Genomic DNA, 57,529 nt, shown 5'->3' with positions numbered 1-57,529 from the left:
GCATGGTCCACCAACTGAGCGACGGCGTAACTCTGCTAAGTGTGAAGTCTGTAGAGACCGTCCAAGCACATCGCTGTCGTCCAAAGTGCCCCGACCAGGTCAAGGGTAGCGACCACGTCCACGTGTGCCATCCAGTTGAGCCAATGCAGGTCTGTCGCGTCAGGTGTAGGGAACAACCCGAACGCGGTCAGAACTACCTCCAGAGGGTGCGAAGAGCAAAAGTGGTCATCGCCCTCATGGCGGTAAGCTCCCAAGTGTCCAGCACGTAGTGACCGACCATCTGAGTCACGATCGGCTCCCACCCGTTGAGCGGGTGGTGCGGGATCACCATCGTCACACTGCAGCGACAAACTCCGTCCTCCACAACTCGTGGCCATCGTAAATCGGTGGCTGGACGTAACCGGCTGCACACAAAAGCTCCCAAAGACGGCGAGGAAATCCGTCCCAGTGCAAGCAAGTGGAGTGCACGTGCCCCTGCGCGTCAACCACCAGCAGCTCCTCCATCTGTCCCAACAAAAGACCGATGGATCAGCCGATGGTAACAAGGAATAGCTGACTCTGGACAGTGAAAGAAATTGCCAAAATGATAGATAATTTGCTCCAAAAATTCTCAAAAATTTACACAAGATCCCTATGATAACAAGGAACGATTCATCTAGTCAACACTAAGATCAATTCGGAATCCAGGGGGGTGATATGCTCAGGCTTTCAGAATGACGTCAACCAGGAAAACTGGGTGCCCAGAGAGGGTGTATTTTGACCATAACTCCCAAACCAGTTGTCTAAAATAATTAAAAATTTTATGGTATGTTCATCAGTTAGTTGTATACAACTTTCATGTTGAACGATTTTTCGTTTGAACAACGTATGAAGGTCGAAAAATTTCAGTTGTACAGACTGTTCAGAGTTAACAGTTTTACACAGGGTTGATCAAAAATCACAAATACCAAGCTAGAAGGCTTCAAAAATTCTCAAAATTTCACAAGAGTTTGATAACTTAGGGAAAATCATTTCGTATTACTACCCAAAGTCGATTTGAATAATTTAACAGAGGGTTAAAATTTGTGGAAACCAATTTCCCTGAATTTGCAGACTATCTAGATGCTCCTTAAGATAGGTTTTTAACCGATTTGATTGGGATTTCTTCCAAAGATTTATTTGTTAACTATTTTGAGGATGAATGCAGAACCTATCCGTCCTCACCAAGGAAAAGAATTGCCAAGTAACCTTGGTCTTACGCAATGACTTTGGTGGCATACATATTACGTCTCTCAATGTGTAGCTACTCGATATAGCTAGATAGCCTAGGATTCGATTTCGAGTTAGCGTACCTGCAGAAAATTAACAATATATAAATTGAACCTTCCGTGCTAGCACTCACGAAAGCGTTCCCATACATTACCGATCACAATAGAACCAGCATCCATACAATTACCGCCGTATGGACTACGTTAAGCATACGTCATCGAAACAACGTATTAACTGAGGACCGTCTTTGACGGGGAATTGAATTCCAATTTCGAACCATTACTCCCCATATAATCAACCGAAGTTGGTATATGGGCAGCAGCTCAAGTAGGCCACTGCTTGAGCTCCAGCGTTCGGCTCGCATCACCGACGGGAAGGTCAGACCCCCTCAGCTGACTGAGTAAGCATACCTCCGTGGCGACGATGTAGTTGCAGAATTTAAATTATAGAATTTAAATACTGAAAAGTAAAGTGCTGGAAGTTAGCCATACAATATAAGCCACCTGATTATACCCATAAGATCCCCTAGGACTTTACGTTCTAGACTTGTCCTTGGAGATCCTAAACTCTTTCAAAAACTTTAGTAGTTTTGAAGTCGAGTTTTAATTTGTTGTTTTCAAAACAGAGGCTGCCATCTTTGGTAGGCTGTCTGCGAGCCCTGATGCCAGCTGTGGCGGAACCACCCAAAACTACTGGGCCCGGGTGCACTGATATTTGTTGCTAAGCAACTCTAACCCAAATCGGCACGCACCGGTAGTTCCTCGAGTGAAGCCTCGATTAAAGCCACGCTATTCCAGGATCAGCAGACAACACTCACACGAAGGTGAGCCCAGAGATTACAACACAGAACATTTCATACATCTCAGAGTGATTGCAGCGGAAAGGAAATTTATTACAAACCAGGTTCAGAGTAGTAAAGTACTACAGAGTTCTCATTGTTCAGCAGAAGCATTAAAAGATAACTAGCGAGATACGTGACGCATCGATAAAGCCCGTACGAAAGCATCACTCAGTGTGAGGGTAATCAGCACCAGCTGAAGGGCCATCCCACTCAACAGACCAACCCGGAGGCAAGGTACACGGCCAAGTAAGACTCGCGAACAGATCTTCAAAGTTAGTACCTGAAAAATAGTGCCACAAGCAAGGCTGAGTATACTAATACTCAGCAAGACAGACCCGTCTCCGGATATAACATAGTCCGATAACTAGACATGCAAGACTTTTTGGTTGGTGGGGTTTGTTTTGCCAAAAACGCCACTAAGAGTAGATCCTTATTTTCAGATTTTATTTAGCCATCTTCTAGTTGGATTCACCATTCTATATTTGCATCTAGCTCTACACAAACATGGTAGAGCAACCATTTAATCAACCAGCAGTATTATCATCATCATGTTCCACTTGTTACTCTGTGTGACCGAAAACATTAAGCAATCTCATGCCGTGAGAGGCGGACGATTCCGAATCGAATTTCAACCTGGCCAGGGGAACCTAGACCACACGCATGGGGATCAACTTCGCTCCCGCCCACGCTACTTTTCCCCTTTCTTTCCAGTCCGTGGATCCGGCACACCCTCCCCGACTACAGAGCCCGACGTCTCTACACCCGTACGTCGCGACAAAAATATAAACCCTACTTCTACCAGGAGGGTGCAAGATCGTTCCACTCGCCGATCCAATCAGGTACTTAAGCTTACCGATTACCATATTTCTCGGTATGTGGCTAGTACTTTCAAACGCTTAACGAAATGAGCCACACACCGCGACCTTAGCCATTTTTGACTACACCAGCGGGGTATCACAACTACACACCCCGCCCGTTGTCCTTATATTTCAGCAGGAATTAAAGTCAGTCAAATTCCTATTTGCTCGCGAGAGACAAGAAACCACTCGACTTCTACCGTACCTAATTAGCATGGCAACTAGTCGGTAAAAAGATATCCGGTATCAAACATAGGTACCTAGGGATCATGCATTTAAGGTTTTCGATCAACGCCTAGAAAACTTAAATGCAGAAAGAAACTATTACAACACATTATAAATAGCTAAATGAATAATAACTCGGAAAATAAGGCACAATGCACCGGGCCTTGCTTTCTTGGGCACTGTCAGGCAGAAAAGCCTCTGGGGCTTGGCCCAGGTCTTGAGACAAATTAGCACAGTTCAAATTGATCTCCTGATCCACACGAGAGTCCGCGGGCACCAATTCGTAGTCCCCGTCCGCGAGATTAACCGTTTCTATATGCAATGCAAGGTTATGAGTTATTCATGAATAACAATTTCTTTCCTTCACGATAAAGTTGTAGTTCAACAAAAATTAATTTAGTGATGATTTGAACATGTCATTTCATGGGCAGTTATTTATAGAGTAGTAACCACAACTATGTTTCTTGATGAATGAGTGGGGGTTTGGTTTTCATTTTCAAATTTAAAACATAGCATGCTTTCATTATTTCAAAACAACAACTTTACTCATGAGCTAGTGATGGAAAAATTAAAGTAACTGTAACGAACATGGCACCATTGATGCCATTTCGAGTGATTTTGGTGATCGAATGACAACACAACACTTGGACTAATATGATTGTTAAGATAATCATTCTCAGGCTTTTAGGTTCAAGTGATGACAAAGAGAAAGAGAAGATAGGCGTAGCAAAGCTCTTCGATTCAGGAGCACCGGAAGAACCGACGCCAGGGCATCGGAGCATCCGATGGTAGTCGGAAGAACCGACGCCTTGATACTTTGGTGCAGAAGGGAATCGAAGCCAAGTCAGCCTATAGGCACCGGTTGAACCGACGGTCTAAAATAGGGCATCGGTGCAATGGCCGTCCTTTGTACCAGAGACGATGTCAAGTGCTCAGAAGAAGTTTCTTCAGCACCGGTTCAACCGACGGTGCATCGGTGCATACCACCGGTGTAATGACGTCAGCGTCCAGGAGAAGATTCCTTCAGCACCGGTTGAACCGGTGAGGCATCGGTGCAAAGCATCGGTTCAACCGGTGGTCTCTGCGTCAGCCATCAGGAGTCCAACGGCTACTTCGTGTTATGAGTGACCGGATGAACCGACGCTACCCTGCCAAGAGGCATCGGTTCTTCCGGTGGTACGCAGATTTTCAGCTAACCGTTGGAGCAACGGCTACAAGACTTGGTGGCCTATATATACGCCTCACCCCGGCCATTTGAAGATTGCTGGAGTTGCTGGACATCCCACACACACCCAAGAACATCTCCAAGCCATACAAAAGCATCAAGATCATATCCTTAGCCCTTAGCACACTTTGAGAGTGTTGTGTAAAGGATTAGCTCTTAGTGAGTGAGTTTGCAAGGCTTAGAGCCTTTGTGCTGTGGTTCATTAGTGAACCAAAACAAGAGCTTGGTGCGCCGGCACCTTGGAGCGTGGAGCTCGCCGGCAACGTCATCGACCCTCCGACTTGGTGTGGAGCGGCGACGACACCTTTGTGCGGGGGACGTGGAGACCCCCATCCTTTGTGGAGAAGCTCCTTAGTGGAACCCGGGGCCAAGGTGACCGTGATTGTGTTCACGGAAGAGACTTGGTGGCCGAGTAGCAATACTCTTAGTGAGTGCTACAACAACGTGGATGTAGGTGTGCCTTTGTGGCTAACCGAACCACGGGATAAACACCCGCGTTAAGAGTTTGCTATCTCCTATCCCGCTCTTTAAGCTTCCGCATTTCTTTCTAGTAATTTGTATGCCTTTACTTTTATAGAATAGTTTCTTGATAGAAAAGGCTATAGGTTGCTAAACTCTTTTGGGATAGGGGTTTTACACTAGAACAACCTAGTTGCACATCTAGATAGCTTGTTTTAGTTTAAGCTTTGTGCAAACTAGTTGGAGCCATAGGTCTAAGTTTTTATTAGTGCCTAATTCACCCCCTCCCCCTCTTAGGCTAGAGCACCCGATCACTTTCAGTAACTCAAATCCAAACTTTATCATCTATGGTATAAATTTCAGCATCTAACCATAAAGCAATTACCACAACTATTCATGTAGGTAGATTACTCTAGTTACTTCAACTTTTTGCACAGAACGTTTAACAAGGGTTCTGGTGCTACAAATTTTACGGAAGCATCTACAAAGCATCTACTCAATACTGAAATATTCCCAGATTTTATCCACTTATACAGAAGAGGTGACAAAAATAACAAAATGAGCGATCCATTAACTAAGATTAAATCTACAGAGAGTTACACTAGGGATATGGTTCTCAAATTTTTACCAGAGCCTAGTAATGAGATAAACATACTGCAGAAAAATTATCAAGCTTTATATTCACAAGATAAATTAGTTATTCTTTTAACTTAACATGAGTTAGCATAATTTTCTCATAGTTCCTTTGACCAGTAATGCATGTGAACTTTTTATTACAGACAGAAAATATTCTAAACAAGAACATGTCCAAAAATCATGATCAGATACGGCCTAGTTCACTCAGCACAAAAATGGTTAAACTAACCCTGAGATGCTAAGCATGATTTTTAACTAAAGCAAAACTCACTAACTGCAGATCAAAATTTTTAGGCAGGATCACAGAACCAAAAATAGACTTCAGAAATAAATATAGACTTTTTCTGAGCATAATAAATATATATGATGAATTAAGTTGATTAAACAAGAATAAATCATGGTATATAGTAAATGAACTCTAATAAATCTGAAATTTATGGATTAACAGGGTTTCAGTTGTACATGTATGCAGTAGAAATTTCAGAGCAAGTTCATGTATATATTTTCCAGTATTAAATCGAGAAAGCCAACAACAGATTAGAGAATCTTGATTGTTCCAACATGATAACTGTTTTCGTTGGGTGTCATCTTTTTACTATGATCTTAATATTACATTAGTGATAACATATTCAAAAATCAAGGTCATTTGTTGAGTGGAACTTCCTGAACATGCATAGTTTGATTTTCTTATTCTTTTTCCTAGATTAAATTTGGTAGAGTTTATGCAGATTTGATTGTTACAAAACTTGTAGATCTTGTTACAAGTATTCCATATCAGTTGAGTTTATATTTTTATGATTTTTCTGTGATTTGTTTTGCATTTTAGAAGTTCACTGCCATACACTGGAATTCTTGCAGACACACCCTTAAGCGAAAAAAAGAAATTACAACCGGGTCCTTCGCCGGCCTTCTCCGCCGTGGCATCTTGCCCGTGGTGTTCTGCTAGGTAGGGCTTACCGGGGCTGCCACGGGGAGGCGCGTGGGAGAGTAGAGATCGAGGAACACCTACCCGTGTAGCCGTACGGGTGGAAGAAGGTCGGAGGTGAGCTCGTCGGCGCTAATGGCGGAGAGGATGTTCGGGTCGCCGGCATTGTAGGCGAAGAAGGGCTCGGGGTGGAGGAACGTGGCGCGCACGAGCACCGCGAGAGCGTGAGGATGCTCCTGGGGTAGCTCTCGTGCACGCACTCCCTCTGGGCTGGCCGGTCCGCGGTCAGCCCGAGCTCGCCGGCGGCGGCGCAGAAGGGGAACGGCGTCGGGAGAGGGTTTGGCTTCGATTCCACGCGCGTGGAGCTCAACTGGAAGGTGGAGAAGCTTCTGCGGTGGTTGGATGGAGCAATGCAGGGCTCTGGTGGCCGGTCCGCACGAGCTAGATCTCGCCGGCCATGGCGGACGGTGGGAGGAGGAAGAAGGAGGAGAAGCCGCACAACGGCGGGGCTCCAGGGCTACTTATAGGCCAGAGAGCACCTGGGTGAGGGGAGTGGCGTCTGAGGGCGGTCGATTTGGTCCTGGGCGACTCGACGGTGAACGGGCGGAGCGGGCAGCGGCGCTGCGCATGGCGGGGCATCGTGTCAGCTCGGGAGAGCGTCTGGGACGCGTGTGAGCGTGGGGAGGTGCCAAGGGGCGGGCCAGGTGGCGCTGGAGGGGTTCCCCGGGTCCACTTGGCCACGGACACGCCGTGGACGAGGTCCACCGGCGGCGTACGGCGGGCGGCGGGCGAAACAGAGCAAGCCGAGAGGAGAGAGATGGAGGTGAGGGCATATCTACGATTTCTGAAAATCTAGGGACCTCTCGGTAAACTAAAAATATCTCCTACTTAGATGGCTCAAATAAAAAAGTGTTGAATACTAATTTTGCATAACTTTTCAAGATCTACAACTTTTGTGTTATGCAAATTTTTATTTGCAACTTACATTTTGAACTATTTGTAAATTTTCAAACTTGCACAAAAGGGCTTTGGTTTTATTATGTTTTTGATTGATTTTTGGCTGAAGTTCAATTGAGCACATGTCAATTGAAGTACCTCTCTTGAGCCAATTAAAATTTTGTGCACATTTTTGAATTGAAAATTTGAGTAGCTTTTCACTCCTTTTTCTTTCTCCTTTAATTTCTTTTGTATACTTTGACTTTTATTTGACCCCTTCTCTTTGAATTAATTTCCCACATTTTTCTTTTAAGTTTAAATGGGGTACAATGATTGTATTTAAGTGTACTGACACCTGAGGTGTCACATGTAAGACCCTAGCCAAATCTAACTCCCCATATTCTCATTTAGCTATCCATTTAGCCAAGATTTCCTCTCCATATTTCGGTACACTCCAACAGACTGGCCAATACATTTTTTTTGCTTTATCCATTCGATGGCGGCTGGGGACGTGCTGGCGGCGGACTCAGAGGCGGTGGCGGCGGCGCACTCGGCCTCGACGACGGCAAGGCGAGGGAGGAGAGGAGCGGCGCGGGCGCGACGGCTCGGGAGTGCGAGGAAGCAGAGGAGTGGTGCGCCGGCGACAGAGCAAAAAAGCGGCGTTGGTGAGGGCGCGGAGCCGCGATGTAGAAGATGAGGAAGGCGCTAGCGCGGGAAAGAGGAGGGGGAGGGCGCGGGAGGAGACGGATGGCGAGGGCGACGGCCTCGGCAATTTTGCCTAGCAAGGCCGACCGGATAGCAAGGGAGATAGCACAGAGAGGTTCATGATGAGTCTGTTGGATTGCTTTTTCAGCTCCTAATCTTTATTTTTACCTATCCAATCTATTTTGCCTACTCTTTTGGAGATGCTTTAACCAATTGCATAAGATACGAGAGGGTGAGATTTTGGACTATTTCTCTTGTTTGGGCTCAAATGTATCTAGTCTAGCCTAACTAAAATTATACGCATATATGCATACTAACTGAAATTTTTTCCTTAAAATTATTGGGTGTACATTTGTACACCCATGTCCATATACTACCTGGTGTTGCTGTTGTGCGTTGTGCCCATCTAAACATTATGGTCACCGGTCATTAAGACATTAACCATGGTGTTATCTAGCCTCGTCTATTAACAAATCAACATGACACTATATACTAGCTGGAATCATACAGTTACAATCCACAACTGCTATTCAGATTAATAGTAGATCATAATAAAGGTTACAAATTTTACTACATTGAGCCACCCATGATAGTGTTCCCAACATTGCATATTTGCATATCAAGCTCAGGGTTCAGACTTTCAGACACTCTCGGCAAAATGGACTTCACCTCAGTCTAGTCCAAAGCCAAAAGGCTTTAGATAGGATCAAAAGTGAAACGTGGCTAGCATGCCCAATGTTATTCTTGACAAAAGAATTAGAACCAACATAGCTGTGTGATAGGGTGATAAGTTTGTTGTAGTAGGTTCCTACTTTCCTTCCTTGACGAAATCAAAAGACCCACCTGTCTTCACCTTCTCCAGTGTCCGGCACAGTGTAATGAATCCCTTGCAGCTATCAATGTGTTCTTTGATGCCAAAAGGTCATCCTTCATTGCCTCTACATTTGCTGCAAAAAAAATGAAGTTAGAAATGCTGTTTTGACTGACTAGAACCAGTTGAAGACTACAATAATTGCAAGGTTGATGTGAATATCATGGTGGAGAATGTGAATAACAAGATATGACACATCTTGGGTGCAAAGAAACTATTTTTAGTGAATTATACCAGCGGTCCTCAAACTATTCAACAATTCTCATCCTGGTCCCTAAACTATGAAAGTGAAGATTAGGGTTGTAGCGAAAATGGCCTCTCATGCCATATTTCAATATAATGTTTTGGCGATTGATGACACACACAACACTTGGACTAATATGATTGTTAAGATGACCATTCTCAGGCTTTTAGGTTCAAGTGATGAAAAAGAGAAGATAGGCGTAGCTAGGCCCGAAGAGACCGTGAAGAGACAAGGATTGAAGAGACCGTGAAGAAATTCAAGTCGAAAAGATCAAAACAGAGACAATTTACTATCACCGGTTGAACCGACGATAGGGAAATTGTACTCACCGGTGCAACAGACTCAGAGAAGGCCAAATCAGCAGAGTACACCGGTTGAACCGACATTGGTTTCTGAAGCGTCGGTGCAGTTGTCCAGAGACTCCATTTTTGGGGGTTTCTGAGATTACATGCACCGGTTGAACCGACGTTAGTTTTGAGAGCGTCGGTCGATTGAGATTACATGCACCGGTTGAACCGATGTTAGTTTTGAGAGCGTCGGTCGATTGATCAAAGTAGCCGTTGGAAGCTGTAACGGCTAGTAGAAGGGAAAGTAAACTCACCGGTTAATCCGGTGTTGGCAAAACTGGAGCGTTGGTTTAACCGATGTTAAGGATTTTTGTCAGCCTTTCCCAACGGCTCTTTTGGGGTGTGTGGGCTATATATACCCCCAAGGCCGGGTCATTTGAGGTTGTTGGAGACTAAGGAAGCATACTACACTTGAAGAACACCTCCAACCACCATAGAGCTTCATTGTACATCATATAGGCTTAAGCACACTTGTGAGATTGCTTAGTGCTTCTAATAGGGATTAGTTCTTGCGAGAGCTCCCTTGAGAGAAGTCTTGCTGCGGCAAGCATCTTGTGTACTCGTCGTGTGACCCTCCGACTTGGTGTGGAGAGGCAACGACACTTTGTGCGGGGAAGGAGACCCCTCTTGGTGAGAAGCTCCAATAGTGAAGACGGTGCCGTGGGTGACGCTTCGAGAGAGACGGTGGTGGTGGCCTTGTCTTGGTGACTTGGGGTCACTTAGCCTTTGCTTGCCGGGAGCCTTGGTGGCGAACGCAAGACGGTGATCAAGCGAAGAGACTTGGCATCACACTTGTTCGTGTTGGACAAGTGGCCGTGGACGTAGGGAGGGACTTGGTGTCCTAACCGAACCACGTTAAATCGTGTGTCTTGGTGTCTTCACGGGAGTTTGCATATTCTCTCCCTTACCTCTTACTTACCGTATTACGTTTCCACATTTACTCTATCTTGCGTACCTTTACTTTCCTAGTTAGTTTGATTAGGATTGGCTATAGGTTGCAAGTCTTTTAGGGGTAAGTTGAGAGTAGCATAGATAAACCTTAGTCATAACTAGCATGTGTAGGACGTGTTAGGTTTATCTCATGCAAATAGATTGATCCCTAGGATAGAAAGCAATTAGCGACCCTATTCACCCCCTCCCCCTCTAGGGTCGGACACCCCGGTGATCCTTACAAGGGTCCTCAAACTATTCGACGATCTCATCCCGGTCCCCAAACTACGGAAGTGCAAATTAGGGTCCTCAAACTATTCAACGATTCTCACCCCGATCCAAAGCATCCATGCCGCAGCCCAGGAACCGACATGGCCATCCAACATGGTGAGCGAGTCACATCTAGATGTCTGGATCCCTCCCACCGGCATCGCGGTGGGCTGGACAGGCGGTCGCGGCGGAAGGCATGTCAGCGCCCGACAGCGGCATGAGGTGGACCGAGGAGCAGGCCGCCACGAGCTGGCGGCCCCGGAGGATGATAGCCGCTGCCGCCATTGTCCCATCCGTGTGCCGAGCTGGCTTGGACCCATGAAAGGCCCTTGTTTGGTTTTGGTAATTGAGGGACAACTTAGGTGGACTAATAAGTGTTTATGTTGAGACACACAGGTGTTAGTCCACACAAAGACACTAGTATGAGCAACATGTGCCATGGAGGAGAAATGGCTAAGTGTTGATGCTATGCTCATATAGTGTGATGAAGGAATTCATTGCATATAAGACATGACATAGTGTCTTGTTGCTAGATAGAGAAGATTGAGACAAGGCTTTGCGTGTATGGACCAGTTGCAAGTGTGAAAGGCAAGTTGGAGGCTTTGATGCGACAAACCGCATGTGGCGGGGAAGCTTGAACAAAGACTCGGCGCCGATGGATCAAGACAGCGGTGAAGAGCAAGTTAAGTTGAGATTGATGAACCAATAAGGTCACATGATGACATGAAGTGGATCATATCATTCAAGGAAAATCAAGCCAAGTGTTGACTCATGATGATTATCAAAAAGATTGATGGAGGTTGGTGCTTGTGTGGCATCAACATTTGAGAAGATGAACTGGAATGCGCAAGACAATGGTATGATGTTGACGCTTCTTAAAGCGCCAATTTACGTACCGCAAGCGCACGGATCGTGTAGCTTTTCCCTTAGAGTATTCCCCCAAGGTTTATCAATCCATGGAACAAGTGTATTACTATGCTTAACTAAGCACTAATGATGTTGGTAAAAGATCTATATTGAGTGTATGAGTGTGAAATAGATCTAATCTAACCAATCTAATCTAATCTAGACTAGTGAGCAACGATAGATGTGTGCACAAGATATGAAGAGTATTTGTCCATAGGGTCTAGGATCACTAGAGATGTAATCGCCAAGCAACGAAGAACGGATCTAATCTACCAAAGGTGTGTTCCAAGATCAAAACCTTTCCCTCCCGCATACTGTCACTACACGAGGATAATCGGTAACGAATCAACAAGAACACGATAGTTGATGTAATCTAAGTAAACCATGCAAGAGCAAAGCAAACCCAAAGCCAAGTCGCGAACTATTGGGCATCAAAGCATCATCAACAAGAATCATGATAGATCAATCTCATAAAGGATTCGGCAATTATAACTCAAGATCTCCTTACAACCCCATGAACAAACGAGGACTTTACCCCATGAAGCTAAACGAAGTGTAGTCGATCATGGTGACGAAATCTCCGGCAAGGGATGGATCCCTTGCTGTCCTCCAACTTGCAGCGGCGCCGAGGGATGATGAGGCCTCCGGTGTCGCCTTTCTCTTGTGTCTAACCCGAATGTATCTCTGGATGCTCTTCTCTGCGATCTCCGTGATCTCTCTGGATGCTCCCGCGATCTCCCTCTGCGGTGCTTCCGCTTTGACGGCGACTTTGGGGTATTTATAGGCAGATATAGTCGGTGGTTTTGGTAAAACATAGATTAGGGTTGACGCATACTTCGTGCTGAAGAATACCGAGGTCGATTGGACTCCGAAAAGGGCTAGGCCGGCCGGCCCAAGGACTCCAGGCCGGCCGGCCTGGGCCATTTCTGGCCCCTTTCGGTCCCATCTTTTGCGTGTTGAATCTTCCTTTTATTCCTCATCTTAGCCCAGTTGTAACCATGTGTCAAAACATCTCCGAAAATGTCCAAATTCCTGTAAAAAAGCAACATGCTCCAAAATCCAGGACAAAATCGAAAACGGTCAAGTTCGGGTGCCAAGTGGCGGGTTAGTACATGAATCATCCCGAAGAATTTACCAAAACGACTCCTAATCATATAATAAAATGGGTACTTAAGGAGCGCCAACATTCCCCCCATGCTTAGCTTTTGCTCGTCCTCGAGCAAATCAAATCATCAAATCCTTCCATGGGTTGCTCAAGAGTTCTCGAACTGCAAAATCTGCTTATGCAAACAAGTCTAACAATATTTCTTCAAACAAAGGTCAGAGGAGCAGCGAGGATAATAATATCATGGGCGTTTAAAAACTCATCCAATATTACTCCACAACTCTTACCTTTAGCCGGCAACTCGAATATCGACAACACTTGCTTTTCTTGCCATCCTTGGAGGTTTCTCTCTCTTTATTTAAGAAACAAAATGCCCTGCAATAAAGGTTAGACCAAAAATTCTTGCACAAGTCCTTTCATGTCTCTCGATATAAGTGGCTATCCTATTTTTATTTTGCAAGCTCTCATCTCCCAAAAGTCTCTCAAGTATAAAGTGGGGCTATAGGTGAGGCTTAGCAAAGTATATACATATATTGTCAAATTAAGAAAACCTTCTAATGATTGCTTACCTTCCGAGCGAATGATCATGAGAGTTTCTTCATAATGTAAAGGGTTCAAGGTTAAGAATATTTAGAATGATGGACATGTGCAAAGGCATACAAAAAGATTGACTTCAAGGCACAAGCATCGTCCTCGTTGTCGGATTGCACATGGTTGGAATTGAGGATATTGTTCTCAAACAACAAGGTGATATCTCTTTGCACTTCTCTAACCATAGAATCCCTTCATTTATTTATTTTTCTCATACATTTTTTTTCCTTTCTTTCTTTCTCCCGAATTTTCTTTCTCTTCTCCGAACCTTTTCATAGGACACTTTCTATAAAACATAGATAGGCAAATCTCCAAAGTGGCTCCCTGAGTTTTTGGAGCCCGAACCGAGACCAGAGAGGCCTAGGCCGGCCGGCTCAAGAGGTGTAGGCCGGCCGGCCTAGGGCTTTCCCAGGTCGGATTCGGTCCGTCTTTCCAGTACTCCTTCTTTTCTTCATCCCAAAGTTATGTTTTATACAAATCATGCGCAGAAACAAAACGTATCCTCTCAATTGGGTTGTGGTCAAGGAAGACGATAATAAACAAGATAATCTCGGGTTCGGGTTTTGGAATCCGGTAGATCTCATGAGTTGTTCCAATGAGGAATTCTCATTACCGAATATTGACGTGGCTAGCAATTCAGAGATGAAAAAAAATATGGACATGATCATTGCTCGAAATTAAAACTCCCAAGAGAAAGAAATCCTAACTCAACTCAATGTACATCCAATACTTATGGTGGAACGAATAAATCTTTTGGATGATAGGATTTTTACTCTCAACTTGCCAAGAACTTGATCAACCTTATGTTTGTAGGGGTTTTATTATTTTTATGAAATTAAAGTCCTCCAAATCATGCCTTACTCGCAAGCGTAATCAAAACCAAGTGCTAGATCAAAGCTCAAGTGTGGGTATTAACATGAATGAATAATCTACTAAGCTCCACAAATACGAAATAATTTTCATGACAACGCTCGTGAACAATTGCTTTAAAGAAAATAAAGTAAAACTGAATGCATAAATAAAATTGCACGATCCAACAAAAAAAACAAAGACTCTTTTTATTTTGTTTTCATGACTCAACACTAATTTAAGACTCACTCTCACACATGCGAAAAATAAAGCACACAACTAAACTATGACTCTCACACATGCAGAATTAAAGACACGCACACGACGAACTTTCGAGTAAACAAAGACTAACAAAATTGAATCTACGTCACACCTCCCCCCCATGCTTAGATTATGCGGCATCCTCGTCGCAATGATATAAAAGACGGGTGTGACGCTCGTCGGTGTTCTCAACGGCACCTTGGGCAATTGCATCTTGGACGCCCTCCTCCTTGCTTTTGTAGATTTCCGACCATCCCAAATAACTTCCTTATGTTGCGGAGAAGGAAGTTGTAATCTCTTTCGGCCAAGCTCTCGATGTCGTCCATCCATCTATCCATTGCCATGATTCGATCGTGGCACCTATCAATGGTGGCATGGAGGTCCGCGATTTCATTGCGGCACTTGACACAGCACCCGAAGTGATGCCCACTGCGGTTGGCGCTGTCATCTTCGGGTTCGTCGTCGTCCTTCTTCTTCTTGCCGCTATCACCTCCGGAGGGGTCATCTTCCTCTTTTCTCTCCTCTTCGGCCCACCCCGGCCAATCATCATCGTAGTCACGACCGGTGGCACCCCATGAACACTCATGATGCTCTCCCAATCGTTGTCTCCAGCATAGTCCTTCGGCTCTGGGGTGTGCTCGATGTAGTTCTTTCTTTTAACTCCGAGGAGGCGCAAGGAACGCCTAGGCGCAGGTGGCTTTTTGTCTTGTCGCTTCTCGCCTTCATCTTCATCGCTGCTGATGACGACGACCACCCTTTGGCCTTGAGCTAGCTTCTCGTTGCACCATTGAAGGCTCTTCCCTCCGACGCTCATCCTTGCCTGAGTATTGAATTTCTTCGGAGGGGCTTTCGCTTCACATCGCCTTGCTTCGACAAGGAGGGGCTGCGCACCGGTTGCCGAGATGGGGCTAGGTGTCTTTGGCGTGGGGGTGTCGGGCGTCAAGCCCCTCTCCTCAATCTCCATTGCTGCAATCATGGCTCTTGCGCTCGCTGGACCGGCCATTGTCGAAGTCTCTCACGAGGTGGTGGTGTAGATTGAAAAGTATGAGAGAATAGATCTACCCCGCCCCTCTATTTATATCCCGAAAAGACATGGACGAGAAGTCTAAAATATCTTCGGTTTTGGCATGCGAAATCTATAAGGCATAGGTTTGAAATTTCCTTATCTTGCACCTACCAAAAATCGAGACCGAAACACACACGAAGTGGGTTAGGCCGGCCGGCCTAGGGGTGTTGGGCCGGCAGGCCTAGGGGTTTTTTTGGCCCCCTGGACTCCATCTTTTTCCGAGGTGCACACCAATAAATTAGAAGCCTATGTTTTACTCAAAGTTCGTCCAAAATAGAAATAAAACTATGAAAATAAAATCTAAAAGAGAATATTTACAAACTTACCTTGCTTAACATCGTTAGGCTTGACGTTCCGGTTCCTCATCCATGGTGTATATGTCGATGTAATGAAGGGGCACGACGTCGGGCTCCAAGAATACCTTTAGTCGCTGTCCGTTCACCACATATTGGTCGCCTTTCGCATCCATGATTGTCACCGCTCCCATGGGTGAAACCGAGTGTACGACGTATGGTCCATCCCATTTGCTTTGTAATTTTCCTTTGCCAAAGAGTTTGAATCTTGAATTGTAGAGTAGGACCTTGTCTCCTTCTTTGAATTCCTTGTTTTGTAATCGTTTGTCGTACCATCTCTTCATCCTTTCTTTGTAAATTGATGCACTATTGTACGCTTTCAATCTTAACTCCTCCAATTCGCTTATTTGGATTCTCCTTTTAATTCCAGCGGCTACCGTATCAAAGTTCATTTCCTTCATTGCCCAATATGCCTTATGTTCTAGCTCAACCGGCAAGTGGCATGTTTTTCCATAAACAAATTGATAAGGAGTCATACCAATCGTGGTTTTGTGTGCCATACGATATGCCCATAGTGCATCATCTAGTCTCTTCGACCAATCTTTTCCTCCTTTTACCACGGTCTTCTTTAAGATATCCTTCAATTGCTTGTTCGAAGTTTCCGCTTGTCCGTTTGTTTGGGGGTGATAAGCCGTGGAGACTCTATGTTCAATTCCCAATTTTTTCAAGCATTTACCAAAGTCTTTGCCCGTGAAGTGTGTTCCTCCATCGCTTATCAAGATTCTCGGTACGCCATATCGAGGGAAGATTACCGATTTAATCATGTTTATGGACTCCTCCGTTGATGCCTTCCGACATGGCATAGCTTCAACCCACTTTGAAACATAGTCCACCATCACCAAAATATGCTCAAATCCATGTGAGTTCACAAATGGTCCCATGAAATCGATTCCCCATACATCAAATAGATCTATTTGCAAGTTGTAGTTCAATGGCATGGCATTCCTTTGCGAGATATTCCCCGCCCTTTGGCATTCCGGACAAGTCGAAACAAATCTTTTCGCATCTTCATGCATCTCGGGCCAATAGAATCCACTAGCCCATACCTTAGCTTGAGTTCTAAAGTGCCCATAATGTCCTCCATATCCAGACGAGTGACACTTCCTTAGAACTTCTTCACGTTCCTCCCTTGGTATGCATCTTCTTAGGACTCCATCTTCTCCATATCTATATAAGTATGGTGGATCCCAATAGTATTTCCTTCTTTCCGCGATCACTCTTTTCCTAGCATTCTTGTCCAAGTGATCCAAGGGCATCCCTTTTATTGCCCTTATTATTTCATTCATCCAACTATCTTTGTCGAGAATTCTATATAGGTGATCATCTCTCATTTGATCCTCGATAGGTTCTTTTCCATCATCTCCATGGTTCATCCTTGATAGGTGGTCGGCCACAACATTTTCTGCCCCTTTCTTGTCCCTTATCTCCACATCGAATTCTTGTAGCAATAGGATCCATCGAATCAAGCATGGTTTAGCATCTTTCTTGGACAAGAGATACTTGATTGCCGCATGGTCGGTATAAACTATCACCTTTGAATTTACTATGTATGATCTGAATTTTTCGAAGGCGAATACCACGGCAAGCAATTCTTTCTCCGTTGTTGCATAATTAAATTGGGCTTCATTGAGAGTCTTGCTTGCGTAGTAGATAGCATTTACCTTTCCCTCTTTCCTTTGTCCAAGAACAGCTCCTACGGAGTAGTCGCTTGCATCACACATGATTTCAAAAGGTAGATTCCAATCCGGAGGTTGCATGATAGGAGCACTTATGAGGGATTGCTTGAGTGTTCGAAATGCGTGAAGGCAATCACTATCGAAGATGTATTCCACATCTCTTTGGAGAAGTCGTGTCAATGGCTTGGTGATTTTTGAAAAATCCTTAATGAACCTCCTATAGAATCCGACATGACCGAGGAAGCTCCTCAAAGATTTGATGTCCGTAGGTGGTGGCAATTTCTCCACAATTTCTATCTTTGCTCTATCCACCTCTATCCCTCTCTCAGAGATAACATGACCGAGAACAATTCCTTCTTTCACCATGAAATGACACTTCTCCCAATTAAGCACAAGATCAACCTCTCCACATCTTTTAAGAACTTTCTCCAAATTTGCCAAGCAATTTTCAAAGCTAGTACCATGCACCGAGAAATCATCCATGAATACCTCCATAATCTCTTCTATGAAATCTGAAAATATAGCCATCATGCACCTTTGAAAAGAAGCGGGCGCATTGCACAACCCAAAAGGCATCCTTCGATATGCAAAAGTTCCATACGGGCAAGTAAACGTGGTCTTATGTTGATCATCCGGATGAATAGGTATTTGGAAGAATCCCGAGTATCCGTCAAGGTAACAAAAGTGTGAATGATTTGCCAACCTTTCTAGCATCTCGTCAATGAATGGTAGTGGAAAATGATCCTTCCTCATTGCCTTATTCAATTTTCTATAATCGTTGCACATCCTCCATCCCGTGATTGTTCTTTGCGGTATCAATTGGTCCTTCTCATTTTTCACAACCGTGAGTCCTCCTTTCTTCGGAACGCAATGCACAGGGCTTACCCATTGACTATGTGGCACGGGGTATATTATTCCGGCATTCAACAATTTGATAACCTCCTTCTTCACCACATCACGCATAGCATGGCTCAACCTTCTTTGATGCTCTACCACCGGCTTGTATTGCTCCTCGAGTTGTATACGATGTGTGCAAAAAGCGGGGCTAATACCTTTCAAGTCGTTAATCGAGTAGCCGATCACCTTTTTGTGCTTCTTCAATAAATTCAGCAACTTCTCCATCTCTTCCGGGCTCAATTCGTCGCTAACAATCACCGGAAAAGTCTTGCCATCTCCCAAAAATTCATATTTCAATCCCTTGGGGAGCGGCTTCATCTCAACATCGGGCGCACCATCATCTTCTTGATCTAACTCTCCAATGTCTTCAAATTTTTCTTCCTCCAAATTCCCGTGTTGCGGCTTCAACTCTTCAATTGTTTCCACTAGCTCTCCGTCTTGATCATCTTGAGCATCTCCATTCTCCAAAGCGCATTGGAGAGGATCCCTGAAAGAATCAATGGAACAAATGCTCTCTACCTCTTCGTTATCAAGAGGTAGAGGTGAAGCAAAAGACGGTTTTGAATGAAATTCGAATGAGCGCTTCTCTCCATCTAGATCAAAAGTGACAATCCCTTTTCCAACATCTAGAACAACATTTACTAATTTGAGAAAGGGTTTTCCAAGGATTATGCCTTCATGCTCATCATCACTAGCATTAATCACAAAAAAGTCGGTAGGAATTTTTTTACCCGCTATAGCAACATTTAGATTTCTAAGCACTTCTAGCGGTTTGATTAATCTACCATCTCCCATGATCAATTTAATGATCATGGCATCTAGGTTTGATGTTTCGTTAAAAAGCTCAACATAAACTTTGGAACTCATCACACTAACATGGGCGCCAACGTCACATAAAACATTACAACATTCTATTCCTTCTATCATGCAATCAACACGAGGTGTGGGTGATGGGTTACCTTCGCCTTGATCGCTTCCAATCACATATACTTGGGCTATGTGCGCGTAGGGTGATGATTCTGAGTTCACTCCCAGGGTCCTTTTGATCTCCAGCACTTCGTCTAAGTCAATCTCTTCCTCTTTTTCTTCAAAAAGTTTCCGAATAATATCACCAGCCGATTCCTTGCCAAATATATATCCCGTGTGATTATCCGGCGGGAAGTCTTCTGCTACCACCTTCGCCATTCCTCGCTGATTTGGAACTTGGGAAGGCCGGGCTCTGCGTGGCAGATTCCGCCAATCCATCCATTGTCAGCCATCTGGAACAGGGCAAGAACCAGTGGTGAGTGTTTGTGTGAAAGAAAGATTAAGGAAAGAAAAGTCCTAGTGAAAAAGGGCCAGAAATAGGGTTTCATTCCTAGGGTCACGTCCTACGTCCAACCTACGGCTCTGATACCACCTGAAGCGTCCCCTCATAAGAGAGAACTTAAATGTGATACAAACATCAGTCCTAGGAGGCTGATGCCACATTTATTACATCAGATGGTTCATTACCGTACAAACCTCCGAGGAGGACACTCGATACAGATGATGATAACAAGTAACCAAGCTACAACATAACACCAGAGCGCGACCCACATGGGATCTAGCTCGGGCTCAGAGTACTGCGTCGGCGAAAACATCTCGAATAGGGCCGGTTCCACAGGCAAGGTTGGGTGTAGAACGATAACCCTACTCGGCGTCGTCTGGTACGAAATCTGGGTCTTCCTCTGTAAAAGTAAGAATGGGGTGAGTACAAACGTACTCAGCAAGTCCAACCACACCCACGGAGGGGGGTTATATCAGAATAATATGCACAGGTAAATCAAGGGTAAGGTTACGGTTTAATTTGCAGAAAGCTAAATTTTATGCAGGAGTTTATTTAGCAGAAAACATTTCAGAAACCAGTTTTTGTATTGAGTAACACGGAGTTCAAGTTTTAAACTGCTACCGGACTCCCCGTCCGTCGTAGCACACGGCACAACTGCCGGACACATTTTCAAAACAACTCACGCTAGCCCGTCCCGAAGAAACACTAGTTATGTGACCACACCGTAACTCGCCCAGTACCGTGGGCACGGCTATTCGAATAGCTTTTAACTCTGCAGAGGTATGCAACTTTACCTACAAGCGGGTACCACAACACGAGCACCGAAGTGTCGGTGTAGATCCCGACATAGCCATTACCCACCTTAGCTAGACCTGATTCGCCATCACGGGATTCACCAAGGGGTCATTGACCTATCTCTGAGGTACGACCGGGGCATAAGTCACACTGAACATATCCCTTCTCCTTGGTCACCCGTTGCTCTCAGCCCTTCTGATGGCTATCACATCAACTAGTGGGGTTTATGCTAAGCCGTTGCCCATTCAACGGTCGAGTGGTTTGCACGATAGTGGAGTTAGGTGAGATGACACACCAACTCGATCCTTAGACACGGCGAGATGGATATCTCCCTTCTTTGTCCTACCACATTGGCACGAGCACACCAAATGGCAAATCCGTAGAAATGCCATCCATCCCGTCTAAATTTTCTTTACAAAAACACCACATTTATCCCATCCCACATACGCACACATTTTCTTTATAAAATAAATCGTATTATGAGTAAAGTCCTAAGCATTCTAATATCGATTAACGTCCAAGCAAAATCAGATATTAATCTAGGTGGTCAAGGAAGGGTCATCACAAATCAAGGGGTGGCTATCCAACCGTGTTTTCATGCAAGAAAAACATATGCAATTTTATAAAGTAGACCATTGGGTTGTGTTTATAAAAAAACTAGGACAGAAACATGCATCAAAGGATGGGATTGAACTTGCCGTCTTCGAAGCCTTCGGGGAGATCCTGGTCGAACCACTGTCCTTCGGGCTCGGGGTCACGAAGATGGTCCTTGTTCATGGGCTCGCAGCACTGCTCGTCAACAGGCTCTCCTTCGTTCACACCGTGGTCTACGACACGCATAAACAAACACACAATCAAGAAAAGGAAATAAAAGTTTTATCGTTGAGCTCGAATCAGGAATGATTAAGATACGGAGTTTGGGGTAATTTTTTCATGTGGTTTCCTAATAGCATGGCCGAAACTAGGTTAAGAAAGGCGTGGTAAAGTTTCGAGCCGATCAGAGTTCGTTTGGTGCATAAAATAATAGAGCAACGGGATGATTAGGGTTAAATCAGTGGTTCAGGGGCTTGTTTGTAAGTTTTTCTGGAAAAGATAGGGCTTGGTTATAATTTCTAAGAATATGTGGGCCTAATAGAAGAGTGTAGGGGTCTATTTGTTATTAAGTTTAACTAGCGGAGGGTTTGTTTGCAAAATAGGAAAACAGGAAGGGTGTTTTTGGGAAAAAAAGGGTTATAAAGGGAGGGGTCCTTTAATAAAATGGGAGGAGAGGGACAGCCTAAAAGCAAAATGGCCACTCATCCCCTTCCTCCCGACGTGGAACAGGGGAGGCGGCCAGGGTCGTCGGCTGCGGCCAATCCGGCCGCTCCGGGCCTCGGGGGCGGCCGGGACCGAGGGGAAAAGGGAGAGAGGGTTGCGGGGGATCGATCCCCAACCTCACCTCTAGCTGGGGTGACGCGCAGAGGCGGCTTGGCGGAAGCGGGCGGCAGTGGGCGGAGCGGTTCGCGGCGGCGGCGCTGCTGCGGCTCGGGAGGAGGCGGGCGGCGGCTGTGATGGCTTGGGGTGTGGAGGAGCGACGCCGAGGGCCTTTTATAGGCGCGCTAGGTCGGTGAGGCGGAGTGGGTAGGTGCGGCCGGTGGGGCGGTCCGGCGAGCGGCGCGGGGCGAAGTAATGGCGTGCGGCCGTCTGCTTGCATCGTGACGTGGCGTGCGTCGAGGGCGTGGGCGCCGAGGCCGTCGTCGAGCACGTGGTCTTAGCGGTGAGCGGGACCGGGTGGCCAGAGAGCGGCGTGGCCACGCGTGTACGTGCGCGCCAAGGCGGCGAGTGGCACAGGGAGGTGGTGTTGGCGTGGGCCGGCGGGCGGCGCGGGCACGCGGAGGTGGCAGCGGCGGGCGGCTCGGCGTGCGGCGCGAGCACGCGGTGGTGGCAGCGGCGGGTGGTGCGGGCGCGTGGAGCACACGCGGGTGTGAGCGCGCGGGGCAGGCTCGGGGCGTGCGTGGCTCAGGCGCGAACCTGGAGGCCGCAACGTCGCGGCGTGCGCGTGAGCGGGGAGCAGGCCGTGGTGGCGAGCAGAGTGGCGCGCGAGGGAGAGTGAGGCCAGAGCCGGGGCGTTGCACGGCTCGGCGCGACGTGGTGTACGGCCAGGGGCATGCAGGGGTGAGCGGGAGGTGGTGCGGCACGCGCGCGTGTGGGAGCGGGGCGTGCGCCCGCAAGCAGAGCGGCATGCCTGAGCGGCGCTCGGAGGAGGTGCGCGGCAGTGAGCAGGGAGGAAGAAGAGAGGGCGGGGAGAAAAAAAAGAAAATGAAAGGGAGAAATGGAAAAGAGAAAAAGAAAAAGAAGGAAGAGAGAGAGGGCGGGATTCGCGCCGATTGCGGCGCCGACTGTGACTACACACGCGCGCGCGTCGGTCGGGCGTGGCGCGGCGGTCGGTGGTTCGTGACGCGCGGCACAGGAAAAAGAGAGGGCCGCGATAGGGATTGGACATCGGGATGTTCGGAACAGGGAAAATTCCCGAAATAATAGGGTTAGGACTTTAGGGAAAAACTTGAGCTCAATGATGAAAAACATTTTTTTGAAACTATTAAACGTACGATTTAATTTGGTGAATTTTGGGATGTTACAGATGTGTATGACCGGATTTAGGATAGATGGCCGTACTATGAAGAGGGGCAAACTTGTTTACATATTGGTCATCTAGTACCACTTGAGCGATCTAACTTTGCATACGTTGCTAGGATCGAGCGGCATTGAAAGTTTTCCAAAAATGATTTGAAAATGCTAATTAAGGCTCAAAGGTATTGATCATCCCGTGGGAGATCATTTGGAGTTGGCATGCTTTGGAAAAAGGGTTTTTGTTGTGCTCCTAACTATGGGTTGGATCTTGGAATAGATTTCTGGGTTGATCCATTTTGTTTTGGATCATTTATTCAGTTGGGTTGTGTAGTCCTCTGAATAAGCTTTCCATAGAGTCCAAGATCACCTAACTTGGTTGATGGAGTTAAAAGTTATGAGCGTTTTACCGAGGATCGGTTTTGCTGGAAATTGCACTGCGGACAATCCGGTCCTTGGGGGCGGACGGTCCGCCTCCATTTGAAAATTTTTGGATAGAAACTCTACGGTTTCTGGTGGGGCGTGCAGGTTGTATGGAGGACGGTCCGCCCCTGGGGAGCGGACGGTCCGCCGGTCACTTCCAGTTTTAGTCAGAAACATTTTTGTTTCTGGGCGTTCGGAGTTTTGAACGGCGGACGGTCCGTCCCTGGGGTGCAGACAGTCCGCCCGGGCTCTAATGGTCGACTCTGACACGTAATCATTGCAGTTCTTGCCATTGGGTTTGAATGGCGGACGGTCCGGTTTCTATGAGGCGGATAGTCCGGGAAAGCTCTATTTTCACGGGATTTGAGTGTAACGGCTAGTTTGAGATCTTCCTCCATAAATAGAGGTGGTGGTCGGCTATTTGAGGGGTTGAGCACCTTGAGGACTTGGTATCCTTGTGTGAGAGTGCTTGGGAGCCCTCCAACTCATTTGTGGCTAGTTCAAATCATATTCCCTAAGTGAGAGAGCGATTCTAGTGTGTTGCATTAAGAGATTGTAAGAGTTTGGCACTAGGTGATTGAGTTGCAAGCTCATGGTGCTTGTTACTCTTGGAGATTGCCACCTCCTAGACGGCTTGGTGGTGTGTCTCCATTGTGAAGCCCGCAAAAAGATTGTGCGGTGCTCCAGAGAAGTGATTGTGAGGGGTATTGCGCTCACCCCGCGAGAGCCGCGAAGAGCAAGTCTAGTTGAGCGAGACTCGAAGAGCAACAAGTGGTCCAGCAGGATTATGTGCTAGACCTCGGTGTGAGCACTCCGCGTGGGAGAGTGTGACTTGAGAGTCACCACTAGCAAGAGGATCGGTGGCAACCTTGGAGCTTGTCTCAACGGGGACTAGCTTGGTGGCAACCAAGTGAACCTCGGGATAAAATCATCGTATCAACATTTGTCTTCCCGTTGGTTTGCATCCCCGATACACTAGCTTGTATTTACGTACATTCATATTGTGCTTGTCTAGTTGCTCTTGTAATTAGTTAGCTTGTGTAGCTTGCTAGTTTTCTTCCTTGCTTGTGTAGCATAGAAGTAGCTCTCTTGTGTGACTAATTGGCTTGAGTAGCCTTGTTAGTCACTTTGGTTAGTTCGTGTAGCTAAGTATTTTGAGCTCTCTAGGTTGGCTTGTGTAGCCTTGCTCTTGAGAACTACTAGTTGTGCTTAGTTTTTGTGTGCTTTGCTTACTAATATGTGTAGGAGCTCTCCGGTTGTTTGAGTACTAGTTGCATAGGTTTGGGTGACCTTGCAAACTAGATTTGTGTAGGTGAGCTCTACCTAGCCCGGCACCTTAGCTGCTCTATTAGGATCTTTTTATAAAGTGCAAGCAATAGATAGAGGGGTGTAGTCCTGACTAGACTGTTTAGTTTAATACCGCTCTTGTTTCGGTTAACCGGCAACGTTTTAAGTTTTAGAAATGACTATTCACCCCCCTCTAATCAGCCATCTCAATCCTACAACCCGCATGGTAGCAAGGAGGAGGCGGAGGCAGCCAGCTGCGCGCAGGCAGGGCCTCCGGCGCAGGGCGAGGCTGGGCCACCGGCACAGGGTAAGGCAGCCCAATGCAGGCTGGAGGGATCCAACCATCCAGATGTGACTCTCTCGCCATGTTGGATGGCCACGTCGGCTCCTAGGCTGCGGCGTGTAGCTTTGGACCGGGATGAGAATCGTCAAATAGGAGGACTCTAATATGCACTTTCGTAGTTTGGGAACCGGGATGAGAATCGTCGAATAGTTTGAGGACCCTAATCTGCACCTTCGTAGTTTGAGGACCAGGATGAGAATCGTCGAATAGTTTGAGGACCCTAATCTGCACTTTCGTAGTTTAGGGACCGGGATGAGAATCGTCGAATAGTTTAAGTGCCGCTGGTGTAATTTACTCAACTATTTTTATAGAAAAAAATCGATGTGCATATGGGCCATGTTTGGAGAAGTATCCCAAGGCTATTTGGGCTAGAGCTATTTAGCTCAAGGAAATAGTCCTTCAACGAAATAGCTCTTGAGATGTTTGGATTCAAGGACTATTTGGCCTTTAATGCACTTCCCAATTATTTGAGCAAAGAGAGAGGGAGAGAGAGAAAAGCCACTTTTTAGTGGGCTCCACCCGAAATAGCCCAAATAATCACTTCTTGGGGGGGATAGTTTTTTAGATAGCCTATTTGCAAATAGCCCAAAAATAGCCCTCATGTTTAGCTCCTCTTAAGGCACCTGTAATGGTAATAGTAAGCTTGCTCATTGTATGGATGTCCACGTCAGCTATAGAGAGCAAAATAGATCGACTAACCAACAAGTGTTCTATAGCATCTATTAAACAAATCTACAGCCCACCTCACTCATTACGGGTCCCGTGCTATAGGCTTACTACTCCTCTTTAGTAAGCACATTCTCTCTCCTAATTCCTCTCTCCTACGTGGAAGTGCTATAGTAAGCCTATCTACACCATTGAGGGTGCCCTTAGGCTATTTGGGACTAAAAAGTGGGGGGTAGAAATAATCCTATGAATCCAAACATGGCCATGGATGTGCTGCTGCTACATGACTACATGAGCTGCGGCGATGACCGGAGATGAATCAGACCGTTGGCCAGTTGGCCTGTACTACTAGCAAGGTACGGAGTCTGTACGACTAGGTGAGTAGGTGGATCATGCATGACCACCATCCCATGTTTGAGTAGGTGAGCAGGTGGAATCAAACGACTCTGATGTTTTTCGGTGCTCGGATATCAGTTGTTGTCAGTCTGAAACTCGCCTTGTTAGCAGACTAGAGTGTTGCTTCATTTTTGTCAAGTGCACGAGATGGCCATTGATTGCTCCGCTTAACCTTGGGGAGAAACAAATGACTCTTAGTACTAGAAGATATTGATACTCGAGTGGGTGCAGGAAACCGACGTGGCTTGTGCACCCTTGCCAAATGTTTGGTCAAGATGGAACTTGTGCAGGGTAGCTAGTTTAGTCTCTCAACATCGAGGCTTAATTTCCTCTCAAAGTTCTTCAAGTCATGGGCTCAACTGGGTCCCGATCACATGTGGCAAACGATGTAGTAGGTGTGTCCAGATAACCATAGCAAATATATTTTGCTACACACCGACACCGGGACATACAAAGAGCCCCGTTCGAAAGCGATGTAGCATCCAGAAAGCGATATTAAAGCATATTAAGGCCAGTCTCAGTGCTAGGGTCATAAGAGTGTCATCACATTAAATTTGCTAACATGTACCAATAGTATGAGGAGAAAAAAAAAGAGGAGTGTCATGAAATGTGAGAGGAGTGTCATAGTGATGACTCTCCACTAGCACAGTTCTTAAGATTTTAGTCTAGGTAATTGTGTCGATGACACTCCTACTGAGACTGGCCTAATAACTACATCCAACTATTGGGTTGTGCTTCTACAGCCATGACATGAGGAGAAGACCAAAGACGTTGGCAAATGCATGCATGCTCATATCCATGAAATTTATAAATATAACACATTCAAAAGACAAGTCGGTTGATCTCAAGGTAGACGAATAAAGTCATAGCAAGTTCATCACTATCAAGGGGCATGTCACCTATCACTAAATAATAATAGAAAAAAAACGCAAGCACTAATGTTGAATCTAATACATCAAATTTTCAGTTTATGCCCTTGCTCCTTAGGATAATAGCTAAATTGCTAAGATACAAGGACAAGGAAAAAGAAAGGGATGAAAAAATTACTCTCACCCGTTTTTTTTTTTGAGTAATACCCTCACCCGTTGTTGAGGTACACTAACATGGCTTGCCACATAAGGATAGGAGTTAAGTTCTAGGGCTACATTGGTTGGCCCGATTGTGAGGAGGCGAAATAGAGTCCTATAGTACAATTGAAAACCAAATTATAAATTTAACCTAAAATGTTGGTCCATCCACGTCTTAAGTCATGATGTGAGAAGAGGGAGAGGAGGATGGGAGGTGGCAAATGGGACAGGGCGATGAGTCGACGTGATGGTAGGCATGTAAACGGATCGAATATGGATGGATATTAGTGATATCATATTTGTTTCCATATTTTCATTCGAATACGGAGTTGGATATGGATAGTGTTAGTTTTTTTCCGGATAAGACTGTAATAGATATCAACATCATATAGATATAACTTTTAGTATCCGGATACAGATGTTGAATGTTCGGACTCGGATACGGATGAATAAAAATCTTTCCAAACTGGATCAAATTTGAATACGGTTTGGGAAATATATTCATACCATTTTGGAGGATAGACCCGGGGACAAAATCTGGTGGGAAGGGGAAAAATTCATTTTTTCTATTTTTTATAAACAAAGAAAGATTGTGTACTTTCCCTGACGAATAATTGAAAACGCTGCAGCCTGCAGGCCCGTAGCCTTGTTTATGAAACCCACGGCCCACATATCTTCGTCTCTCCCTCCCTCTCCGCGTCGCGCTCCATCCAATTCCAGAGGCCGCCTCCCTCCCTCCCTCTTGCAGCCTCGCCCCTCTCTTTCCCCCTTCGCCTGCGGCGCTCGCCGGCGTCTCCCGGCCATCATCGGACGCACTCGGTAACTCCTCATCCCCACCCCCCTGTTCCTCTTGTTCCGCGCTTACGTCCGCAACCGGACGCGCGCCCGTAAGGGCTACTCGTCGCCGCAAACCCTAGGCACGCGGGGCGCTTGCTCGTTCCGGTTCGATCCACGCGGGCCTGGCCCTCGACGGACTGTCTCGCCACCTCAGCCGCTAGAAGCTGTTTGTTTGCTAGACCTAGACGCGGCGGTTACTAGCAGCCCATGGCGGTTCACTGCTGGGAACCCTAGATCTCGGTGCCCCGCTGCGACGGGTCCGTACCCTTCCCGACTAGTAGCCTCTTGGTTTAGGGTTCTACCACGTAGTTGACAACGGGCATGTCCGTTCCTTCCCAACCGGCGACGTACGGACGCGTCCCTCCGGCGTATGGACGCGTCCTCCCGCTGGTTCACCCCTGTATAAATATTCAGAGGTTAATGGAATCAAGAATCTGTTCATTCATTTCTTCTTCAGTTTCATTTTCTTTCAACAGAGTCGACTCGGCTCGGCACGGCTCAACCTCCCTCCGGTCCGGTCTTGCTGCTTTTCCTTTTCCTTGGAGTTCAGACTACGGCCGTTGCTCGTGCCGTCACTGCCGTGGGATCCCGCACGGCACCCCGCCTGTTTTAAATCCAATCCAGTGCAGTTCCCCGTCCGTGCACGCGTTTTTAATGGGCGCTTCAAGACTCCCAAGTCCCAACCACCATGGTACAGTACAGAGGTTATCGTCTGTTCGTTAATCTCTCTCTCAACTTTTTTATTGGATTTTGGGTTCGGGTGGTAGAGTGGGAGGAATTCAGTTTTGAAAAAAAGTGTAGGTGGAATTGGCAGAAATCTTGGCACGTCGCTGAGAAAGCGCAGTAGGTACGTTTCACGGTGTAGGGGATGGACCGGTCATTGTTGGAGTACTATGCCGCCGACCCGCCGTCGCCGTCGTCTCATCGTGATGGGCTGCTAACGGGGGCCTCGGAATATGCTCGGCCTGACCTTCATGCCGTCCTGTACGAGTTTTTGTTTACGCGATTGAGCCGTGTGTACTTGCGAATTCGCCGCGAATAGCCTGGCTGACACGTTGGAATTTGCGACGATTTCATGCCCGATGGCAACGGCAATAGGGAGATTTGCGAGCCTACTGTATCATCAAATTCGTCAACGAGTAGTGTGTAGTACGATACATATAGTTATCCTAAATGAAACCAGGCATTCAGACCATGAACAAAACGAACGGACAGTGATGTCATATCAGTACCTCCTTCATCGGGGATTAGCGGTGTGTTTGGATGGAAAAATAAAAATTTTGGAGGTGTCATATCAAATGTTTGATTACTATTTAGAAATATTGAATATAGACTAATGACAAAACTAATTGCGGAACCCTGTGATAAATCGCGAGACGAATCAACGAGGTCTTTGACCCCATGGTTAACAGATGGTAATGTAGCAGCACTGTGAGAAAATCATGGCTTAATTATACTCATTAGATTTATCTCGCGATTTAGTATCCATCTGTGTAATTAGTTTTATTATTAGTCTATATTTAATACTTTTAAATAGTGATTAAAACTTTGATGTGACGGAGGCCAAAACTTATCCAATGCGGCGCGGCTTGGAGCCCGACTCAGCGTCCGACTCCCCGCCCTGCAGCAGCGGCTCCTGTGCCTGCGCCGCCTGGCGGACGTCGTCTTCGAGCGGCTCCTGGGCGGATCTCCTGTTCCGAAGCGCGGCCGAGCTTCCACGGAAGCCGATGGCGAAGAAGAAGACGGCAGGCAGCCCGCCCAGGAAAAGGATGGCTATGCCGCCGTTCCTCAGGTAGCCGACGGCGGCCACGGCGGCGGTCGCGATCCCCGCGACGAAGATGGCAGCGGCTTCGAGCAATTCGATGGCCCAGTGGCAGTTCGTTTGGTGGCGGGCCATGGCGTGCTGGGCAGCTGGGGTGCATGCAGGTAACAGATCGATCGATAGATACGGTTTTACCGGATCAACGTGATCTGCAAGCGTATCTATTAAGCGGATTGTCGTGTCCTACTGGAATTTGTTTCTTTTTCAATATGAAATACGTAGTACTATTTTGCTTAGGTCTACTTTATACACCCTAGAAATTGTTGCAGACCCAAATATATTCTCTTTTTTTTTTGTTGAACTCCAGTTTTGTAGACCCAAATATATTCTTCACAAAACTTACAAGTTATTAAGAAAATTTGAATAAATTTTCCATGAAAGTCATTTAAATAATGTTTCATAAAACTTATTTAAATAAGGTTTCTAAAATTTTATTTATACTTAAGTAAAATTATTTAAATTACTTTTGGAAAAAGTTATTGAGTGTGGACAGGATAAGGAATGGATCGGATAAGAGCATCTCCAAAAGTTTTCCAAAAAGTTCTTACCCAAAACTATATATTGGAGGCTCTTCCAAAAAAAAAATTCCCCAAAAATATATCAACCTATAGCAGATCACTAATAACTAGTCCCTAATATTCCAAAACAGGCCACGTCATTATAATTGGACCTATTATAGTTGGGCTGCTCATCTTCCCCTCATGCCACTCCCCCTCGCGATCTCCAGCGCCGCAGCCAGGAGGTCACGTAAAGGATTTTGCCACCACCGCCCCTGCCTAAGAAAAGCAGTCCTCCCTACGATCTCCAACTCCAGAGTCCAATTGGAGATAGGTAAAACGGATTCGTTATGAATCGAAGAAGCCTTTCCATGCAATTGGGGGATGTGGCCGCCGAAGGATAGGACCTACCGCATCCTCTGGCCGCCGAGCCGAGCTTGCCCCCGCCGACTGGGAGCAGTGATCCGCCGTTCACGTCGCCCGCATCTGAAGGCTTCTCGCGCCGCCGCCGCCGCAGCAGCCTCGAATGCCGACGCCGCCAAAAACTTTTTGGCTCCCTAGAACTGGCGCGGATGGCACAAATAAAGCGTGGCAATGGATGCCTAGCGTGCGGGGACAGAGGACCGGGGGTGATTGGGGGCAGCGGAACCTGCAAAAATATGCGCGACGAGGCATCCGGAATTCGCGTCGCGAAAATATTGGGGATGGTTTGCGCCGTCTGTTGGACTCCGTTTTTTTTTCACTTTTCTTCCCAAAAAAGATTTTAGGGGTAAGATACATGTTCTTTTGGAGTTGCTCTAAGACCATCAAACCAAGGTAGAAGGATGAAAAGAAGTCACAAGGTGGCTGGGCTGCGTGATGGCAGGAACACTTGCTTGCCGTGCTCCTAGTGCGCGATCGAGTTCAGGTATGGGTTTCCGAATTCTGAGAAGCCACTAATCAAAATTCAAAAGCATATGTTGCAGTCTTTTTTAAAAAAAAGCATATGTGTTGCCGAGATAAAAGGTGTGCCAAATATTTAGCAAAAAGAAGATCCTCTGGCTCTGGTGTATGCGTGCAAACTGCAGCTCTGCACATCGCCACCATAAGGAGAATGTTTGATACGATATTACGATTACGATCCGTTGATGCGCTATTGCATATATAAACATAATAAAGACACTCGGCAAGTATTTTTTGAGGAAGGCCAACCAGACCCACTGTTGTTGCAAATCTGGGCTGAGGTCATCTAAATGTGCTGTAATCAGACATGGCCCAAATACATCGCCGTCAGACCTCTCCTCTATCTGATTGATTTGGCCCAGCCGACCGCAGATGATCTTCTACGTCTCGAGACTCATGTCTAAATGGATTATTATGATATATAAACTAGTAGGATGCACATGCCGCACGTATTTGAAGAACAATATTATGAGAAAATGTCTACACTAAACTTTGTTTGCAACAAGTATTTTTAAAAAAAAACTATATATGCTGAAAATAAGAAATGAGATGTTAGTTATGGTGAAAACACGAAGTAGAATTTTATGAAAATTACATTGCCGCAGTCTCTACTTTTCGTGATGTTCACTCAGGGAAATTTAGTCAGAGAATCTATGTAATTTCTGTTCTCATAATGAAATTTAGTCAATGATCTTTTTTTCCTTCTAAACACTGCATTCAGATTAAATGGATTCTGAACTCGACATTTTCTTGCTGTTCCGACGAAGAACAGAGGCGCATCCAGATTCTTCAATTGATGCTCCCTGCACCATCTAGGAACGCCACGAGGTTGCAATACGAGGATCCTCCAGTTCCCATAGCCTCTGCAACTACATGTACCTGGTGTCGAGCCACTTCATGTACCTGGCGTCGTCCTCCTTGAAGATGCTGGTCTCGTCACCGGCCAGGAGCACCAGATCGACGGCGAGCACGTCGTGTGCCCCCACAGCGGCGAGAGCGCCCACCTCGAGCTCCTGGCACGAGTTGACGAGGACGGTGGCCTTGGGGGCCTCCCTGTCGAGGGTGTCGAACAGGTCGCGGAACGTGAGGAAGACGGCGTGGAAGTAGTTTGCGGGGTCCGTGGACTCGGTGAGGAACGTCAGCAGGTCCAAGACCGCCAGAGGCGCCAGGCCCGGGAGCTCCCGACGAACGATGGGTCGCCGTGGCAGTAGTGCTCGGCGACGGCGCCGGTGTAGCCGTGGAAGTAGTGGTGGTAGACGGCGAACACGGCGGCCGGCTGGATCCAGTAGAGCGCGGACGGGACGCCGCTCCCGCGCGTGACGTCGGTCGCCCAGGGCACTAGGGCAGCATGAGCATGTACACGACGCGGGAGATGGGGTGGCCCCGCACTGCGAGCGCGTCGACGAGCGCCCCGACACTGCGCAGGCCTGCGCCGTGGAAGGACGCCATGTAGGCGTTGAACGCCCCGACGTCGCTGCCGCCGGCATACCCGCCTGCGGTGCCGTCGGAGAACGAGACCAACTCGAGGCGGGCGCCGCCGCCGCAGTTGAGTCCCTCCTCCTGCTTCGCCGGGAACTAGCCGGCCCCCTCCAGACGTCGCGGTGACCACCGCTGCGCGCGGCTTGGAGAGAAACAAGGAAAAAAGCAAAGTCTTCTGGGCGCCGGAGCAATCAAACTGCTGTCTTCTGTTGGTCCGATGACAAACACAATACGGTAAAGCAAGAGAAGATGGAGCCACCTAGTGAAATTGCGTTCATACGAGCCCTCGCCGGCGGCCAACTTCAGGTCGCTTGCGGGAGCTCTCACCAGTCAACTCCAGATCGCGAGCAGGATCACGTTGCCTAGGATGTGAGGACGCAAGGAAAGGAGAAACGCAAGGAAGGAAAGGAGAGAAAAAAGAATGTGTGATTTGGGGCAGCGTGGGTACACGGGCGGGTATGAATTTTTCAAGGTGAAAAAAGAAGCGCCAAAATGGCAGAAGTAGTTTGCTGCATATAGTTTTTTCTTGTTCCAGAAAACTTTCTCCCACCTTGGATCTGACAAGTGGGGCATTTGTGAGGGGTACAGGGATGTTTTTTAGGTGGGAAGTGTTTTCAATTGTTTTAGTTCTTTATAGTGTAGATAGATAGATAGACTTGTGGAGATGTACGTGCTTGCCACGTATTTAATTTTTCTTCCATCAAGCAACGATGTTATTTATTTTCCTTCCAAAATAATATACGGCGTTCTTTTCCTTTCATAAATAATGATGTTAATTATTATCCTTCCAAAACAACTTGTTGGTGTAAAAATCCTTCCAAAGCAAAGGAAAGTAATATGAGGGTACAATAGACGGGTATAGGAAATTGCTGGTGTAAAAAGTATTAGAATTTTGGTAGAAAACATTGACAAAATCAATCTCCAACTCCCTTTTGTCAAACCTTTTGGCTTGGCATGTGGAAAAAAAAATAGAGACAAGTTCCATGGCGGAGAAGGCAAGCCAACGAAGGAAAAGAGGAGGGAAGAAAGGGGAGCAGCGGCGGAGGCAAGCAAGCAACGGACTGATCTTGAGGACGGTGGTGAGGACGGAGACGACGCCACCCCCGTCGCGCGCGAAGGCCCAGGCGCTGAGCGCGTCGGGGAGGAGGAGTGCCCCTCCGAATCCGGCCCCGCGGCCAGCGAGGTTGCGCTTCCATCACCGGCAAGATCCAAGAACCCTAGAGGAGGGAGAGAGGAGGAGGACAAAGGGGAGAGTGAGGGGATCACAGGCGAGAAGGAGGTCGCGCCGTCGTCACCTCGCGACCGAGCCATCGCCTCGCCCCGCCGAGCCGTCTCCTTGCGCACCACCAGCCATGCCGGCGTCGCCTCCCTCGCGCGTGGAGCCGGATTGGAGCCGGAGGGTAAGACTCCTGGCTCCATTCCAGGCCGTTTCCAATGGAGGAGGAGCAAAACCGGGCCGGCTTCCTTTCCGGACCAGGGCGAACTGAACTGTTGTGTTTAGGTCGGACCTGATTTCGAACCAGGCACGGCTGATCCACCTGGAACGGGCCTTGTTCCGGCTGCAACCGAACGAGACCTTACTGATCTAGTATAAATTGTTCAACTGCTCTCAAGAGAAAACCTACATAAATTGAACACTGCTCCTAACTGTAGCAACAGAGTTATATATATCCTGTGACGAAATTCATAGTTTTTTATAGTGCCGACGTCTGGAAAATGCTTAGTCGTTAGTACTTTGTTTATGACTACAACAGGCCAACATCTATTGGCCATGTGGCATGTGGGCATTTTTTTTAATCCATCAACCAACTACCTCGGTGAAAATTGTTGGTCTTTAATGTAGCAATGGAGTTACTTACTATTACGCTCACGAAGCAAAATAATAGTTATTTTATTGACGCATGGAAAATGCAAAGTCGTTGCTTTATTTTGTGCCTCCGTCAAGCAAGCATAAAATTAGTGGAGCAGTTGCCAATGGCATGTTGACAATTTTTTTAATCCATGGACCACTACCAGGAAACCAATCATCTTTCCTCATCTTTTCAGAACACAATGTTCAATAATTGCACCTTTCATGAAGCGATCAAGCGAACAAGGCTTTCCTTCTTTTTTTTCCTTTCTCCAAATCCAAAGTGCACAAACACGAGTGTATTTACACATCACTGCACTGCTAACAATTCGTCAATTCCAATCGATGCCTGACAGCGATTTCGATAATAACTATACACAGGTCCAGCAGATTTTCCAACAAATCACCACGAATTTGTCAGATGAGACGCACCAATCAATCACGGGGAACGGAAGCTAGAGCGCTAGACGGGGCTAATGTCGTCGTCGAGCGGGGCGCCGCCGTCCTGCGGCGGCGGCACGGCCGTGGCCCGGCAGACCGGGCAGGTCGGGTGCGCCTTGAGCCACTTGCCGATGCACTTGTCGTGGAAGCCGTGGCCGCAGCGCGGCAGCTCCCGGAGCGCCTGGTCCTCCCGCATGCCGGCGAGGCAGACGCAGCACTTGTCGCCGGCGCCGGCGCTGCCCGTGCTGCTGTCGTCCTCGTCGTCGCTGAGGCGCAGGAGCGACTTGGCGGCGGCGGGCCCGGAGTCCGGCGAGAGCCAGACGACCATGACGATGATGTTGGCGAGGCAGAGCGCGTAGGCGACGACGTCCGCCTGGCTGCGCTCGAAGACGACGATGACCAGCGGCACGAACACCATGAAGACCACGGCGAAGCACCAGCTGGCCAGCGCCGACGCGCGCACGCCGCCGGGCGCGCCCAACAGCGGGGTCAGGACGGGCGGGGCCTCCGCGTCCGCGCCCGCGCCCCCCTGCTGCTGCTGCTGGTGCCGGTTCAACGGCGACAGGTCGTCGCGCCCCCCCGCGGCGGCGCGCCCCTCGATGGCGTGGCGGTACCAGCGCGCGAAGCAGTAGAAGAGGAAGACCTGGATGGAGAAGCCGCCGGCGAAGGCCGCGGCGACGTCGCCGTAGTAGTCGTAGGCGAGGCGCGTGGCGAGGAGCAGCGTGAGGAAGGTGAAGGGCAGATCCAGCCACGGGAGGTCCATCGCCGCCGCGCCGCCGCCGGCGAGGCCGCGCTCATCCGAGGCCGCGGGGGAGCCCTCGCCGCTCAGCTCAGCGCGAGGAAGAGGAATCCATGGGCAAAAACAGAGCACGATTCCGTGGAGGCTCCGTCTCCGCACTAAATTTCGCCTTTTTCTTGCGGCGGACATGTCAAGAAAAGCTAATCAATTCGGTGGAAAAGATTAGCGCTGATGTGAACGCCGAATGGTGTGCGTCCACATAGGCAGAGTGATTAGCGCACGCCGGTGACCCAATCGCGCAGTCGCCGCGAAGAGTAAGCGAGCTCGCCGCGTAGCTAAATCCGAGAAAAAAAAATTGACCATGGCTGTTGAGCTCCGGCAATTCAACCAACGTATAAAACTAACCAGCAGCGTGATGGCAATTCCACCGTGTAATAAAAACAGCAATTTGACACGGCGACAGGAACGATTCACCGTGGCGACCGATGGGGGATTGCAAGCGGCAGGGGAGCTCTCTTTGCAGGAGACGGGAGGGTAAACCACAAGGAGCAATCTCTAAATCACGAAGGGGCGTACCGCCCGGCCCATTCCCTGGCCAGGGAGCGTGGCCACCTCGGCCGCGTTTCCCGGCCGTCGGATCGGCTGGGCGGACGGTCTAGATTTTGCATTTTCCAGCTATTTTGTAGAAAAGTTCTCAAACTTTACATAAATTAACTTGCGGTCCGGCTTCCTCTCTCAAGAAGTTTTACGAAAAAATTCTCAATTTTTCTCAAAATCAACCTGCAGTTCAACAATTGCGTTTCCCAGCCGTTTTACAAAAAAGTCCTCGGACTTAAAGAAACTAACCCGTGGTCCGGCCTCCTTTCTCAGAAAATCTTACGAAAAAGCCCTCAATCTTTCTCGAAAACAACCGGCAGCCCAACAGTCAGGTTCAAGGAAACTTGCAAAGGAAACCTTAAGTTTTCATAAAATCAAACCACCATACTGATCTCTCTCACAATTTCTTATAGAAAAAACCCTCAAATTTTAATTAAATCAAACCATAGCTCGTTCCATCCGTTGCTTCAACACGAGCAACATTAAACATACAATTTAAGTACCAAAATGCGTTGGAATCAAAACTGCTCAATATAGAATTTGATCAAGAATTCAAAAAATCCAACTTCATTATATAGCGAATTTTAAAATCCAAAATGCTATCGCAATTCGTTTGCACAAACGTGTACATGCGAACCGTTGTACCTATAGTTTGGACAACATAACATCTTGAACACAAAAAATAATCAACACGAAAGTTGCATCTAATTTCAAAATCTTAAACTTTAGTACATAGCACAATTTTGTAAATTCAAATAGCTTTCGTAATTCCTTCAACAAAAATATCATATTTTGCTCAAAAAATATAATATCGTACCACATCTCTTCTACGACTTCTCATGCTACCTCCACAATAACATGTCATATTTTCATATATCCACTACTTCCTAAAAAAATAATATGTCTATTAATCGCAACATGTTTTCGCAAATACATTAAGTATCAGACAAATTGTGCTATGCCCTCCCTAATAAATTATCCTACCCGTTCTTTCACCACAAAAAAATGTCACATCTTCATTTTGATACCCAAAATAATATACTACTTAAAACAACATCTCCATAGTATAATGCCCAAAATATATACTAGGTGCCCAAAATATATACCAGGTGCAGTAACGAGCTGCAGACCATGACAACTATACGAAAATAACAAAGCGACGGATTTATCTTAACTGCATTCAACCATACAATTAATATATATATATATAGACAAGTTACTCACTGGTAACCCAACCTGGCGCGGCAGCGGCAACGGGGGTATATGAGTCCCCACACCAAACAATCTGAAGCCTACAAGGGAATGAAAAATATAAAAAAAAAACTAGATATGTGCCCTTGCGTTGCTACGAGTAAGATAATCATAAGAACTCAAGACATTAGTTTCTTTCTCATACCCAAAAGCTGGAGGAAAGGAATTTATAAATTTGATCAGCTGCCACCGTGATAATTTTGTCATCTTACAAGTAATGATTGCATATCGTCCAACAAGACAATATTAATGTCCAATTTTCCTTGATGTATATAATTATAAACTACATACCAGTTGTAACCTATCAATCGAATTTATAAAGCAACATACATTGTAGCTGAGGTATGTTCGGCACAAAATTTTTTGGTTAAATAAACCTATATCGGTAGAGATTTGCTGAACATAACAAAAATAATTTTATGTGATCTGAACAAAGCTGGCATCGGATAGTTTATTCGCCACTATTATTATTCTTGAGTACCTGAATTCGGACCTTGTAATAGTAGACAGAATCAATTTGACAAGGCAATAAAATAACACTCTGTTCGCTGCAACCAGCCAACAGTATTTTTCTTTCACACCAAATCAGCACCAGCCACTAGCCAACCAGCAGTATTTTTCTCTCATAATAAATCAGCACCAGCCACCAGCCACCAGCTACAGCACAGAAAAAAGAGTGTAAGTGATCAAACATGAGTACCGCGACATGAGCCTTTATCGGGACTTTTTCAGAGTCTTAGCTTACAGCAATCCATGCGTACCCATCTCAGTTCAGCTTCAGCCATTTATCTGCAGCAACTTTCCACAATATTAGCATTGCATCACAGGGGAATGTTGTGTGATCACAAGCAGTCTCATGGTGAAGGCTCCAGCAGCCCATCCAGTGCACTGACGACAATGGCATCTCGGCGGGCGTTGCCGCTGGGGCGTATGGCGAGGCGCGCTTCCACACGTTTGGCGTCGCGCTCCAGCTCGCCGCCGCCGCCGAGGCCTCGCGGCTCGTGCTCTTCCAGATCCTGCTCGGTGCCCAGCTCTACTACATCGTGCTACTCCCTCGTGTTCCTGACCGTGGCGTGGTACGCCGTCGATAGCCCTGGCAATGGGCTGAAACCCACACTATGTCTAACTCCACCCAAAAATAATATATTGATATACCCAATTTAATCCAATTCAGTATGTTAATTTCTCAACTCTAACCAACCCGTCTCATTATAAACGAGTAACTCGTAAAAACACATGGATTCTATTATATATTGAATTTAATGGTTCTTCTCTTATTATGGGACCCACATGTACGTCTAGTCACATTGTTTTGCATAGAGTAGCTGTCAGTCATGCTGAGTCATTTTCAACAAATTTCAGTCAATTTAAATATACTTTTATAGTGTGAACGCGAGATTTTATTTTCAGGATCCGGCTCTTGATGTGTGGCCCACATATAATTCTAGCCACTCAGCTTTGCACAGAGTAGCTGTCAGTCATGCTGAGTCATTTCCAACAAATTAAAATCAATTTGGATAAAATTTTATAGTGTGAACACGAGGTTTTATTTCCAGGTCCGGCTCTTGACGTGGGGCCCACACGTAGTTCTAGCCACTCAGCTTTGCACAGAGTAGCTGTCAGTCATGCTGAGTCATTTCCAACAAATTTCAGTCAATTTAGATAAAATTTTATAGTGTGAACGCGAGGTTTTATTTTCAGGGTCCGGCTCTTCACGTGGGGCCCACATGTGGTTCTAGCCACTCAGCTTTGCACAGAGTAGCTGTCAGTTATACTTAGTCATCTCTAATAAATTTCAGTCACTTTTGATAAAATTTTATATTGTGAACGTGATGTTTTATTTTCAGGTTCCGTCTCTTGACGCGGAGCCTATATATTATTCTAACTACCAACTTTGCACAAAGTAGCTGCTAATTATACTAAGTCCTGGGCCGGGGGCCGTCAAGCGACGCGGCCGAGAGGGCGCTTCAATTGCGGGGCACCGGCGTGTCTCCCAGCCGCGACCAGTCGCCGGCCAGTCGTTCTCGGCGGAGGGGAGGGCGCGCCCCTTTTTCTTCTCCGTCCGGACGCACGGTGGCTCCACTCGGCACTCGGAGCAAGCGTGGGGCCGGAATCCAGGAGTAGTGGCCCGAGCAAGCGACCCGGACCGATCGTCCGTCGCTGGCCGCTGCCATTTGTTTTGTACTAGGAAGGAGACCGCGCTCAGATCGCGTACAAGTGTTTCCTTCAAATGCTATCACATGAAATCTACTGAGGCCCCGTTTAGTTTTCAAAAAAATTTCTACACTATCTGTCACATCGAATTTTTGTACACATACATGAAGTATTAAATGTAATTGAAAGAAATAACTAATTACATAGTCTAACTAATTAGTATGAGACGAATTTTTCAAGTCTAATTAGTTTATAATTGAATATTAATTATTAAATAACAACGAAAATAATACAGTATTAAAACCCAAAAAAAATTGCAAACTAAACGGGGCTGCACGTATACGCTTGTCAGGGATGCTGAGAACCATGTACCATGTCCTTTGCGTTTGGACCGGACCTTTGATGCACAGGACAGCATCGTTATCGTGTAAGATACGCATAGTCGAAGGAATTCCGGTTTTCAACTATGATAAATGATACACATGTACAAAAAGCGATCTCATGATAGCTCATCTCGTGCATTTAGATTTTGTACCTTTTTCGTGATCGACGCATTACATTTGCTTCCTATTCATTCTATTAAGTATTGTCTCGTATCAAAAAAAAAGATTTTTTCTTTAAGAGTAAATGCCACATGGAAAATTGGATCGGATCTTCAAATACATGAGATCAAATCTCACAGTATTATTCCCCGTCTCAGTTTGTTTCATAGGTATATATACATCTTTTTTCCTCGATAAAGCTTTTTTTTTAGGGGTTCCTCGATAAAGCTCATATACACAAGCAAAATGTTATGGGCTAGATTCAATTGTCCAACGAACCAGGCCAGAATGAAAACACCAAATGTTCTGAGCCTGGGCAGTCCATTGTACCCAATAAGTACATACAGATCACCTGACTTTTTTGCAATAGGCCCATAAAAGTTTTGATCTTTTGTATTAAACTCTACATGGGCCAAACCTGTGGGCTGCACTCAGAACCAATTCTTGTGAATGCGTATGGAAGTTTTTTTTTCCTTCAAAAGCAGCTGGTCGCCTTCTTATTTCATTAGTATATTGCTTATTATAAAAAGGTTATGTTACAAACCTTTATAAAAGGTTCTAAAGGTGGTTTATCCGTACCTATTTTCTAAAGCAAATAAAATTTCCATGTAAATTTTTTGTTTTATTCATTTTGTGTCATTGACACGTGGACCTTAGTCCATCCCACAAGAGTCGAACAATTGCACACCGTTCACGATTTGGTTAAGCAAATCTCTATAAATTAACTTATGATAACTATACATATCCGATATTTATATTAACTTTGTTTGTAGCACGTACATGCATATTTCGACGCCTTTGACCGCGTGGTGGCATCCTGCAATGGCCACCTCGTCGTCGACCGGACGTATCGGGGAGCTGTGTGGGTGCAACCCCGCACGCGCGCGAGGTCGACGTGCTCCTTCTCGGCTACGATAGCCCTGGGCCTTAGGGTGAACACCATGGTCGATGATGGTTTGTCTACCGACACCCTTGCAGCAGCCTGCTAGAAGACCGACCCGAAAGGCAGGCTTTGTCGAGCCTCCAAGGCGGTGCAGCCGTGTAGGGAGTGTGTGTGTGTTTGTGTGTAGGGCTGGAAACGAGCCGAGACGAGCCAGGCTCGGCTCGGCTCGGTGTGGCTCGGTGGGTTAGCGAGCCGAGCCAAGCTCGGCTCGGTCATTTTGCGAGCTGGGAAAGTCGGCTCGGCTCGGCTCGTTAAAGGCTCGCGAGCCGGCTCGAGCCAGCTCGCGAGCCGACGCACTGCTGTGCTAATTCATGCAGATTAGTCTTTGCATATAGTATATACTTACACAGGCAAGACCGCAAGATAAAAAACAACTAATGAGCTAAACATTTATCTACTCATGACTCATCTACAGACTACAGCCAAGTCCCAAGTCCAGCTCCAAGCCTCCAAGCATTCCATAAAACTACAAAAGCAGCCAGCCAGCCAGCCAGGCGCCCAGCCGCCCAGGCCCAGGCACCATCCAGCATCCACATCCAGCAGACCAGCAAGCCACCCAAGTCCAGCTCCAAGCCTCCAAGCATTCCACAAAACTACAAAAGCAGGCAGCCAGGCGCCCAGCCGCCCAGGCACCATCCACATCCAGCAAGCAACGGCGAAGTCCAGCTGACCAGCTCCATCTCCATGTCCTGATGTCTCCACTCTCCAGCCTAGAAAACATGCAATAGAGAATAGACATAAAAATTAGTATTTCGTAACACTATTGTAATAACAGATGAAAATCACATCTTACTAGTTACTCTCTACAAAGCTTTTTGGAAATGAAATATTCTCGATGTCATCCTCCTCATCTTCTTCCTGAAAATAGAAAGAGTAATTAAAGTCAAACAAAAAAAGAAACCAACTAGAACAAATAGTTAAAGAATAACATACCACATATCTACGGGTTCCATCATGTGCACCTCGAATCCAGCTAGATGCGCATATCAATGCCTCCACCGTAGAAGGGCGTAGAGAACTACGATAGTCATCTAGAGTTCTACCCCCAGTGCTAAAAGTAGACTCTGAAGACACAGAGGTTGCCGGAACAGTTAAGAACTTCTTTGCCATTTTCGACACCACCGGAAATCTATGTGAATTAACCTTCCACCAGTTCAGCAAATCAAACTCTTTGTCTTCTAAACTCACATTTAGCTCATCCAAATAGATGAGCAGCTCACTCTTTGATGGGTTCGCTTCAGTAGATGATAAATATGACTGAAATTCACATGAAGCAGAAGGCAAACCGCACGATCTATCAATCGTCAAGGATGAGGATGCATTGGACTTGCTTTGAGCAGCTTTTTTCTCTCTATGCTGCAACTCACACTCTTCATACAACTTTTCTAACTCAGCTCGAACTTCCTGTATCTCAAATCCACTTTGGTCTACATCAAAAATCCTACCAAAGCACCACTCAATATATCTCATCTTATACCTCGGATCTAGGATAGTAGCAACCACCATAACATTATTCTTTTCTTCCCAGTACTTGTTGAATTTTTCCATCATTGCAGTACCCATTTTCTTCAAATTTAAATTATTGGAAAACATTGCTGCCCTCAATGCAATCTTGACATCCACAATGTGAGGATAGAATAGATTTGTAGTGGGATATGAAGAAGCTGACAATGCAGTGGTTACCTTAGCTAAAGATGCAAGAATTGGTTCAATTGCAACAAACAAATCCCATTCCTCAGTCGTAGGTTCCCACTTATAGTTTAAATCTGCATCAGCATATGCTTGAATAGCTTCCTTGTAAGCTATAGCAGTACGCAACATCTTGTATGTTGAACTCCACCTCGTTGACACATCAAGCCTCATCCCTTCTCCAATTTGCAATGCAAGAGATCTACATATCTCTACAAACTTATGCATGCGAGATGGAGACTTCTTAAGGTACTTCACAGTGCACCTTAAGTTCTCTATCAAGGAAGCTAATGCGGTAGTTCCATCATTGACAACTAAATTAATAATGTGTGCACAACATCGGACATGGAAGTATTTTGCATTGAAGGCATAACCCTGTCTAGCTGCAAACCTAGCCCTCAAACCACGGATAGCACCATCATTGTTTGCAGCATTATCTAGAGTCAAGGATATAATCTTATCCTCTATTTTCCATGCAGCAACACAATCATATGTAGCTTGTCCTATCACAGGTCCTTTGTGTGGAGGATCTAACTCAAAAAAATTCAGCACACGATATTGCATTTTCCAATCACTATCTATGTAGTGTGCAACCAAACACATATACGATAATGTTTGATTAGATGTCCACAAATCAGTGGTTAAGGAAATGAAATCCACACCTTTAATGATCTTTGCTAGTGCTTCTTTTTCAGACTCAAACACTTTCAAGCATTCAGCTTTTATGGTCTTCCTACCAATAAACTGGTATAGAGGATTCAAATAAGTCATGACAATGTTAAACCATGTGTGCTCAACCATCCTAAATGGGTACTCATGAACTATAATCATCTTGGCAATTAATTTCTTAACTTGATCATGATTATAATCTTTTGGAGACGTGATAGTAGGGAGACTAGAACCAGATTCACCTGCCTTTGAAGGAGCAAAGCTCAAAAGTTTTTGATCTAGCTTCTCTGCTATATGTTTCTTGTACATGTCACAATTCTTCATGTGCCTTGATAATGTCGACGTTGTTGACCCTTGTATGTAAGCATACATCTTCTTACAGTATTTGCACTTTGCCTTTGATAACACTTTTCCCTTCTCATTCGGATCTGGCATAGTCACCTTATCAAAGACATCCCAAACTTTGGATTTGTTCCTGCTGCCCCCTTCCCCTTGCACCTTAACCTTCTTCTTCACCCCCCTGCGCCTTTTCTTGCCTCCTTTTCCACTTCCACCATCAGATTCAGCAGCACCTTTCCCACCTAGCACTATCAAGTCATCCTCAGACATCTCATCATTCTTGTCAAATGAATTACTCTCTGAATCAGTCCCCTCACTTTCATTACTCTTCCCTTGCACAGCAGATTCCATGCTGCAGGTAGATTGAATGGCATAAGATTGTTTGACATGCTGAAATAAGTAGCCACTCCACCCCTATCTCTTTTTGTACCAGGTAGATTGCTTGGGCATAAGAATGAATGTTTGTGAGAAATACAGATTAGATTCTCTTGAGATAGGCAAAATACCAAGCATGAAAAAAACAGCTATAAATCAGTCAAGCAATGACCAAGCTGTTGCTAGAAATACAGCAACACAACATATGGAATAAATACCGAATATAATCTTAATGCAAACTAATCCACATGGAGTTATATGCAGAGAAACTTCTGCAAGCATCAAGAATCACAAAAGGTACTAGAAAAACCGATTTCTGCTTCTGCAATGGAGAACGAGCAACCGATCGATCTGCAATGGATGAAGCGGGAGTTGGGAGGCGTACCGGAGTGGCCGTCGAGGATGAAGCCGTTCAGGCGCAGCTTGGGGTCGAGGCGTCGAGCTCGAGCCGTCGAGGATGAAGCGGGAGTTGGGCGGTGGTCGGCGCCTCGGGCCTCGGCGGCTTCAGGTCGAGGAAGTCCGGCCGGCGGCGGCGGCGCTGCGCGGTCTGGATCTGGGATCGTCGCCCGCGGCCGCGCGGAGGCCCTCAGCGGCGAGGAGGAAGTCGCGGAGGCCGCCGGTGCCCGCGAGGTTGGATGCGACGCCGGCGTAGTACTTGATGGCGGCGGCCGGCGGGGGACGCCGGCGTCGGGCACCTCCGCGCCTGGGGGACGGCCGGGAGCCCGGGACGGGGGAACCGGGGAGCGGAGTAGCGGCTGCGTGGCTGTCTGGTCCCTGGTCCGCGGATGGGGTGGAGAGGGGGGAGTTAGGGTTCCGTCGAGGATGAAGCGGGAGTTGGGCGGCGGTCGGCGCCTCGGGCCTCGACGGCTTCAGGTCGAGGAAGTCCGGCCGGCGGCGGCGGCGCTGCGCGGTCTGGATCTGGGATCGTCGCCCGCGGCCGCGCGGAGGCCCTCAGCGGCGAGGAGGAAGTCGCGGAGGCCGCCGGTGCCCGCGAGGTTGGATGCGACGCCGGCGTAGTACTTGATGGCGGCGGCCGGCGGGGGACGCCGGCGTCGGGCACTTCCGCGCCTGGGGGACGGCCGGGAGCCCGGGACGGGGGAACCGGGGAGCGGAGTAGCGGCTGCGTGCCTGCGTGGCTGTCTGTTCCCGGTCCGCGGATGGGGTGGAGAGGGGGGAGTTAGGGTTCGGCTATTGGGCTTTGGTGGGCTACTGGGCTGGCTTGGGCTGGTTTTTGCTCAGCTCGCGAGCCGGCTCGCGAGCCAGAGCGATCCGGCTCGGCTCGGCTCGACGTTTTAGCGAGCCGCGAAAACAGGCTCGGCTCGGCTCGTTCTTAGCTCGCGAGCCGCTCCGAGCCCGAGCCGAGCTTCGAGCCGCGAGCTTTTTTTCCAGCCCTATTTGTGTGTGTGTGTGTTACAGAGATCTGTACGAAGACGTCATATTCTCCTGCCAACGCAGCACCATGAATGGGAAGTGGTGCATCCAAGGTGTGGCTAGGCTGTCGGAGCTAATGCTAGAATTATTAGCCGCGACATCGGCAAGGATAGGCTGCACGTATCAGCTGTCGGGAACAGAAAAAGCAGCACTGGTGGTAAGCAGTCGCTTGCCATGTATGGATACGAGATGGACCAAGTGGCATTCTTGGGCTCACTTGGGGAAAGAGATTATGCCATGCAACACAACTAGCAACAAGTGAAAAGTAAAATGTATACACTCTTGCATAGATAATTTATCAGAGCTTGGGTTGTGTTTGCTCCCTCTGATAGTCTGATTGCGATGTGCGAGAATACAAAATTGATCAATCTCTATCTCTGTCTCTTCTATATCTCGATTGTTTCTAAAGAAGCAATGATTACTCGATTTGTCAATCCAAATTCTAATTGGAACCCTGACAAATTAATCAGAATCATAATCAGAACTGAACAAATTAATCTAAATCCAATCAAAACTCGGACAATCAGTATCGCGTGGTCACGGCACAGTTAGTACACGGAGTGAAAAAGCAAAAAAAAATTATGGTCTTGATCATGTAGGTCTAGAAAAATTTATATTAACCATAACAATGTAAGTAACCTTTAAACCCAAGCCAAAGTTGTCTGGTTTAGACAGTTAGGTGACTCTCGGTATCTGGTTTTGCAGTTGAAAATTGAAAATTGAACCTTTTGTTACAGTAGACTTTTACCTTTAAGAAACATGGAATTCCTTATTCATTATTAAAAAGAGAGAGAGCGAGAGGATATTATAAAATCATGTGTGACCACGAGTGGATAAATAGGTTATGTTTTCTACGTGCCATGAGTCCATTTTTCTCCCTCTTGCTATTTTCCCCACGGCAAAGTATTTGCCGTGTGTTGCTCACGGCGAACAATACACGGCAAACAAATGTAGGCAAAGGGCACCTTTGCTGAGTGTTTTTCTTCGCGCACTCGGCAAACATTTTTCGAAAACAAAAAAACAAAAAAAATCCGTCGGCCCCACCAATCTGCCGCCGCATGCTGACACCAGCTCGCCGCCGGAGCGGCCACTGTGCTGCCGCCGGGGGCCACGCCCGGTCGCGCGTGCGAGCTCCGCTGCCAGGGTTGCCGCCGCTGCGCCGGCACGGGGCGTCCCGCCGCTGCCGCACACGTCCCCGCGCGGCCGGCCGGCCGCCCACATCTCGTCGCCGTGCGCCGCCGGGAGCCCCGCCGTGCGCTGCCCTGAAGCCGTCGCCATGGATCCTGCCGAGGCCGCGCCCGTCGTGGATCCCGTCACCATGGACCCCGCCATCGTGGATCCCGCCGCCGTGAACCCCGCCGCCGTAGATCCCGCCGTCGCTGCTGTAGATCCCGTCGCCGTAGACCCCGCCGCCGTCGTAGATCCCAGTGTCGTGCTGCCGCCGCCGCCTCCGGGCCCCACGCCATCGTCGCTGGCCGCTGCCACGACCGCCCCTGCCTCGTGCGCAGCCACGGCCGCCGCTGGCACCACGCGCTGCGCCGGTGCCACAGCGTTGAGGGAGGAGGGGAGGAGGGAAAGGCCAGTCGGGGAGGGAGGAGAAGGGCGGTGGGGAGACGACAGGAGGGGAAGAGCAGCAGTGGGAGGAAAATGAGAAGTAGAGGAAGGGATAAGAATGAAAAAAAAGAGTGCAGAGAGACTCCTTTGCCGCGTGTCTCCAGCGTGGCACACGGCAAAATATTTGTCATGTGCCGTATGTTGTGCACACGGGAAACAGACTCTTTGTGTCCGAAATAGTGCACACGGCAAACATCAGGTTTCCGTAGTGCGCTATTGTTTGCTCGGCTGCTTATTGGGCCCCTAGGCTCGTGAGCAGCTCGCAAGGAGATCGAGCTGGCTCATTATAAGTAACGAGCAAAAATCTTAGCCCGGCTTGTTAATAATTTCCAACAAGTCGAGCCGAATTAGTCACAAGCCGAGCGAGCTTAGAGAGCTTTTCATCCTAATGCTGAATCTACACTCGACAGTAAGTTTTACAACTCACGGTCGATCTGTCTTCCTGAAGAGTATCTCTCCCCCATCCCGCTTCCCTCTCCATCCCATTCCACTACCGCACTCTCTTCCCTCCCCCATTCCTCTTCCCTTTTCCCTTCCTTTCCCCAAGCCAGATCCATGGTGGCGGCGGCCCGGGGCAGAGCAGCCACAAAGAGGCACCTGGGTGGCGGTGGACCCGCAGAGGGGCCGAGCGGCAGTGGGGAGGCGCGGTGGGTGACGCGGCGCGATGGTAGGGAGCCGCGGCGGCGGGCCATCGGCGGCGCGGCACGACAGCGGGGAAGCACGGCCTACCGGCGGTGGGAAGACGTGGTGGGGAGGAAGAAGACATTTTTTCCTTTTCTTTTATTTTTTTCTGGATGCAAAAAGTTTTTACGAAAATTGTTTCCCTATATTTTTGGTTTAGGATGTAAAGGTTTTTCCCCCAAACGTTTTCTTTATTTAGGTGCAAAAAAAATTCTTCAATTCTTTTCTCAAAACTTTCTCTCTATCATCATATTTTCCCTTTTATCTATTTTCTCGGATTTGGATGTAAAAAGTTTTTGTTAATTTTTTTTCAAAACTTTCCTTTAAAATTTTGTCATTAAATTTTTTTCCATTCTCTCCAAATTTTATAAAAAATAACAAAAAAATTACTAAAAAAGAAAAAAAAGTTGGTCGGAAGGTCGACCGAAAACTAGCGTGCCCCGCTTTTCATCCCGTTCTGCTAGCATTGCCTGCTGTGAATGTTGTTTCCGGACATGTGCTGTCATCATTTGGCTAGCTATATTAAGCTGTGTCTGCTGGTTAACCTTAACCCGGTTAATGGAGTGAATGTTATCCTCAAAGTTAGGCCGGGTTTAGATTCAAAAATATTTTGGCCAAAAACATCACATTGAATGTTTGACACATACATGGAGTATTGAATGTGGACAAAATAAAATACCAATTGCACAGTTTACATGTAAATTGTGAGACGAATCTTTTGAGCCTAATTGCGCCATAATTTGACAATGTGGTGATACATTAAACATTTGCTAATAATGAATTAATTAGGTTTAATAAATTCGTCTTGCAATTTACAGGAGGAATCTATAATTTATTTTATTATTAATCTACATTTAATACTTCAAATGTATGTCTGAATGCCTCAAAAACTTTACGCCAAAGAACATCGTCAGCGAAAACACAAGCATGAGCCGTGACCATTTCTTCAGTTAATCATGCCCAGCGGCCAGCTCACCAGTCGCAAGAATGTTCACCAGGCCAGCATCACCTTGCAGATACTAAGAGCATCTTCAAGAGTTTTTTTTTCTTCCAAATTTTACTCTTTAAATTATCATTTAGAGAGACCTTTGCATAAAAATCGCTCTCTATATGTTTTCACTTTCCAACAGTTTTTCTATATCTTGAATACACTCTAAAATACTATTTCATTATCTATCTTTAGCTAGTAAGAAATGAGGAATGAATGATGACTATATTTGAATAACCACTTAGAGAAGTTGAGAAAAATATAGAGTTTTTTTGAGTTCCTCTAACTACTTAACTTCCCATCGTCAGTAAGCGACTAACGTTCGACCGAAATTCAGAGCCTGCTGACAGCTACCTTCTGCTCGAAAACACACATCCTTTTGCAGACGACAGAAATTTTAATACAACGCTTTTGAATCGTATTGGACTGGATCTACGCCTGCGCGCATTGTGTCTGCGCTCTCTGAACTCCCGCGGATTTTCTTTTCCCTTTTCCTTTGTCTGACCCACTTGAACTAACAAATGTGAGAGAGAAGCGACGTCGTGCTTGGACAAGCAGCACGTTTTCAGAAGCTCAATACCAGTTCTCTGAACTCTTGCGGATTTTCTTCTCCCTTTTCCTTCGTCTCGACCCACTTGAATGAATTAAGAAATGTGAGAGGAGCGACGTCGTGTTTGGACAAGCAGCATGTTTTCAGAAACTCAAATACACCAATTCTTCATCGAGACCTTGACCCAACTAGATCTTGTCAGATATGCATCGTCAAAGAATAATCAGACTGGGCTAGCTTCTTGCCCTGTTTTTCGTCAGGATATGGTTGGATCATATCGCGACCAATAACAAAATCGTTTGGTCGCTCGGTCCATGAACTGTCATCACTCGCACGCCATGGATCACATTAAATCAGAGACCGAACTACCATATGAGGAATGTGGAGTACTCACTCCTAATTGTGATGGGTGAATTGTCAACCGTGCGGTGTGATTGTGTACTTGGTCTTTGGTTGCAGGTACACGGGCGTCGAGTGTCGACGGAGAGCTGCCGTGGAGGTGCTGTGACCGTTAGACCGTGCGGTGGACGGCGGTGAAGGGCAGCCGAGACCGGAGCTCGGGCCGGGCGGCAGCTGTGGCGTCCACTCCTGGATCGAGGGCGCAAGCGCCGACGGATGGCGGGTTTCTTGGTTTGCGCCACAAAATCAAGCTGGCGGACGGCGGTTGAAGACGCCAAGTCGTGGAGGCACGACCGTCGGTCTCGGGACTGGCGGAGGAACGGGCGTCGACGGCGTCTATGGCCTCGCTGCGGGCGAGGAGGTGACGGGTGTCGGGCGGTGTCTAGGGCCGTCAGGAGGCCGATGCGGGAATGGCGTCCAGGGCCACGACGTGGAGGCGGGAATCTTCCCGCGCGTGGAGTTTTGGCGGTTTTCTCAAAACCGGCCACCTACCCGGGTTTCGCGGACCCTCCAAAACCGCGGACCGGATCTTCATCTACGTGGCGGCATCGCAGAGAAGACTTCGATTCGAAAAAAGAACCTCGGCCGTCGGATGAGTCCTTGTATCTTTTTCCGGTTTTGCCCCTACAGGCTTTCTAGTGTCTAATTATGTCTAGGGGTAGTTTAGTCTTTTAGTTCTAGAGTTAGTGGGCATAAATATCCCCTCACCCACTCTCTCTCAGTGGCTCTCTCCCCTTTGCCTAGATAGCACGCACGCCTCTCCCCTCTCCCGTGCGCCCCCTCTCCCTTCCTCTCTTCCTCCCTTTCTCTTCTCTAGGGTAGGATTTGGAGAATGGATTTTTGAGACCTTGTATTGGATTTGATTGGGAAAGGAGGCCCTATCCTCCTTGTGCCCTCCGGGGTTTTGATCTTGCATCAAATTCATGGGTCGTACTCCTCTCGTGTGATGATTTTTGTTTTGATTTGACGAGTTTGATGCACGAGATTTTGGTGGCTTTCCGAGCTCTTTGTGATGTATCCAAACCGCTTCTATTAGTCCAAGATCACTAGGATTCACGAGCTCCCTTGAATTGACGTTCTTGCGTTTTTTAGAAAACCCCGTTTTTGCTCGGGAATTCCTCGATTCCTCCCTAACCATGGAGTGATTTGTCAATTCCTTCCGTGGACATGTTCACAAGTCCCTTGTGATCATGCCTACAAAATTTGGTGAGATTTTGACTTGATTTGATTCTCCAATCATCGAGTTTTTCAAGTGTCGCGGGCTGAAAAATCGTTTCTGGGCACGGGCAGACTTTTTCCTATCACCGGTTAAACCGGTGCTTGTAATATGCTGCGTCGGATCAACCGGTGAGTAGGTTGTTTTTCAGCTGTTAGGGTTTTGGTGTTTGGGTTGTTGCACCGGCGTATAGAAGGCTCTTAGCATCGATTCAACCGGTGTTCAATGTGATACGTTTTGCAGTCTCTCTGGACAACTACATCGGTGTTTTGGATTTCATTTCGTTGGTTCAACCGGTGTTTGGGAAATTGGTTTTGTGACATCTCTGGACAACTGCATCGACGTTTTAAATTGATTTTGTCGGATCATCCGGTGCACTTTCGCCGGTTGAACCGACGCTGTTCAAACCTATACGTCGGATTAACCGGTGCTTGCTTTGTCGTGCTGCCAGCTCTGTGACATCGGTTAAACCGGTGAAGAACTTCTTCTTTGGTCGGTTTAACCGGTGCTCATATACCGTGCATTCTCTGTTGCTGCTTCTGCGTATTTGCTTCCGCACTTTGTCTCGCTTATTCCTAGGGTGTTTTGTGTTGGTGTAGCTTATCCATAGCTACTCCATACTACACCTAGAATTTTAGGGTCGGGTGTGTACTTGGGATCTTAAGCCGAGCTTCCGATTTTGTTAATTTTTGATCGGCTCCCATTCATCTCCCCTCTGGTCGCCTTTTCGGTCCCTCAATTGGTATCAGATCTTGGTTAATATTTTTATTACCCTAACCGGTTTCGAAAACCACTTGGCGACCATGGCAAGTCTTTGTAAGATCCCTGTGTTTTCCGACGAGGACTATGCTTATTGGAAGGTTCGCATGCGAGCCTTCTTGCAAAGCATGGGAGCCGAGGTTTGGGATATAACCAAAAACCAGGCTTACGAGGTGCTTGCAATTTGGACTACTCATCTTCAAGTGACCGAGCACGAGGCTAACGCCAAGGCTATCAATGCCTTGTTCGCTGGCGTTTCTCGTGCGGAGTTCTCACGCGTCCAGGGTTTTCAAGAAGCACACAAGGTTTGGACGTGCCTTGAGAACTACCACGAGGGCACACCTCAGGTTAAGGATAGGCTTTTCGAGACTCACTGGCGTGAATATGAGGACTTCACACAGGGGCCGGGTGAGACCATTGGCGACATGTTCAGTCGGTTTCAATCGATTGTGAACAAAGTCAGTGCGAACAGATCTGCTGATGCTCTTGACTACACAGAGCATAAGAAGGCTCTCAAGTTGCTCTACGCACTTGACCGCTCTGTGTGGGATCTCAAGGTGAACACGATCATCGAATCTGCAGGTTATGAGACTCTGACCGTGAATGAGCTCTTCAGCAAGCTCAAGGCCACTGAGGTGGATAACCAGACACAAGCCAAGCTCAATAGTGCCCCTCCTTCCAAGAGCATTGCTCTTGTGACTGGCCCTGGTGGATCGAGCTCTAACGCTAACTCTGCTCTTGGCTTTTCTCTTGCCTCTTTGCCTTCTGTTACAAATGAGCAGTTGGAGACGTTGGGCGATGATGATTTGTGCCTCCTCATCAACAAGTTCCAGCGTGTCTACCACAACATGCAAAGGAGGAAGAACCCCGGGTGCTACCACTGCGGCGATCTGAACCACTTCGTCGCCGACTGCCCCAAAAAGTCCAGGGGTGGCCATAACAACAACTTCGACTACTACCGCCACCGCGACCGCGACGAGGGAGGCTCCAACAAGGAGCATCGGTGCCACAAGCACCACAGTCGTGATAGGGACAAGGGAGGGCGCTTCGACAAGGAGTCACTCAAGAAGCGTTTCCAGTACAAGACCAAGAAGCGAGAGAAGGCTTTCTTGGCACAGCTCAGTGACCTCGACAAGAGCTCCGACACTGACCGCTCTTCTTCACCGACCTCCGACGACGATGACAAGAAGAAGAAGAAGCGGGACAAGGAAGCCACCGGCTTCATCGTCCTTTGCTTGGCGGCCGGTCGACGCAAAAGTTTCTGCACCATGGCGGGTGAGGCCAATGGTGCTCGTGCGTCTCCAAGTGGACATGCTACACCGACGCACGACGACTCTTCTCCTGGATCCGAGAGTGATTCAGAGGTAAACTCCACTATCGACCTGCTTGATACTGAGGTTAGGGAGTTGTACTCCGCTCTCGACAATCAGAAAAGGCTGCTTAAGGAAGCAGCTAGAGAGCGTAAAAAGCTTAGAGCTGAGCTAGGTTGTGCTAGAGAGAAATCTGGTGAGGATGAGTGCGCTGGCTGCATATCTCACATTTATGATCTTGTTGCTCTCCGTGCCAAATATGATGAGAACGTAGCGAACTTGGATATTGCCAAGATCTCGCTGGCTGACGTGTCTCACGAGCTAGCCAGGGCCAAGCATGAGCTTGAACTGGACAAGGACGCTCCTATCGTTAGTGATGTGCTTGAATGTGATGAGTGCTCCATCTCTAAGTCTGATCTAGCTTCTTTGCAGTCTAAGTTTGCTACTGTTGTGTGGGAGCTAGATGAGCTTAGGTCTAGACCTGTTCTACTTGGTGCTTGCAAGATTTGTCCCACGCTTAGGTCGGAGCTAGATGAGAAGAATGCCTTGATTAAGTCTTTGGGGTAGACTAAGGTCGGGGAGTCTAGACCACCTATAGATTGTCATGTTTGCCCTGGTCTGATTTCTGATTTGGATAATCTTGCGGTAGAGAAAACCAACTTGGAGAATGAGAACACATATCTTAGGGCGATTCTTAGTTGGGTTTCTAGTAGTGAGCCGCAGTTGGGCATGATGATCAAGCAGTTTAAGCGTGGTGATGGGTTTGGGGTCGGTTACACCTACACAAAGTCAGACTTTGGCAAGCTGTATGGTAAGATCGGCAAGGTTGCTGGAGTTCCTAGTGCTCTAAACACTACTAGTACGAGCATGCAGCCTTCGCTTGTTGACCCTGTGGATGGTGTGTTGAAAGAACCATAAAAAACACCTCCACAGAAGCAGGTTTAGGTTCCAAAGCCCAATGAGCTGAGGAATCCCCTCGATACGCTCCCTGTTGCTGCAGCCCAGGTTGCCCAGAAGAAGGGGGCTGCTCCTCCCCGTCCAAAGGCAAGGCCTCCACCTCCCAAGAGAGATGTGAGGTACCACTGCGAGTACTGTGACAGAGACGGTCACCTGAAGGAGTTTTGCTTCAGGAGGAAGCGGGCTGTGAGGCGTGAGCAGGAGAGACGTAACTCGGACATGTACTCTGCTCGAGTGCATGGTCCTCCTCGGCGTGGTGGTAGGCAAGATGCTAGGGCGCGCCGTGTAGGTGGAGGACAGGGAGACGGTGGTGATTACCGTGCTCCAGCAGGTGGTCGCTTTGCCGGTCGTGCTCTTGGTCGCCCTCAGTACGGCTATGGACCACGGGACCGAGGCTTTGGAGGACGTTACGAGACACCACGCTTTCCTCGCGGTGGTGGTCGTTAGCCTCGCGGTAGACGGGATGGGGGATACGCTTTGCCTGATTTTGCTAACCCTTCTGTAGAGCAAATGGCTCGTCACTGGTTTGCTTCACACTTTGCTAACCCCAGTGTTGAGACATTTGCTCACCCTTTGTCTCGCTACAGATGTGCAGGTTGGAGGCTTGGAGAACAGGTGGATCATGGACTCTGGTTGTTCGCGCCATATGACCGGAAATGACAAATGGTTCTCCAGCCTCACCCCGATGCGCTCAAAGGAGTACATTGTGTTCGGGGACAATGGAAGAGAAAAGGTACGTGGAATTGGCGCTGTTCGTGTTTTCGATCGCTTTACCCTGAGAGAGGTTGCTTTGGTTTCGAACCTTGGGTTCAATTTGCTCTCTGTTTCGCAACTTCTTGATGAGGGGTTTGAAGTTCGCTTCAAGGAGGGTTGTTCTCGTGTTTTAGATTTCAGAGGAGATTTGGTTTGCCGGATTTTACCTCGCGATCGGGTTTTCTTGGTTGACTACTCTGAAACTTCTCTTGGTCATCCTTGTTGCTTGTTGGCTGGTTCTTCTTCTGATTTGTGGAAGTGGCATAGGAGACTTGGACATTTGAGCTTTGACTTGTTGTGAGACTTAGCTCACTTGGCCTGATCCGAGGATTGCCCAAATTGAAGTTTGAGAAGGATCTTGTTTGCCATCAGTGTCGCCACGGGAAGATGGTTGCCACATCTCATCCGCCTGTTAATCAAGTGATGACCACTCACCCTGGAGAGTTGCTACATATGGACACTGTTGGTCCTTCTCGGGTGATGTCTGTTGGTGGGAAGTGGTACGTTCTTGTGATCGTGGATGACTTTTCTCGCTATTTTTGGGACTTTTTCATGAAAACCAAGGATAAGGCTTTCGAGTTTGTTCGAGACTTGATCTTGAGGTTGAAAAATGAGCTACCCCAGGCCATGAGAGCGATTCGCAGTGACAATGGCACATAATTAAAAATGCTCATTTTGACACTTTTTGCAGTGATCAAGGTCTTGAACACCAGTACTCTTCCCACTACACTCCACAGCAGAATGGAGTGTAGAACGGAAGAATCGGACGTTGGTTGAGATGGCTAGGACGATGCTTAATGAGCATAGGACTCCTAGAAAGTACTGGGCTGAGGTAGTTAACACTGCTTGTTATGTGTCCAATCGTATTTTCTTGTGTGCTTTCATGCACAAGACCTCTTATGAGTTGCGATTTAGACGCCAACCCCGTGTTGATCATCTCAGAGTTTTCGGTTGCCGGTGTTTTGTGCTGAAGGAAGGAAATCTTGATAAGTTTGAGTCTCGCTCGTCTGACGGAATTTTCCTCGGTTATGTTTCTCATTCCAGAGCCTACTGTGTGTTGATTATTGATACTAACATCGTCAGAGAGACTTGTGAAGTCACTTTCGACGAGACTGCACCGTGCAATGCTTCTGTATTTGAAGTTGCAGGAGATGATGAGCTCGGCACCCCCATCTTTGAAGATGAGGAAGAAGAAGTTGCGGAGGGTGATGCTGAGGCTACCACGCGTGCTGTGGACCCAGCCGCCTCCGCCACGAGCTCGGACGATGATGATGGCCCCGACCCGACTACATCTACTTCCCGGGGGCGGATCGAGCAGGTGACTCAGCTTTCCCCAGCTACACCTGAGGAGACACCAGCTTTGGTTGAGGGGGAGGCGACTTCGATAAGGGAAGTACCGCGACACATTTAGCGTCGTCATCCCCCTCAGCAGATGCTAGGTGACCTCAACGAGCGAGTCACACAGTCCAAGGTAACAAGTATCGCTGGCTTTGCTCATTCAGCGTTTGTTGCCTCTTTCGAGCCCAAAGATGTTGGACACGCACTTCCTGACTCCAATTGGGTCAATGCCATGCATGAGGAACTCGAAAATTTTGAAAGGAATCAGGTTTGGGTTTTGGTTGAGCCTCCGCCTGCTTGTAACCCCATTGGAACCAAGTGGGTTTTCAAGAACAAGCAAGGTAAAGTTGGGTTGGTAGTGCGGAACAAGGCTCGACTTGTAGCCCAGGGGTTTTGGCAAAAGGAAGGGATATATTATGAGGAAACTTTTGCCCCGGTAGCACGCTTAGAAGCGATTCGAATCTTTCTTGCATTTGCTGCTTCCAAGGGTTTTAAAGTTTTTTAAATGGATGTGAAATCTGCCTTATTGAATAGTTTTATTGAAGAGGAAGTGTATGTGAAACAACCCTCTGGTTTTGAAAATCCCAAGTTTCCAAACCAAGTTTACAAACTTCATAAAGCTCTTTACGGTTTGAAACAGGCGCCTAGAGCTTGGTACGATAGGCTTAAAAACTTCTTGCTTGTTCAAGGTTTTAAAATGGGATGTGTTGATAAAATCTTGTTCCTCATGCGCTCTGGCTCTGACTTTTTGTTGGTTCAGATTTACGTGGATGATATCATCTTTGGTGGCTCTTCTCACTCTCTTGTCTCCAAGTTTTCTGAGCAAATGTCCGGGAGTTCGAGATGAGCATGATGGGTGAGCTGCAGTTCTTCCTCGGGCTGCTGATCAAGCAAACTCCTCAGGGCACGTTCGTCTATCAAGCCAAGTATACCAAGGACTTGCTACGGAAGTTCGACATGAGTGACTTGTCTCCTCAGCCGACTCCGATCAGCACATCGACGGCGCTTGATGTGGACTTGGATGGCAAGGCGGTGGACCAGAAGGAGTACAG

General features: G+C 47.2%; 4 protein-coding genes across 4 annotated transcripts; 1 reads left to right on the top strand and 3 right to left on the bottom strand.

Moving 5' to 3' along the window:
- Window positions 1-34,968: 34,968 nt before the first annotated feature.
- On the bottom strand, window positions 34,969-36,414 carry LOC120704777 (E3 ubiquitin-protein ligase Os06g0535400-like). The gene has a single exon (XM_039989310.1). It carries the CDS (start codon window positions 36,109-36,111, stop codon window positions 35,206-35,208), a length of 906 nt encoding a protein of 301 aa, XP_039845244.1. The 5' UTR covers window positions 36,112-36,414; the 3' UTR covers window positions 34,969-35,205.
- A 5,356-nt stretch (window positions 36,415-41,770) lies between these two features.
- LOC120704776 (zinc finger BED domain-containing protein RICESLEEPER 2-like) lies at window positions 41,771-43,427 on the bottom strand. Its single transcript, XM_039989309.1, has 3 exons — window positions 42,343-43,427; window positions 42,203-42,267; window positions 41,771-42,119 (listed from the first exon to the last, which is right to left on the bottom strand). Coding segments are annotated over exons 1-3 (1,050 nt in total). The 5' UTR covers window positions 43,327-43,427; the 3' UTR covers window positions 41,771-42,118.
- LOC120702113 (zinc finger BED domain-containing protein DAYSLEEPER-like) lies at window positions 43,377-45,019 on the bottom strand. Its single transcript, XM_039985875.1, has 3 exons — window positions 44,867-45,019; window positions 43,444-44,458; window positions 43,377-43,385 (listed from the first exon to the last, which is right to left on the bottom strand). The coding sequence occupies exons 2-3, from the start codon at window positions 44,455-44,457 to the stop codon at window positions 43,377-43,379; spliced, it is 1,023 nt and encodes a 340-aa protein (XP_039841809.1). The 5' UTR covers window position 44,458; window positions 44,867-45,019.
- Window positions 45,020-47,188: 2,169 nt separating this feature from the next.
- LOC120702111 (cellulose-complementing protein-like) lies at window positions 47,189-47,563 on the top strand. Its single transcript, XM_039985874.1, has one exon. The coding sequence runs from the start codon at window positions 47,189-47,191 to the stop codon at window positions 47,561-47,563; it is 375 nt and encodes a 124-aa protein (XP_039841808.1).
- The last annotated feature ends 9,966 nt before the right edge of the window (window positions 47,564-57,529 follow it).

Source organism: Panicum virgatum, chromosome 4K (genome assembly GCF_016808335.1).
Source record: "Panicum virgatum strain AP13 chromosome 4K, P.virgatum_v5, whole genome shotgun sequence".
Taxonomy (NCBI): Eukaryota; Viridiplantae; Streptophyta; class Magnoliopsida; order Poales; family Poaceae; genus Panicum; species Panicum virgatum.
Note: the sequence above shows the minus strand (reverse complement) of the source record. Positions and strands in the feature narration are given on the sequence as shown.

Coding starts and splice junctions, on each gene's coding strand:
- LOC120704777 (XM_039989310.1), bottom strand. CDS start 36,111: ATGTCCGCCGCAAGAAAAAGGCGAAATTTAGTGCGGAGACGGAGCCTC.
- LOC120704776 (XM_039989309.1), bottom strand. CDS start 43,326: ATGCATAAGTTTGTAGAGATATGTAGATCTCTTGCATTGCAAATTGGA. Junction 42,268..42,342: donor ATGGAACCCGTAGATATGTG/GTATGTTATTCT, acceptor TTCTATTTTCAG/GAAGAAGATGAGGAGGATGA.
- LOC120702113 (XM_039985875.1), bottom strand. CDS start 44,457: ATGGAATCTGCTGTGCAAGGGAAGAGTAATGAAAGTGAGGGGACTGAT.
- LOC120702111 (XM_039985874.1), top strand. CDS start 47,189: ATGGATCCTGCCGAGGCCGCGCCCGTCGTGGATCCCGTCACCATGGAC.